At 41.3% G+C, this 70,091-nt stretch overlaps 5 protein-coding genes across 14 annotated transcripts; all 5 read right to left on the bottom strand.

Moving 5' to 3' along the window:
• Positions 1–15,318: 15,318 nt before the first annotated feature.
• On the bottom strand, positions 15,319–31,734 carry micall2b (mical-like 2b). Of its 2 annotated transcripts, none has more exons than XM_046372335.1 (16): positions 31,047–31,734; positions 29,277–29,325; positions 27,520–27,661; positions 27,240–27,427; positions 26,846–26,973; positions 25,936–26,670; positions 25,109–25,275; positions 24,020–24,083; positions 22,875–23,011; positions 22,568–22,632; positions 21,387–21,510; positions 21,186–21,288; positions 20,205–20,278; positions 20,007–20,121; positions 19,523–19,569; positions 15,319–17,629 (listed from the first exon to the last, which is right to left on the bottom strand). In XM_046372335.1, exons 1-16 carry the CDS (start codon positions 31,187–31,189, stop codon positions 17,553–17,555), a joined length of 2,358 nt encoding a protein of 785 aa, XP_046228291.1. In that variant the 5' UTR covers positions 31,190–31,734; the 3' UTR covers positions 15,319–17,552. The 2 variants fall into 2 exon arrangements, with proteins under 2 accessions (XP_046228291.1, XP_046228281.1); XM_046372325.1 differs by having other exon boundaries at positions 25,070–25,275; positions 31,047–31,719.
• Positions 31,735–35,668: 3,934 nt separating this feature from the next.
• Positions 35,669–47,314, bottom strand: gaa2 (alpha glucosidase 2). Its single transcript, XM_046372234.1, has 21 exons — positions 47,156–47,314; positions 46,286–46,407; positions 45,198–45,773; positions 44,723–44,868; positions 44,387–44,552; positions 43,795–43,891; positions 43,129–43,248; positions 42,037–42,155; positions 41,791–41,922; positions 41,596–41,706; positions 41,396–41,509; positions 41,219–41,303; positions 41,016–41,133; positions 40,743–40,876; positions 39,930–40,081; positions 39,640–39,788; positions 39,409–39,550; positions 39,186–39,284; positions 38,341–38,505; positions 37,810–37,956; positions 35,669–37,376 (listed from the first exon to the last, which is right to left on the bottom strand). The coding sequence occupies exons 2-21, from the start codon at positions 46,376–46,378 to the stop codon at positions 37,314–37,316; spliced, it is 2,928 nt and encodes a 975-aa protein (XP_046228190.1). The 5' UTR covers positions 46,379–46,407; positions 47,156–47,314; the 3' UTR covers positions 35,669–37,313.
• A 1,085-nt stretch (positions 47,315–48,399) lies between these two features.
• Positions 48,400–55,751, bottom strand: LOC124050153 (zinc finger protein 2-like). 5 transcript variants are annotated; one of them, XM_046372386.1, is made up of 7 exons: positions 55,516–55,751; positions 55,122–55,268; positions 53,448–53,581; positions 51,924–52,876; positions 51,638–51,824; positions 51,426–51,554; positions 48,400–50,170 (listed from the first exon to the last, which is right to left on the bottom strand). In XM_046372386.1, the coding sequence occupies exons 3-7, from the start codon at positions 53,563–53,565 to the stop codon at positions 49,467–49,469; spliced, it is 2,091 nt and encodes a 696-aa protein (XP_046228342.1). In that variant the 5' UTR covers positions 53,566–53,581; positions 55,122–55,268; positions 55,516–55,751; the 3' UTR covers positions 48,400–49,466. The 5 variants fall into 5 exon arrangements, with proteins under 5 accessions (XP_046228342.1, XP_046228348.1, XP_046228357.1 ...); XM_046372392.1 differs by having other exon boundaries at positions 55,122–55,264; XM_046372401.1 differs by lacking the exon at positions 55,122–55,268 and having other exon boundaries at positions 53,448–53,606.
• A 452-nt stretch (positions 55,752–56,203) lies between these two features.
• On the bottom strand, positions 56,204–59,502 carry LOC124050321 (zinc finger protein 239-like). 3 transcript variants are annotated; one of them, XM_046372745.1, is made up of 5 exons: positions 59,394–59,502; positions 57,988–58,177; positions 57,256–57,528; positions 56,638–57,051; positions 56,204–56,529 (listed from the first exon to the last, which is right to left on the bottom strand). In XM_046372745.1, exons 1-5 carry the CDS (start codon positions 59,403–59,405, stop codon positions 56,429–56,431), a joined length of 990 nt encoding a protein of 329 aa, XP_046228701.1. In that variant the 5' UTR covers positions 59,406–59,502; the 3' UTR covers positions 56,204–56,428. The 3 variants fall into 3 exon arrangements, with proteins under 3 accessions (XP_046228701.1, XP_046228692.1, XP_046228711.1); XM_046372736.1 differs by having other exon boundaries at positions 56,204–57,051; XM_046372755.1 differs by having other exon boundaries at positions 56,204–57,051; positions 59,286–59,440.
• A 1,640-nt stretch (positions 59,503–61,142) lies between these two features.
• LOC124050123 (zinc finger and SCAN domain-containing protein 2-like) lies at positions 61,143–69,819 on the bottom strand. 3 transcript variants are annotated; one of them, XM_046372293.1, is made up of 12 exons: positions 69,644–69,818; positions 67,368–67,539; positions 66,800–67,260; positions 66,039–66,234; positions 65,627–65,679; positions 65,029–65,194; positions 64,836–64,928; positions 64,574–64,648; positions 64,403–64,489; positions 64,002–64,079; positions 63,004–63,246; positions 61,143–62,581 (listed from the first exon to the last, which is right to left on the bottom strand). In XM_046372293.1, the coding sequence occupies exons 1-12, from the start codon at positions 69,650–69,652 to the stop codon at positions 61,797–61,799; spliced, it is 2,418 nt and encodes an 805-aa protein (XP_046228249.1). In that variant the 5' UTR covers positions 69,653–69,818; the 3' UTR covers positions 61,143–61,796. The 3 variants fall into 3 exon arrangements, with proteins under 3 accessions (XP_046228249.1, XP_046228258.1, XP_046228267.1); XM_046372311.1 differs by having other exon boundaries at positions 62,572–62,713; positions 69,644–69,819; XM_046372302.1 differs by lacking the exon at positions 69,644–69,818 and having other exon boundaries at positions 67,381–67,517.
• Positions 69,820–70,091: the final 272 nt, after the last annotated feature.

Below are 70,091 nucleotides of genomic sequence, written 5' to 3'. Positions count from 1 at the left end.
TAGTAGTTTTGCAGCTAGCAAGCTAACATGGGTAAAATCCTGCATTTACACAATGTGAAAAGGATACACTATATAGACAAAAGTATCCAGACACCTCTTCTTTATGGGCCTGTTTCTCAGGGGTTGGACTCAGCTCCTGACTTCCAGTGAAGGGAAATCTTAATGCTTCAGCACACCAAGACATTTTGGACAATGCTATGCTTCCACCGTTGTGGCAGCATTTTGTTGAAGGCCCTTTTCTATTCCAGCATGACTGTGCCCCAGTGCACAAAGCAAAGCTCCATAAAAACACACAGAGTCCTGACCTCAACCCCATCCAACAGCTTTGGGATGAACTGGAATGGAGATTGTGAGCCAGGCCTTTTGGTCCAACATCAGTGTGTGACCTCACAAATGTTCAACTGCATGAATGGGCACAAATTCCCACAGAAACACTCCAACATGTTGTGGAAAGCCTTCACAGAAGAGTGGAAGCTGTTAGAGCTGCAAAGCTGTGATGTCACTATAGTTCACGTTGAGGTAATGGTCAGGCACTCCAATACTTTATACTATATAGTGTATTAACAACTCTGAAGCACATTTTTCTGTCTTTCTGTCATTTATATGTCTTAATTGTCTTTAGAAAACAAAACCATTTAAAGAAAAGCTTCGATCAATCTTTTAACACTTCCTGGCTTGTGTTTTACCATAACACCCTGCACAAACACCTCAACAGCCATTGTTCTTATCCTGAAAGAACCTCCTCTAATACATTTCCAGGCTACACAAACTGCCTTTGACCCACCTACAGCTGGAGGCTCCTCGCCCACAATCCTTTGCTTTCTAATTACTCAAATAACAGACAGCACCGAGAGCTGTGATTCGCCAGCCCTCTTCAATTAGTGTTGTGTTAATTAAAGAGCATCATCAGGTTCTCGTTAGTGATTAAACACCCGAGTGTGATTATTTAACTCAGCAGGACTCCTGACGAATCATCTGCCCCCTGATCCCTCCGATGAGTGTATGTTGGTGCGAGAGTGTGTGTGTGTGTGTGGCTGAACGTGTCTGTGTATGTGCATCTGAAATTTAGCAATGCTAAGGCGCTAGCAATGGGAACAGATTCTCCTGCTCACACTGCATATCAATGCTTGAATGAACGCTGCATATGCAAAGCTGCGAGGACGTGTGTGTGTGTCTGTGTGCGTGTGCCTGTTAGTGTGTCCGATTAGTGGGGGGATTTTTTGTTCACTTCCTGATGAGGTGTCTGAAGTAAGTTAATTGCCTATCAAGAGAGCAAGCCAGCTCTGCTTCTTCTGTGTGTGTGTGTGTGTGTGTGTGTGTGTATTTGTGCTTGTGTATTTGTTTCTGAGTGCATGTCTATGTCACTTCATGAGCTAATTGCCTATCAGAGGACTGCTCAGGTCCCTGTCCTTTGCTTGGATCAAGTCTGTGTTTAACTGCCTGTGTTGTCATATGTATGAGCCCATGTGTATAAATATGAATGTATATTTACTCAGTTTTAGAAAGTAACAAAGTACACTTCAAACTCTACTCGGAGGATCACACTGGTGTTGCTGAAGCTTTTTGTTATTATTGAAAAAAGTCCTCTGAAGGAACTAAAACTAGTCAAGAATTTATCCTGCTAACAAGTGTTGTTTGTGTAGCCACAGATACACTATATAGACAAAAGTATAGGGACACCACTTTCATGTTGAATTCAAGTTTAGTATAGGTCTGCTTCTCAGGGTTTGGGCTCGGCCATTGACTTCCAGTGTAGGAAATCTTAATGCTTCAGCACACCAAGACATTTTGGACAATGCTATGCTTCCAACTTTGTGGCAACAGTTTGTTGAAGGCCCTTTTCTATTCCAGCATGACTGTGCCCCAGTGCACAAAGCAAAGCTCCATAAAGACATGGTTGGATGAGTTTGGTGTGGAAGAACTTGACTGGCCCACACAGAGCCCTGACCTCAACCCCATCCAACACCTTTGGGATGAACTGGAACGGAGATTGTGAGCCAGGCCTTTTGGTCCAACATCAGTGTGTGACCTCACAAATGCTCTACTGTATGAATGGGCAGAAACACTCCAAAGTCTCATGGAAAGCCTTCACAGAAGAGTAGAAGCTGTTACTGCTGCAAAGCTGTCTGTGTGTTTAGATTGAGATGCCATTAAAGACCCTGTTGTGTGTACCAATACTTTTGTCTAAATAGTGTACCATATGCAGCCTGTTCTATTTGAAATTAATTACTTTTTGTTGTGGAGGTCTAGAAATGAGGGTTGAGTGCACAAAAACATTCGGTTACGATTACTTTGTTCCAGGGTTTCAAAATATTAAAACCTTCTCTGACAATCATTTTATCTTGTGCATTGACCCATGCAAAGAAATCAACCTCTTTATTCATTCCTCCATGTTTGGTTTTCATATGAGGAACCAGGTGTCCCAATTCTTTTGTCCACTTAGTGCACCTCATGTGTCTGTAGAACTCAATAAAACTATTCAAATGCACAAAGGTGACACACTGCTGCACTGGCTGACGTTACTTACTGTGATCAGCACAGTGAACTGAAAGCTGATAAGTTAGGAAGTGGACCTTTGAGCTGAAACTGCTGTTTGCCTCAGTCAGCCAAGTACTTTTAGTGGCCCAAACCAGACCGTGATCATAGAAATGACAGATGAGGAAATGCTTGTGTGGCTTTTTTTTTTTTTAACCTATTTTGTTCGAATTATTTTGGATGATAATGGAGTTTTTTTTTTTTATTGCATGAAAACATGAGCTCCATTCAACTGTGGCTGCACAAACAATACATTTCATAATAGTAATTGTACACTTTACTCTGAATAAGTCTGAGGAACAGTACAGTATATTAAATTTTATTCTACTTTATATTTCCACTTCAGTTTACCATGACATGTACATTTTTACGCTACTGCAATTATTTGACAGCTATAGTGTTGGTCACTCTGCAGATTAATGTTTTATACATATGTCAGAATATCTTATGCATCTTACAAAATATGATCCATCGTTACACTACCCAACGGCATGATGATGAAGTTGACGTACTTGAACAGATCTGGCAGTGTTTGGGTTGTTTGCACATGGCTGAATGCATTTATTGCTAAATAAATGTAATGTAACAGTGTTTAAAGTAAGTAAATTTAGCTCCATCTTAACCAGCTACAGTGTACATTAATGCTTTTACTTGAGTAAACAATTCCAGTACAACTTCCACTTCTGCCTGTGTGTGTGTGTGTGTGTGTTCCCAACAGAGTAGTTTACTTCCAGAGGACCAAGATGCTAATTAAGATGAATCCACCTCCCACCCCTCGACCCTCCACCTCAGCATTCATCTGTGTTATGCAAATGTGTGTGTACGTGTGTGAAATCACATCTCAGGCCACACAGATCACAGCTGCCACCATCCCACCCGACTCATAGTAAAATATAGCATTTAATAACACTGCGAGTATACACACACACACACACACAATCAATATCAATGATTTAATCATGCAGTGCACCGATCCAACTGGTTTTGCAGGCCGTATTGTTGAGCACGAGAGCATCGCCACAACGACAGGCACCAGAATTACAGATCTCCTGCAAGTGTGCTAATCGAATGCATGTACGTGTGTATCTGTGTGTGTGTTTGTGCAGCAAAGAAACGGGCAGGACATTCTTCATCTCCAGAACGATGAAGTAGGATTTAATAAACTGGCAGAGCACACACATAAACTCACACTCACGCAGTTCGCCTCGGCAGGTGAGCGTAGCTGAGTTGACACTTTGTCAGCACAGTGTAATTTGACATAATGAATGCAAGCATCGTTACTGCTGTTAATTGGCCAGACTAATTATACTCCGAGGACGTCATTAGAGAGAACCCGCCGCTCCAACTGTGTATGAGCGTGTGTGTGTGTTTGTGTGTTTATGTCAGTGTGTTTACGAGTCAGGTTGAGGCAGACGGTGGGAAAAGAGCAGGAGACTGGAAGAGAGACCTGGAGGTCGGCTGAGCTCATATGAGGAGGAGAGGAGGTGCAGGTGGTCAGCACTGATGGAGGGGGAGGAGACATAAGTGGAGAGGGGGAGGAAGTGTTTACCTTTAGGCACCATGTGAGGAGTGAGTTTAGATTTCAGTCCCAAAAGGAGTGATGGAGGATGGAAGGCAGGAGGTTTGAGGAGTGAGAGCAGGCAGAGGACAAGGGGGCTTGAAAAGTTCACATTGTTGGGTCAAAACAGTCAAGAAAAGTTTGTTAATGTCTCCTGTCAAAATCAGGCATGCAAATACATTATATACACAAAAGTATTGGGACATATCTGTTTATTATTGAATTCAGGTGTGGCACAGGGCTGTTCTTCAGCGGTTGGGCTTGGCCCCTGACTTCCAGTGAAGGGAAATCTTAATGCTTCAGCATACCAAGACATGTTGGACAATGCTATGCTTCCAACTTTGTGGCAACAGTTTGTTGAAGGCCCTTTTCTATTCCAGCATGACTGTGCCCCAGTGCACAAAGCAAAGCTCCATAAAGACATGGTTGGATGAGTTTGGTGTGGAAGAACTTGACTGGCCCACACAGAGTCCTGACCTCAACCCCATCCAACACCTTTGGGATGAACTGGAACGGAGATTGTGAGCCAGGCCTTTTGGTCCAACATCAGTGTCTGACCTCACAAATGCTCTACTGCATGAATGTCATGTCATTAAAGTCCCTGTTGGTGAAATAGTTGTGTGTCCCAATACCTTCATCTATATAATGTACCATACGCAGCCTGTTCTATTTGAAATTAATTACTTTTTGTTGTGGAGGTCTAGGAATAAGGGTTGAGTGAGCAAAAACATTCGGTTACGATTACTTTGTTCCAGGGTTTCAAAATATTAAAACCTTCTCTGACAATTCATTTTATCTTGTGTATTGACCCATGCAAAGAAATCAACCGCTTTATTCATTCCTCCATGTTTGGTTTTCATATGAGGACCTCATTAATTATACTGTAACAGTGAGGCTTGGTTCAGATGCAGATGTTTTTCATGAGTACCTGTTTACTGCGGTGCTATAAACTGTTTCCAAAGGTACATATGAAATGGATATGAAATGTTCATCGTTCTCTGTTTGACAGAGGGCGTCGTCACGACAGTCACCTGAAGCTCAGTGTCATCCTCAGTATCAGCTTGTGATGGACTACAAGGCTTCAAATATGGGTGTTGCAGCAAAGAAGCTACGGATTCTAAAACATGGAGGCTTCACCCACAGGTGCATCCCAGCAGCGCAGAAGGTCTTTACAGTCAGCACAGTTTCAAGGTGGACACCCAAGATTAGTGTCACCAATTCAGTATCTGATCACATGTGAACTATGGTCACAATCTGCCCCTCTGTTCCTGAGTCACAGTGTTATATAAGGGAGAGAAGACATTATGATGCCACAGTGAAGATGACCTTTGACATTTCTGGATATGAAATGTCCGTCATTCATCCTATTAGACGCTTGTGTAATGCCAGAAACTAATTTTCTTTCGATCTAGAGGAAAACAGTATTACTTTTCTTTGGATTGCTGCACTTAAGGTGGACTCATTGTACTCCACCTGATCCCGATATGACATACTGCGTCCATTCTAATAAAACCCTCACTGGTGAGGACTGAATGCAGCACTGGTTATGAATGACTTCCGTTTAAAAACTACAGTGACCAAACAACAAGCATCAGTATTTACTTAGTCAGCCACTACAGCCGAGCAATTTGTGCAAATTTCTGAGAAACAATATCATCTCGCAGTCCGCAGACAGACAGACGGAGGAGGGGGTGGGGAGGCGTGCGAGTCTGCAACGGGTAAAGCATGTAATTTCCTAATTCGGATCTTGCAAGACAATCCGTCCTTATCAGTGTCTGATTCCCACATTGGGCGAAAAGCAGACAGAGAAGCTGCAGGCCATCACACACACACACACACACACACACACACAGACACGCATAGAAGACAGAGGCATGAAATTACATAAAGGAAAAGGATCCAGATAGAAAAACTGAGAGACCAGTGAGAGAACAAACAGGCCTATCAAACGACCACAGACCCAGATAACAAGATAAGGCCTAATCAATCAATCCTTGCACACGGAGCGAGATTGCGCTAAGTGGCTCATGAGTCCTGCCGTAAATTAAATCTGCACACTCCTTCAAGTAAGACAGAATGGAGAGAGTGAGAGCTGGAAAGAAAAAGAGAAGGAGAGAGGAGGGGGATAATAGAGGGTAATTTCATCACCGTGGCCCATGATGAAGCTTTTACACGGTGGTTTGAGAGGCCAAACTAAAAGACTGGAGGTTTGGTGATATTGAATATGAGTGGTGTGTCATGATTCGATTTGTAAAACGATAGCCAGGAATTAGATTATAGGCTCTAATGCGGATATCTGAAAGGGTGTCAGACCTTAAGGGTTTGGTGTGTGTGTGTTTGAGTGTGTGTCTTGAAATTTTCTTCCTGTGCTTGGGAAGCCTAACACACTGTGATTCACTTTAATTCACTCACTGCAGCATCATCCATCCTCATCACCACCGTGCGTCCTCTGTGTGTGTGTTTGTGTGTGTGTGTGTGTGTGTGTGTGTGTGTGTGTGTGTTGCCTTAGCTTAGAGACTTACCATCAGCAGGCTGCTAAAACCAAAAATACTTTGGAAAGAAGCAGCCGAACCAGAAATGAAAGAAGATGGAAGCCAAAGAAAGACATGAATGTAAATCTGCGTTTGGTGAAACAGAGGTGCGAGTGTTCCCCTCCTCGGATGATAAATCACTTTCTTGGTTTTCAGTCTTCAGGCCACAGTGCCAAAGTGTCTGTTTCGTTTGGCAGAGCTTCACTTTTCGCTTATTGGAAAAATGTCTTCAGGAGGCAATAATTAAGACTATTCAAATGTTTACTCTAACGTCTGCTCTGTTTGTGCGAGCGTGCGCATCAGCCAACTCTCAAATTCATCCAGAGAAAAAGGCTAGTCAGCAAAACACAGCCCCAAACATTAGGAGAGACTGATGGTCCTGATGATGGACACGTTCAGCAAAAGTGTTAGATGACTCTGTCTGGTCTTGTCCAGGTTCAGCTCTACGTGGGCTGTTAGGTATCGGTTAGCAACTAGCTGGTGAAGTATTAAGCATCTAAAGACAGACATCAGATATTTTTTCCTCATGTGAGAGTGGAGACCAAAACAGAGCTCAAAAACAAACAAGCTGCCAGACCCATCAATTTATTACATAATAGGATTTCACACGCAAGCAGTTTGCCTCGTCATGTTGGTGCAAAAGGTCACAATGAAAATAGAAGGAGAAAACACTACTGATGCAAAGACACTAGATAGAAGAATCCTAAATATGAAACAGAAATTTACGACAACAATCTGTAAAATTTCTGTTTTAGTAAAAAAAATAAGTATACAGAGTTTAAATATGGAATCAGTCATGTGATCATGATGCGTTTCATTTGTGAAATGTCGCTTTAACTTCCAGGAAAGAGTTGGAACCAACATAACAGGACAAAAGTTTGCCCTGTGTCTGTTTGGATCTGAATTTTATAAATTGTTTTAAATGGTATAAAGTTAATTTACATGTTTGTCATATTTAATATAGTGATACAAACTTAAGCAGGCATTTACTTGCTAACACATTCACAGCATCAACTTTCGGGAGTGACAGTTACAAAATGCTTCACCAGAAAATGGAAAGAATGAACAAAACCTAAATGTAAGTAATGACAAGATTTAAAATCGGAAAACACAAGAACCTGTGACTTGTGCCAAAACACCATTAGTACACATTAGCCTTCAGGTTTCTGCTGCCACCCGAATTCAGGGGAGGTGAATAGCATTTTATTTGTAGCCATAACAACTTACAAGAGTGAATTTAGTCAGCCAGTGTCCCTGTGTTCTACAGCAGCAGAGAATTACTCTCCGGTAATTATTTAGCCAAGCTATGCTATTAGCTGCCATTAGCCAAAGCTGCTACAGTATGTCAGAAGAAATCTGCATTTAGCGGAAAGTAGACAGCAATTCAAACTTCTCAAAATCATCCAGAGCATAGATGAATACATGCTCTTTTTCTCCTCAGGGCTTTAAAACCGCAAAAGGAGATTCATTTCACCTCTGTCGTATTGGTATTGTATTAAAAGCAGAAACGGGACGAGAGAAATATCCTGAAACATCCTGTTTTTCTTTTTCAGTCGGAGAAAAGAAACAGGACATGAGTGAAGAAAGAAATGACAGAAAGACACAAGAAGGAAAACAGTGACACCATTTATGCACTTTCCTCATACTGAATTATTATCTTAAATAGCTGGTAAATAAACCCTCGGATAAATGTAATGTTTCTGTTTATTTGTAATATTTATGGAGAGCAAAAAGCCTCCAACAAGTCAAGAACTTCTTTCTGCCCAACATGACCTCACCAACACCCACACAAGGCACACAGCATGAACACTTTAGGCCCACGTACAAGCAACAAATCTAAATTATAAAAAAGGGAAAAGGGAACGGTGATGCAAAGCAAAGATGTCATAACCAAAACTGGATGCACACACACACACACGCACCAATAAAGTTGTCTGAGTGTTGTTTGGCAGGGAGGGCACGCAGGAGATTCATGATTTTTAATATGCAGAGCAAGTGAAAAGTGGAAAACCAGACGCTCACACACACACACACACACACACACACCTCTACAGTACAGTGAGACATCAGTTTCAGTGCTTCACACACTCACATGAACTATGAAGATGTTTTTCGATTCATGTGGTGACAGACAGCAGCTAACACACAACAGATCGCTCCCAGCAGAGAACACAGAGCCCTCACATCATTAACACCTCCTGCTGCGTACCGCTGGGCCTCAGCCGTCTGGGGACACAAAGCCAGCAGAGGGAAGGAACAGGAGACGAACACTTAGGACACGCACAAAGAGATGCTATAAATGTGTGTATCTATCTGTGTGTGTGTGTGCGCGCGCTCTCTATCTCCCAAACGCCTCGACTCATCTGCTAATTAGTCAAGAGCAATTAAGTACGCTTAAACTAACCACACACAGAGGCAGCCCGAACACACACACACACACATCCAGGTAAACAAATAATCACAAACAGAGCAAGCGACTGTTTAAGTGTATCGACTGATAAAGGAAAAAGGAATCGGCAAAATATAAATAGAAGGAAGGGAGGATGCTGGCTGCGAACAGAACGGAGAGAAGAGAAGGGAGGCAGAGAGGAAGAAAAGAGTAATCAGGAGTGAAGAAGAAAAGAGGAGAAAGAGATAATCATAAGTCCCAATGGACAGATTGAAGCAGAGTGGATTCTATCACATGCTATCTCTCATTTATATGCTAATTCACACTATTACCAAAGTGAGAGAGAGAGAGAGAAAGAAGAGGGGAGTCTAATGAATACCTACTGATTGCTGTTTGTTCATTAGTTAGTGTTTTTAGAGAAATGTTGTTGGAGTGAGCAACCAGCCTTTCTGCTACTCCGTCTCGTCTTGAGGAAGGAGTGCGAGGAACAAAAATAATAAGAAGAAGAGGAAAAAGTGGAAAGTGGATGTTTGAAATGAAATAAGGAAGAAAACACACACGCACACACACATACAGATATATATATATAAAATAAAGCCAGAAAGAGAGATGTTATCAGTGTAATTCAATTTGGATTAACGCCACAAATCATCTCCTTTCATCCTTCCTCCCTCCCTCTCCTCCTTCACTTTTGTTCCTTTATGATACTGATAGCCACTTGAGTGCTTCCCTCATTCTCCGCTTTGAGCCTTTGCTGCTGCTGCCGCCGCCGCCACTGTGGCTTCGGCTGATCCCAATTCAGCTCAATTAACGATAAATACAAGCTCACATGTGCACATATACATGCAGTGTCAGTGTTCTTCAGCGACCTTCAAATGTGCACAAGGTAAGAGGTCATACCGAGATGCATACTGAGTCTAGAGAAATCCGGGCTCCAAATTAACCTTAACAGGCCCTGAGAACGTATAGGAGCAGTTTTGGTTATTTAACCTGAGAGATTTGTGCTTTTGTCTCTTGTCGCTGTTGGGCCGAGGGCGGGGCTCAGTCGGTGGTGTTATGTTTGTGTGCACCAATCAGGATTTAGCAACATTAGAATCAAAATCTGACTCTAGCATGGAGTTATTTACTGACGCTGTTAGGATACTTTGAAATAAATCTGATCAAGCCACACCAGTGCTAAGGTCATGAAGATTTACTGCTTTGGTAGAAACACTTCTGAAATAAAATTTTCAAGGGTTTTAAGTGGAAAGTCAACATTTTTTTCTCTTACCTACATGGTAGTTTCCTTTGTGTTTCCCAGTGCTGTTCTGTCTCTCTCTCTGGGTGTGGTCTCCTTAATTCACTCTTCTTCTTACCAGCACCTGTTCTTACTGCACACCTGTCCTCCATCAGCCTCATTAGTCCTGTTCTCATCCCAGTGTTTTCCTCAGTCAAGTCAGCTCTTCTTGTTTCCTAACCTCAGTCGTCCCACCTGTGTGCCTCCACCTGCACCTCATTCCTGCATTAGTTTAGTTTGCACTTTTGTCATTTGGGTTCTACTGTGGTTCTGTTTTTGGTTTTGGTGGTGGTGGGGGGAGTTTATGTTCCACTCAACTTGAGACAACCTACACTTTTATGTAGGAACCAGTTTCTTTCTGTACCACCATGCATCCACTCACCAACGAGAGGTTAGCAAACCAATGCTAGCTAACGTAACGGCTCAGCCGAGAAAGCTGTCATTAATGTTTACATTAATTGTTTATCGTCCTGAGTCTTGTCCATGAGCAAGCAAAGTTCCATTATAATCGAGAGAAGACAGACGTCTCTATAGTTAACATCCCTGAAACTCTGCCACCCACACCAAAGCAATCTAGAAGGATAAACAGCACTACAGGTAAGAGGAAGCATATGTGGTTTAGTGGTGAACTGTCCCTTTAAGGGGAGCAGATAACACTGTTCAGTTGCTTGTATTGGATACTGCAGAATAGAAAGATGAGCATGTGCTTTCACACTCATCACAAGTGAAACAAAAATTATGTTCCATGTGTGATAAATTTACGTGTAGATGTGCTTCACACATATGAAGAAAGCACAACACAGGTGCATGTGGTTTTTAGAGATTTCATTTTCAGAAAGGATGTGCTAAAACATCTGTTTTTACAACTTTTCTTTTAGATTTTACACAGCACTGTGTTTGTTTCCAACCTATAAATAAGACAAAATAAATAAAAGCTTCATAATTATAAATTACTTCACTGGACCATTTGCTTTAAAAGCCAAAAATCAGCAACTGAGAAAGATTTTAAAAAGCAAATCATTTAATGGATCTGAGTGGAAATATTTAGACTGATAGATGGTGTTTGTGATTCATCGAGCACATATCCTCTCTGTCTTTTACATTACTCATTCAGAGAAACATAAGCATGGTGGAGCTTAATCTGTCTGCACACAATATTCACACACACACACACACACACACACACACACACACACACTGATCATTGCCCTCCTGCCTTGTCACAGACACTTAGAGAAACACAAAGAGGGAGACCTGAACCAAAACCCTGAGATGATTTTCCCGCCTGTCACCATCACTGAGGTGTGTTTACATTCAACTGTGTGTGTGTGGATGCATATTCTTGTAGTTCGTTGTGGGGACAGAAATTTGTTTTAGTTCAGATTAAGTAAAGGTAAGATGATAGATAGATAGATAGATACTTTATTGATCCCGAGAGAAATTCAAAGGGTTAGAATTGGGCAAGTAATGTTTATTTTTACGGTTAGGTGGTGGTTAAGCCTCCAAGAAATGAATGCAAGTCTGTGTAATGTCCCCAAAAGTGATGGAAACAAGAGTGAATGAGTGAGCGAGTGTGTGTGTGTGTAGACCACATGCAAAGGGTTTCCACGGGCGACATCCAGAGGTTCTGGAGGGAGAAAGGGGGGGGTCCCCTGGGCTGTGATCTCTTTTCCAGTGCTGTCATCACAAAGACACACTCTCCTTCTGGCTCAAATAGCACTCTTCGTAAAAACGCAGTGATGGAGGCTCACACACACATGCAAAGAAAAAAAATAACAACAAAAACAAAATCAGAAAGCAGCAGTTCAATCCCAACCGTTTTGTTCCACCTTGTGTGTATGCATGCATGCAGCGACGCATCGTGCAAACAACAAAAATCACTTTTCTGTGGATTCCACACACATCAACAACCTCCGCCTTCACACGAAAATCTGTCTTCACTCTGAAATCTGTCACTTTTACACCGTATGCTCTCTGTTTTGCCTAAGCAGAACATAATGTGTGGCAAAGAATTGGATCCAATAACATACTAAACATCTACAGAGGTTTTTTTTTTTTAATAAAGCAGCCTACAAAATGAGGTTACAGAGCTTTAAACTTCCATTTTATGATCCCACACTGGCTGATATAAAACTCATGAAATCTGCCAAGACACACTGAGGGTGAGGAAGTCATCACTCCCTCATGATCATACAGAAAAACATTATAGGACTAGTTGTCATATTTTATGCTGCAACAACACATTTCCCATCTATCTATCTATCTATCTATGAATTTAGAGGGAATATTTAACATAATAAATATTCCTGTTGGAGGATGCAAATATAAAACTGTGAGCAGTCTTCACTCTCTGGTTTCACTCTTTCCACCAGGCTTTGGCTGGCTGGCTGGCTGGCTGCAGGGATTTGCTCCCATTCAGCCACAAGAGCATTAGTGAGGTCCAACACTGTTGCAGTTCATCCCTAAACTGTTAAATGGGGTTCAGGTCAGGGCTCTGGGCAGATCAGTTAAGTTGTCCCACACCAAAGTGGGAAAATCTTTTTATGGCCTTCAACAGAGAAGGAAGCTGTTGGACTAAAATGAGCTGAATCATCTTATGCACAGTGGCATTACAGGACTAAGAGGCCTACTAGTGCAGTCTACAACAAACAGCCAAACCACAGAAAAGCAAAAGGACAGAAGTGTTTGTATGTGAAAGGTGTCACTCAGTGAGAAACAAAGGAGTATGACTGACTCTCCCTCAGTTCTATTTTTCTTGTTTTAAGCTCTGTTGTTTGATCTAATGGCTTGTAAGGTTACTGTTAAAGTTCGGTCTCAGCAGTAAAAGAGACAGATGTTTCGCTCAGGACTTGGTGGAGACCAAAACAGAGCAACAGAGTGGCTCTTGGCTTCTCATCCATACACAGAGGTTACTCTTTGGTGTCTCAATGAAATGCCCCAGACTTTATTGTACCTCATGCAAACACATTCACATCACAACCTGAAATAGTTTACTAAGCAAAAAAAAGAAGTCTCAACAGGAATCGAGGTTGGGGTTGAGTGGACAGTCAAACCTAACCACATGGTTGTTGGGCCTGAACTTAACCCAAGTTCTGTTTCACGTTAACACGTTGCAAAGGCTTTGTGGCCCACAGATTCTGAAGAAAACCTTGTGCATCAGGATGCACAACTGCAACTTCTGAACATGTTTTCTACACAACTGAAGTCCTCAACAAAAGAGGAAGTTAACTTAACTTGAGTTGCCTTGAAGACACCATAACATCTGCAAGGTTTGAAAAGCTAAATGGCAGTAAAGGGATGAAGAGAAACCTGTGAGAAGTGTGCAGTGTGACAAATTGTGAACACAGCTCCCTTTTAAACCCTAAAAGAGTGAGGAAAAGAACACAAAGGCGTGCGAAACAACAATACCAACAGGCTGAGTATATGCTAATGTTGAGTTTGTACCATTTTGACATGGATTAAACAGATATGAGCCGTGAATGGCCGAATCACATCATGTCAGAACAGCGTTGAGCCTCCCCGAAACTCACCAAACTGTTTAAAAGTCTGCGTGAGGAATATGTGAGGGCCCACTGTGTTATGTAAATGAACCACCTCAAAGGTATATTTACAGTCTGCTCTGAAACCCCAGTCTCCCACATCACAAATGTACCTCCTTGAGTCGACTTAAAGACACATTTTCACCCCAAAGATAAACATGTTCCAAAGTCGAGCGGAGACGTGATTGATTCAGACGCACGACGGTGAGGTGATGGAACATTTTATCATGGTTTAAAGAAGGAATAAACAAACACTTTCACACATAACAACAGGAACAAATGTGGGCTTTGGAGAAGAAAAGATTACACAGTTTTGTATTTTCACTCCAAAAGAAATACATATAAAAGAAACAACAACTTTGAGCTGAAAGTCAAATTCACTTCTCTTTTCTCTTTTATTGTATTTATTCTCTTTGCTATTGTAAATAGATATTATAAATGTAGCAGAGAGAAACTGTTCATGTCTGCGTGTCGCTCGAAGCTCCGTTCCTGCGGTGTCGGCGCAGTAGATTAACAGCTGTTTCTATTAACAGCTTTCCCACATTTTTCTGCATGTGTACTGGACAAAATATTCATGGTACAAGTACACACTTGAAATATTCCATATTCCATAAACTTTCTTTTATACATGCTGAGGTTCACAGGGAGTTTGAAAACAGAAAAAGAAATCACTGAAATGATAAATACTTTTAATAATTGAATAATTGGACATTAAGTTTTTTTGTTTTCCACCATCAGACCAAACTACATTGTATTAATTAGTAAGGGGAAGGTTTATGATGGTTCAATGGACTCCCAGCTGCAGTGAGATGATTTCATGTCAAATGAGGGACCCCGTGACAAAACATACAATTTAAAAACAGTATAAAGAGGGGAAACAAGCACACGCAAAACACTGGGTATTCCTCCATCCATTTTCTATACCTTATCTGTCAGGGTCGCAGGGAGCTGGAGCCTATCCCAGCTGACTACAGGCGAGAGGTGGGGTTCACCCTGGACTGGTCGTCGGTCAATCACAGGGCCAACACACAAAGACAAACAACCACACACTCTCACACTCACACCTAGAGGCAATGTAGAGCAGCCAATTAACCTAATGTGCATGTTTTTGGTGTTGTGGGAGGAAGCCGGAGTACCTGGAGAAAACCCAGGCAGGCACAGGGAGAACATGCAAACTCCACATGGAAGGGCCCAGACCGGGATTCGAACCCCGAACCCTCTTGCTGTGAGGCTTTCTGTTTTCCTACAGCAGCATCACAACCTCTTGGCATAAATATGAACTTTTTTCTTGTCCCTCTGCATAAAAGTGTTATTATTGTAAGTTATATGAAAAAAATGATTTACTTGGCCTAACTAGTACAACCCATGAAACCTGGTGATGAAATTTGTCTTTCTTGTTTGTGAAAAATCTGATATATTTGTCATGCTGAAACGTGCAGTCTGTGCAAGAGTGAAAATGCAGAATCAAAACTGGAATTGAAGATTGAAGATCCATCAGATCATGTATTTTATTTGTTACACTGATGTCTGACCAGAAGAAAAAGAAACATAAGTGACAGCTGGAGTATTACGCAATAGTCATAACTGTAGGAATCACTTAGAGCTGGTGGACAGAGAGAGAGAGAGAGATGCTTACAGATGCTTTTTGAAGTAGTGAGAACAGAAGAAACAGATTTTCAAAATAAAAAATTGTCTCTTTCACTCTGTGTCTGGTTTTGGACCTTAAATGTATTTTTCAGTTTCATAGTCCAAAGACTGAATGATTCTTGCTCTGGGAGCTCATGGTGACATGAAAAGTGTCATGCTGCCTCCTAGTGTTTGTACAGAGAAAATGCATCATCACAAATGACCAAAGATCAACACTGCTTGGGCCAAATATGGTCAAAACATCGCAATGCCTGAATAAAACCACCAAAGCTCCAATTCAAAGTCAAACTTTCATAAACACCAACACATTTAAGGAAATAACTTGACGTCAAAATACAACCAACACCACTGCCCCAGTAGGAGCTAAATTAAGGTAACATTAATGATATTCACCAAATACTGAATATTAAATAAATATTACTCTATATAGGGAACCATGATCAATTAATGTTGTCATCTTTTTATTAGAATTTGAGTGCATTTATTCCAGTACTTTGTTTAAAATCCAGGGCAGTTTCTCCATTTATCCGTCAAGCTTTATAGCATACATACAACAAAGGGGATGAAAACATTACATTCATACGATGTTAATTTCGGTGTGGTACCAGCTGGTTGTGTTGAAGTCAAGCAGTTTGGTCACAACACAGAAAATTAAAGTTCAGCCTTCAGACTTCAGTGCCACAGCACACCGCAGTAGGCAAGAAATATTTAAAACATGTACAAATCCAGATCCAATATGGACCAGTTGAGTCACATGACACAAGCCAAACTGATCACTTTCCTCTAAACAACATGAAGTACATATTCAGCTGCAGGAGAGCATGATTCAGCGGGACAGTAAAATGACCAAAAACAAACAAATGAAAAAAATAAAATAAAAAATAAAGAATGTGGTGATTTTCTTGCCAGTATGTTTGAAGGTGAATGTCCATCAACTCGAGAGAGTGTGATATCGGCTACTGTTTAAAAGATTTCACTTTGTATTGTGTTATGTATGGTGCGCTTACTAATAATTTGGGTTTTTTGCCGATTTCGTTTTCACTCCACTCTTTAAAGATCACAGAGGCTGAATGAAGACCTGAATAAGTGGTTTAAAGCTCTAAATCATTAGTAAGTGAACCTTTGAATCACTTCCAAAGTGTTCCAAAGGGTCAAGAGTGAACTTCTGGAACAGGGGTTTCCAGCTTTACTTGGCTTGAAACCCCCCACCTCCAAAATGTCCACTTACAACCATCATCACAGATTGTATATACCTGCAGGCTGTGACAAGTCCAGCAGAGGAGGAAATTAAATGATCCCATAATACAGGAGAAAAAAAATCCAGAGATTAGAGGAAATTCTTCAAAAGAAGTAGAAGAAATGAACTCTGAACATGAACTCTGACTTGGGCAGGGCAGCATCCTGAGTAAATTTGTTATCCGAGAAATGATGAGCGCCATGCTTTACAAAACACACACAAGTAGACAGAGACTTTTAAGATTAAAAGAGAAATGCAGTTCGACGCGTAATCTACTGCCGGAGGGTCAGAACGTGACCCTGAAGTCAGTCAGAGTCACTAGTGACTTGTAGTGTGACCAGAGAGCACAAAAACAGCTGTCTGACCTTTGAACCTTAACATGTATTAGCATCTGTGGTATTGCTGTGTATATATGTGTATGCGTATGTAACATAAAGAGGAAAACTCGGTGTGTGTGTGTGTGTGTGTGGATTTGACAGCATTAAGTAGACAGATTAAGACTAGAAGGGTATTAAAGCTAACAACTGGAGCACTGAACCCAATCACATCACGGCTGGTGAGTCATTAACCCCTCAATATCGTGTGTGTGTGTGTGTGTGTGTGTGTGTGTGTGTTTGAGGCTCTGGTAGACAAGAATAATGTCAGATCTTGACTGATGCAGTTGACAGAGGGAAGGGCATTTTTCTATAAGCTCTTAAAATGACAGATCACACACACATACACACACACACACACACACACACTATGTTATCCAATGAATCACAGTACACTGACACTAAGATTACAACGAGAGCAGCAAAAGACATCAAAGCGAGCAGCAGCGGCGTGCTTTGTGGAGCTTCATCCCTCCTTCTTGCTCCCCCAGCCGAACAGTTTGGACATCGGAGACTTCTTCTTCGGCTTGTCTTTCTTTATGCCTGAGAGATAGAAAGAAAGAAGGATGACACATGAGACATCTGACAGTAGGAGTTCTATTAGAGCTCTATCAATAAACAATAAAACAATCAGTATTTACACGTTCAAAAAATGAGAAACTCTGATTTTAAAAGTACACAAACACAAAGAAACACTAAATGCTTTATATTTTTGTGTTGATCTTGCATTTGTTACAAGTTAAGGAGCACTTCAGACCCAATGATCAGTAGGATGTATTTATTGAAAAACAGTCACAGAAAATAAATAAATAAATGAAATTAAACAGAAGAAGAGAGCAAATGACTCAACAAATAACTGAGCTCAAAATGCTGTTGTTTTGGGGAGGACTTTTCTTACGTATCAGTATCAAATATATATCCATATCTAAGTCTGGAAGCTATGTCCCACCCATACTAGAACTTAAATCACTGATGTTATTCATACCAGCCAGCAGTGGCAGCAACAAGAACACTGCAGCTGAGCAGGAGGAAGAAATCCTCCACCTGTTTGTACATAAGCCATCTTTGGTTTGTAGACATGTTAATGGAAGACATCTGTGTGTCAGAATAAATCATGATTTCACTTACCTAACTTTTCCATGGTATTGTTTTCTTTCTTCTTTTACAGCCACCAACTTACAATTCAGGGTCACCACTTTCATAAATCTTCTCAGCAGCACAATCTCTGATAAAAACCACCGTACGCCAACTACTCCAACTACTGCTAATATTTCTAATATTGCAGCTAGTGACTATTGGATATGTGAGCTGCTAACATGTTAGCCATTTCAATTTTATGAGCCCATTTTCTATCATCCCAAACATGTATGATTTATAGTCTGTTGTGTTCTGACCCAAAGCTGCCAAAAACACTGATTAGTGCAGCTTTAAATACGAGGCAACAATGTCAATGCAGGAGTGCTTAAGTCACTTAAGCCAAGTTAGCAACAAGATTTCCTCATATATGAAAATAACATATGAGGGAAGTGCTGTTTTCCCTTTAAATTCACTTCAAAACACTGCACTTGTGCATGTATTACTGCACGTTTTGTACCACAACATTTATCACAAGCATAAAGAGGAACAAAAGTTGTGGTTGAAGTTTGTTTCTAGTCAGTTTAGCACATAAGCTAAGTCTGTTTCACCATTGGGAGTTCTCAATGCAGGGGCACCGTTGCCATGGACACATGCTGTTTAATGCACTGATTTGATTTGGAGAGTCAGTTTATGTGTTCACTCTAGCTACACTTGAATTACCAGAGTTTAAAAAATAAAAACACCTGCCAGCAAATCAAAAAGTTGTATTTTCCGTAGTACAAAATAGCATCTATCATATGTGATACAACATGTGTGTAAGCCATCACATGACTCAGAGTGGGAATGAACTGGGAAACTTTGGCATTAACTTTATGAATACATTAAAATGAAATGGCTAATCTTTAGCCCACGGTCGGTGTTCATTCGGCGTAGCATAACGACCTTTCACTGAAGTTCAATAAATCTCCTCAATTTCAGCCCTGCTTTCCTGGTCATGAATTGCAAATGAAGCCAGCTTTAACTCTGTTCTATCAGAGGGTCAAATTAACCAGCTACATTATCCATTTGTCTAATAGGAACGATGCTGGCAAAAAGAGGGGGAGCATTTTGTTTGATGCTTTTTCCATTAGCAGTCATTAGATCAAATGAGATGAAAACATCGCCCAGTGGCACCTTTAAAAATGCAGCACATTCACGCACACACTAACTCCCATAAACCACAATGAGAATTCTATCTACTTCAATTAGAAGCATCCATGATGGAAATCCTCAATTGGATAATTTATAAGCCAACTAAGTTGTAGCGACACCGGGGCTGACATAACTAATGAACAGAGCAGAGGTGGTGGAGACACTCACTGAAAGTCTTCATCATAGCATTCAGCTTCTCATCCTCCTCTTCCTCCCTGAGAAAATGAAGCGAGAATACACAGATTGGCAGCAGTTCATACCTGTTTGAGCACACATATACTGTATTTATACATACAATGCAATCTTTTATTACCAGTGCAGCTGTTTTTGGCTCTGCACTTGTTTCGAAATTAAACAATGACCATGAGACAAAACTGATAATAGCTATTTTTGCAATATCGATTCATTTGTATCTTTAATTAATTATTTAGTCTTCAAAAAGTCTGAGCCTATGGAGACATTTTTAAATTTCTTCTTTTGCTTGACCAGGTCCAAAAACAAAAGATATTTAATTTACTGTGATGCAAAACAGAGAATTTTGGTTTCCTCCCTGCTTTCCATTTACCTCCTTCTTCTTGAACATGTAACATTATGTAATCCAGACGCGCTGTTACTGGGCTAAAAACTACAAACTAATCGGCTGTGTACACACCTGAGTCTGTCCTCGTCCAGACCCTCTACAATAGCGTTTCTGTCATTGACAATCTCCACCAGTTTGGCCATCAGCTCCTCTTCTCTCTCCCGGTCCCAGGATGTTTTCAGACGTTCTGTACAAACACAAACGCATTTTAGTCTCAGATGTTTGATCTGCTTCATGTTGTGTCCTGTGGTGAATGTGCTGAGGCCTCACCTGGTTTTTCCATCAGTCTCCTGAGCTCCTGCTCAACACTGGGCTGCTGTTCCTCCAGATCCTGGGTTTTCCCACTTCACATTAAAACAACATACAAGTTGAAATCAAAATGGCTGTATCTGTTACCATCGCCTACACTTGTATGTCTCTGATATGCTTGTTTGATTTTGCTTCAGGTTCTTGGTCCAACTTTTGTACATGCTGTTAAGTAGGTAAATAAAAGTTCAAGAAAGATAAACAAATACACTGAATTTGGTTTGCAACATATTTGGATGGCACCCAAGAAACCTGTATGTATAAATTTTACATAAATTGCAGAAAACATGCTGCAAATGTAACCAAACTTGTTCCCATTTTAGCTTGTTGCTAACTTTGTCTTTCTGTCGTTTGGCGCTGAGCAGGTCCTGTGCAGTGGGTTAATGAGAATGAAAATGCTGCTGATTTAAGTGGTGACATTGAACCAAAAGGAAAAGCTGAAAGACACTTAAATGCTACCTCTTTCACATTACACATGGTCATTTGATTGATTGTTAAAATAAAATACTGATTATAGCAGCTTTGAATAGCCAAAGCTCAGTGGTCATGAGCAAAACCTTGTAGTGTACCCACTGTTAACTCCCAAACTCTCATCTAAAACAGTCTTTAACGAAGATCTGAATTCAAATACCAATATTTCTCTTTACTCTCTTTACAATTAGAGCATTGCTGCCTTTGGTAGAGGTGAAGGTTGAACATTAATTTATGAAAGGAGTAATTGCAGTGCATGTGTGCTGTTAAGCAGCATCCTGCTTCACACTTCTCTGTCCCCTGAAGCCAGTGGGGGGTGGGCTGTCTTGTTCCAGGACTCCCTGCAGTGGGACGGAGGTGGGAGGACACTGGGAATTCAAACTGTCAACCTTCTGGCCACAAGTCTGTTTCACTAATCGCTAAATAGTGGCATGCCCCTTATCTAAGTGTGTGTGTGTGTGTGCATGTACTCACATGTAGACCAATTCAGACTCCCGGCGCATGGCCACCTGCTTGTTCCTGATCAAGCTGAACCACTCAACCATGAGCCCATCCATGACAGAGTCATCTTCACCCTCTGACACACAAACACACCGTTAATCCCACACACACACACCTTTCTTTTTTCACTGCTTACTGAAGAGGAGGCTCATTCTGTATGTGTGTTTATCTCACCTTCCTCACAGCTGCGGAGCCTCATCTCCAGCTCGACTCCCCTCTTCTCCAACGCGTTCAAATTATCTTCTATCTCCTGCAGTTCCTTTAAGATGTCGTCTTTGCAAATGTAGTCCGGCTTAGTCTACTCATGTAACACACATGCAAACAGATGAAAACGAGGATTAGAAACATTAAATGACACAGTAATATCTTAGCCGAGGCCCAAAATATGATGAGTAAACAACATAATAAAAAGTAAGTAGTAATACCTGCTGTTTTAGTCAAACCTACAGTTCTTTTGTCTCCCCCTTCTGGCAGTTAGAGTAATAACATGCTACTGTCATCGTGCTTATGATACTAAGGGTTCATGTCAGCTGTAGTCTACTCTGTTGCTCTGCCCTTCAGTCAAACCAAACTGTGCTGGTTGACATAGAAAGCATCACTACCTGTGCGCCAAAGACTCCAGATTTAAAAACTCCCAACTCACAAATAAAGAGATATTAATCAGCTTTGTGTGAACTCATTCTGTAAGAGCTTGAATGCAACAGACAACCTTTTATATGAAAAGTCTTGCAATGCAGGTTTAAATTATTAAAATGAAGTTTGGTTAAAAGAGAATTTTTTTTTTACCTTTACCACCAATCAGTAGATTAAATGGGACCATAGCTTACAAAATTAGCATTATGCCAGATGAGCTTACATACAATTGGACTGTTTTTTTGACCAGTGGAATCGCCCTCTGCTGGCCGCTACTAAGAATTCAAGTTTAAGGCACTTCGACACTGGCTTTACTTTACAGACCCAAAACCTACATCCACTTATACACATAAACACACGACTGTATGCTTCTAATCAGCACAAGCTAACTAACCATCAGTGTTAGCTTGATGACTAGGATGCTTTAGCCGTTGTAGGAATTTATGTGGTGAAGATACAACAGTATGCAATACAACATATAAATGATTAACATGCACTGGCTGAAAGGTGTCATCTTCCAACAATCCTTAATTTGACTGGACAAAAAATATAAACCACAAATCCATTTAAAATTATATGACATGACATGACATGACATGACATGACATGACATGACATGACATGACATGACATAATATGACATGATATGATATGACATGATAAGATATGATACGATATGATATGATCTTAAGAAAACTTATTTTCCATCTGATGTTCGGTACCTTGGAAATCTTTGAATCTGACTTGGTACCATTTGCAGTTAGGTCACCCTGACCATTCAGTAACCCTGAAATAGAAAGAGACAGCAGAATTATATTTTTTTAAAATACACTTTAGATAATACAACAATAAAAGAAGGAAAAAACCCTAATAGGTCTGATAAATATTTAGCTAATCTTTCAGGAGATCATTTGCTGTGGAAACATTGTCATGGAACAAGACAGCAATGTGCCGGGATTTTTGTTTGTTTGGTTTTTGTCTGCACCATATTATAAAAAAACAACATCACAAGACAGGTAAACATGTTACCCTTTGGTGCTGGTGGAGTGACAGAAATGCTTGGGCTGGGGGTGAGATGAGGGGAGGGAGAAAACCCAACATGAAGCTCCGACTTTGCAGCTCCATTAGTCCAGGGTTTGGAAGTGGACACTGAAGGACCAGCCGGGCTGTGGATGGATGATGGATGAGCAAAGAACAGAAAAAAAAGACACACACTTATTACTTATGGAACATTTCTGTACTGAATGTCTAAAAACAACTAGACCTTAAGTTTGTTGAGTTGAGTGGAGTTGTGGAGTTCAGTTTCCCATAAGGTTCTAACAAAGTTCAAACCCAGAGTAATTATATGCAAGGTAACAGTGTGTTTCATTGGTTGGTTGCCTGTTAATGGCGTCCTATCCCCTTTACTGGGTCTAGATTAAAGATTAAAGATTAATTAAAGATTAAAGCTATAGCTTCAAGAGAAATGTCAGAGATTGAGGAAGGAAGCGAGGGAACTAGCTAGCTACTCACTCTGTTGTATAACATTGTTAATATTGCTCGCACTGGACGCTGCACGATAAATCGATACCATTTGCTGGGTGCCCTGTCTAACAGCAAAGCCAACAACTCCTATGATCCCACGCTAAGTCATCAAACGCCATCTTTTGTTACGGTTTTGATTGAGAGACCGCTAGTGGCAGAAATACTGTGCGTTTAAATGATGGCAATTTATCTGCTCCTACTAGCCGACCTTCTTCTGTCTCGCCACAGTTTTGATTCATGAGAGCGGGAGGAAAGGTCATCTGGGGAAAGGAACTCTGAGCACTGAGCATATGTCGCACCACGGAGGACTCTACTCAGTCTTGACACCAGTTGGGGCACACAAGCATGTGGCGGAAGAGCAGAGACTGAAAGATCCGACTACAAATGATGGCCGGGCCATTTGGAGGAGCAGCAGGTACAGGCTTCCTGCGGGAGGAATGGCTGGGTGGATAGATGGATGAAAGACTGGATCAAAGGATGGATGGATGGACAGGACATCGGGAGGAAAAAAAGCGCTCATACAGTTAACGCTTGACGATGTTGACATACTGTGAGCACGTCCATGAAATTAGGAACTGAGTGAGTCAGGGCAAAGAATTAACAGGAAACAATCAAACAAAGCGAGTCAAAGTCAATAAAAAGAGGCTTACTTGGCTTCTTTGGAGATGGGTTTGAGCTTTGACCTCCAGGCCGCAGGAGACTCATTTTCTGATGCTATTGAGAACAAAAGATATCAAACCTTTAGCGTTTTTCATGTTGAAGTTCAGTCCCTTCATCACACCAGAGTCCCATCTACAGTCCAATGTCAGTACCCATTTCATCATGTGGTTATAAAGGGATTTGTCAGCGGCAGCAGGTTCACATTAACTGCAGCCTGCTGTGTGTTTGGACTCTCATGGAGCGTGTAAACCATGAATATCAATCACCAGAGGAACGAGCTGCTTTGCACAGAAGTCACAGGGTGGTTTCAGGTTGTCATTGTGAGGCATCAGTCTCTCTCTTGGTTAATGAGTTAAGAAAAGCTGATAGACTCGGGCAATCTTTCCAATGTTTTGGAGGGAAAATCCCATTCTATGCAAACTTTCACTTTCTGTATTTCTGTGTTGAAATAACTGATCTCAGTGAATTAGACGACAAAGCGACGTTGCTATTTTCCATCACTTTGAAGGTTTCTCTTTCAACTGAGCATTTCATTTCCAAACTGAAGTTTGACAGTTTAATTTGGTCACTTTGACTTTGTCGAGTCTTTTTTGTCAGGGATCACAACATAATGAAGGATCATATTATATTTAGACAGCAGGAAATTGTAGAACATCATCTGTCTGGGCAAGTTGAAGCGTTTGTTTAACAAGTTTAACCTAATGTGACACAACACATTTCATGGCTTTGAACATCATTTTCATGTATGGATTCTGTATACATTTGCCACATCATAATACATATCAATATCAGAATATACCCCAAATTATAAAGCCTTAGTTTATATTCTCTAAACAAATACTACCAGCATTTACTCACATATTACACATCACACACACACACATCGGGGCTGTCCCATATCCGGGTTTGTTTTCATTCGTGGGGTCGGGTCACCTCACATGAAACAAACCCCCTCACTAAGGTCATAAGGGATTGATAAATACACACACTAACTGCATTATATCAACTGCTACTGGTTTGCGAGAGTGTGTGAGTTTCACCTGAGGTGTTGGGTGACGCACTGCGGGGCTTTGAGGCACCTCTGTCTGGAGTTCTGGTTCCGAGTCCCGTCCTGTTGCCCGGGCTCGAAGCAGGGCTTGTGGTGTCCGGATTCTGCAGGTCAGCGAGGAGCGACGGGTCTGCTTTCAGCCTGACTCGCCCCCTGACGCCCTGCGGCTCCCTCTTCGGAGTCTCGACTTGAGGAGGACTGAGCAGAGGTGAGGTGATACTCTTTTTTTAGCATCAGCACAGTTATTATACACACACACACACACACACACACACACACACACACACACTACAGCAGCACAAACACAACAAACAGCTCATCTCGCTGAATTAAAAATCAAGTAAGAAAGACAAAATTCTCATCCTCCCAGCAAAGACAAAAATTCATCAAGAATTTACAGCAAACTTGATATTTTTTTGTTGTTGTTCACACAAATAAACAATAATCCTTAATAAACATAATACATTTGCTGAATTAGCTTTTTAAATTGACATATAATTCTTTCATATATCATTTAATTTAATCATTTAATTCCAATAAAATCAAAATACATTTCACATTCTCTGTGAAGAAAGATTTCGCCTTTCACCTGTCATTTACATTTTATTTCTTCTTATAAATCATTGAAAAGTCCCTGTATATTTGAAGATACTGTTTTAACAAAATTTCTTGGACTGATCTGTAGTAACTGATGGATAAATCCCACCTGACAGCGGCTCTGTAAAGGACAGCACTTCAGGTATTATGACCCCTCTTTCTGCTGCACATGAAGCTGTATTATTCACCAGTAGGGGGCAGGTCAGAGCAGGGTATTATAAAGTCTAGATTTACGAGTGGGTGTGCAGTTACTTTACTCACTTGTCAGTTTTCTTCAGCGCTACAGTCGTCCACAGTGGCTTGGTGTTGTTATTGTTGTTTTCCTCAGCCAGCTTTCTGGAGATGAAGGCTGCTGCTCTTGTCTTGCTGCTACTCTCATACACCTTTCCTGAATCTCCACCTTTTACGCCAGCAGCTTCAGCCTTCTCTTCACCTGTGTTCACGCTCGCCTCCTTTCTGTCACCAACGTTCACAACCACAGTCACAGCCTGGCCTGCTGTGGCCTGCTGGACCTTACCAGTCACATTTGGCCATTTATTTACGTCAGCGCCGGTGGTTGTTGTCTTTTTCTCTTCATCGTTACTGTCGTTATCCGACTGGAGGAACTTGAGCTTGGACTGCCACGTCTTTGCTGCTGTGACCGAGGTACGAGGAGCAGCAGTGGGCCCGGTGGTGATAGATGTGGTTGTGGTGAAGGTGGATCCGCAAGAAGTCCGGGAAGCTGAGGGTCTGGACACCAAAGATGTCTGACTGTCTTTGGCAGCAGGAGAGAGACTCGAAGCAGGCCGGGAAGGAGACGAAGTAGAAAAAGTGCTGGAGTATCTGGGAGTGGGGCTGGGTTTCTCCGTCAGCCATGTTGGTCCCGGCCTGGAGGGGGTGTGAGTGGGAGTGTTTGAGTTGGTTTTAGTCGAGTCTGGTTTTAGAGGAGTGAATTTGGAAACAGGGGTGCTTGAGGCTAAGTCTCTGAGAGGCTCCATTGTGTTTGTAGGCAACAACCTGACAGACAAAAAGCATAAGACAGAAATTCATCCCACATGTCAAAAGGAGGGTCAGAGCTCAACAGTTGGCCAATGAGAGCTCCTCCTGGTGCTGATTTAGCAAGTCACTAACTGTCACTAACTAGCAACACTCTGGACTCTGTAGATTATTTGCAATTTGCAGGCGTCCTTACTTTGCACAGCTCCTGTGATAAAGCCGCCCGTCCACTAGATGTCGCTGTACCAGGTGAACATGTTTGTTGCAGGACACACATTTGTTACTCAGGGTGCCTGCCTGATTGGACTTTTCAGCCAGAACATCCTAGAGGAAGGGGAAGAGAGGGTTAAAGAGCTTTTCATAAGGTGGAAATGAAAGCTTCATCCAGGACAACCAATCGGCTCAGGCACAACAGAACTTTGAAGGTATTTTTGGGTCATCTTGAATGTATCTCGCTTGACAAGCTCATTTCTCAACAGTGAAGTAATTTTTTTTTTAAAAAATCAAGCCTTTTCTACATTTTCTGAACTCTCAGATCTGATTCCAGACTTATTGTCAGCTGTGCAAAGTATTCAGGCAGCAAAGGTTACCTGTGGGGCGTTTCTGGTTTGTTTTGGGGAAGGAGAAGGCCTTGTGATGTTGGATGAAGGGGGAGGGCTGTTCTCTCTGCCAGGTTTGGATGAGGGAAACACCTTAGACGCCACCGGCTGGTTCTTCTTCCCAGACGGTTCCTCTGTGGGGTCTTCAGATGGACGCTTTATACCTCCCATACCACCAACTGCAGCATACAGATGAATCAGCAGAGATGTAGATGAGACAGGAGGGAGGGGGCGAAGGCAGAGACACACTCAGTGAGACACTGATACTCACTCGGGGAGCGTCCATGAAAGTAGTTGTAGTACTGGGAGACGTATGTCAGGATACTGAGGCGGTCAGGAACCTTAAGAGCCACCATGTCCTCTGCATCCAGCAGAGCTGGAATTCCCAGTTCCTCCTCTGCAACCTTGAACGCCTGCAAATGACATCAACTTTACCTGACAAAACAGAAGCAGCTCGGGGTGGATTTTTATAACCGACGGGGCCAAAAACGGAAATGGACCAGTAAATCACATAAAAAGAACAGGCTGATTTTGTGAGACCCCAATGACCCAATGAAATTCTGCATTTCAGAACACTTCATATACCTTTGCTGCTAGATGTTAGCATACAATTGCATGTTTGAGACATGAGTGACCCACAGAAACATTTGATTTTACTGTCGACACTCATCCTGCCCATGTAGACATGTCTTCTTTGTTAAAATTTGTGTCATCCATCTTGCTAGCCTAATAAAATCACTTTGTTCCAATTGTGACCACAGACTGATTCTACACCTTTGTGTTAAGAGAGCTGTTTGACAGTCAAGATGATTCACATTCAGCAATTTCAAGGAAGCAGAAAGAAACAGCAAGCAGAGACAGGCCAACGAACTCCAGAGGCACGATTAAATCAGATTAAAAGAGAATGCACTGTTTACTTTACTATGGCACTTACACATCTCTTACAGCTTATGGTTGTTTTATTAACCAACCTGTGGTTTCAGCTTTGTTTCAGTTAAGATCCTAAATAGTGTCAGATAATCACAGCTAATTTAGGCTTTTATTCTACTTCACTTTAAAGAGAAAAACTTTGTGAGCATTAATGAAGCTTCAAGGAGAAAGTGAAAGTAAACACTGCAACAAACTATCCCTCATCAAACAGCCCAGAGTGAAACACTCTGTGTTTAGCAATGACATTTCCTCTCAACCATCTCAGTGACGCTTTTCAATTTCGAAAATTCCGTTACTCAACATGTGGTGTTGAAGCAATATCAAAGAGGCAAATTACACTGATCAGCCACAACACTGAAACCACTGACAGGTGAGGTGAATAAAATTAATCATATCTTTACAATTCAATGTTCTGCAGGGAAACTTTGGGTTCTGGAAATCATGTGGATGACAGGTTGGAGGCCCCACCTGACCTGTCAGGTGAAGGGACGCAGGACTTCTGGGGGCATTTTGTGGTCACCTGCATCAGAATGTTGGATCCTTTGGGATCCTTTGAGGGTGGGGCCTCCAAGTGAGAAGCCCCACCTGGTGGGAGGGTGGATTTAGCTTTTTCAGGTGCATCCCTCAGATTCTCGATCGGATTGGGATCTGATGAGCCTGCAGGCTGTTGTTGTTGTGGTCCTTGAGACATTCTTGAACTGTTTTTGTCTAAATGTGGGTACATTATCCAGCTGGGGGGAAGAGCCATTGCCACGGTGCTGGTGCTGGTGCTGGTGCTGGTGCTGGTCCTGGGGAGGCGCGGGGGCGGCTGCATCCACATGATTGCCAGAACCCAAAGGTTTCCTCACAGAACATTTCATTGTAAACAGAAGATTTCCATCTTAAGTCAAGAGAAGACAATTGTTCAGCAAACACAGAAGAGGTCGACATTGATTTTAGAATTCTTAAAATATGAAAACATGTGTTAACTGGGGGATTGGGATTAACAAATCTACTACACTGAAATCCTGTGAATATTAGGGTTTGTCAGGACAAAAAAAAATCCAAACCATCAAAATGCAGAATATAAACAAAATGCAGGATATAAACATTTCTTACCAGTTTGTTGTTCTCATAGACATTTTCCTTCTTCAGTGAATCGAAGTCACTGCAATATAGAAGAAAAGAACAAAAAGAGTAACAAAACACTGATCCCACTTCCCTTCCTCATAAATTTGTTTACAAGCAGTCTGGACCAAACGTGTTATTTAGTCATGCACAGCCCTCACATGAACATATATCATGACAGCATGACCGCTGAGTTCGTCACTGGGCACATACTGTCAGAAAACTGAAACTTACAGGAAGCTCAGCCTGCATTCAGGCACAGCAATGTTTACATTGAGTAAACTGAAGCTTTTAACCAGTATTTAGTGCTTTAGCCCATGTAAACATGAAATGAGCGACCACACTGGTCTGGCCACAGGTTAAAACTGGAATTTAAAGGACAGGAAGAGCTGTTTCTCTTCTTAAAATGAAACTATGGTCTCTGTTTGCCATAATGGGCTCTCTGAAGCAAAACCAGGCAGCTCAATGTGAAACTGGCCAGTGTCCATAAGTTCAACTAGAGATGGTGAGTCAAGACTTTGGAATATCTGAAAAAGTTGAGCCAAAGCTTATGGCTGCCAATGACAAAATATTAACCATTATTCCCTGTTGGAAATTCCCCAGTAGCTATCAGAAAGTCCTGGGAGGAAAAGGGGGGCTGTCCAAACATTTTACTGAGGAGACTGAAGAGGATGCTGAACACGCAGACAAGCCGTATGAGACGTCAAGCAACTTCACGAGCGCACACACCTCAGTCCAAACAATAAATGGCAGGGGTCACAGAATGGGAAGAACTCAAAAAAAAAACTGAACAAAAACTCTAAATGTACTTTGGTTCCTGCTTCCTGAATAAATTTGGGTTTAGTCAGACCAAACACACTCTATAACAATGTGGCCCTGAACTCTGGGAGCTTCCTCACATGTTAAAAACAGAATGGCTCAATTTAAAGCTTCATGCAACTTCGATTTACACCAACAAGAATAAGCACACAAAAAAGCCATTTTTGAGGTTTCTGGGACAAAGTGGGGGTTTTTTTACATCATGTCAGACCAACTCCGTTCAATGTGCAGGCCTAATAGTTAGGTATGCAAAATATGCAGCTGTTAAGTAAACAGTGATTGATTCATTTCAGGCTCTACTGCCTTGGTATCACAAATGCTTAACTCGAGCAGATCACATCGCATACCACATGAAAGATGGTCTTCAAAGTGAAACACCGAGCATTCAGAAGTGATTACATTTCACAGTTAAGTATGCAGTTGTTTCGTAGATTCAAACCTGATTATTTGTCTCCTTAAGTTACATGCCTGTTGTTCTCTTGTCTCAGGATTTTACCAGGTCAGAAGTTGAGACCTGAGTGTTGTTGCACTCGAGTCTCAAGTCTTTATCTCTGTTTAAGTCTGAGTCAAGTCCAAGTCACCGCTCTTAAGTCTACAGCTTTGTTCTGTCCAACAAATATTGTGAAACAGGACAGGAAGTCCAAATGTTAAAACGTGCAGACTTAAGCACCACAGCAGGGTCAGTGTTCCTCTCTACAGACCTCCTGGGGTCCAGTATTGGCCCCCTTTGGTCGCTGAGCTCCTGCTTTTCCAGCATCAAGCTGAAGTTTGTCCCCTTTTCATCAAAGAACTACTGAGACTCACCATAAAGCTGGAAAGCAACACAAACAGACTCCTTCCTTAAACAACGCGTGCTGTAAACATGCAGGATACAAACAGCGCTGACTGTTTCTGACACGTTTAAACTTCGCTCAGTTCCTGCTTGGTTGTTCCGGTACTCACATGAGATCGGGTCTGTGTTTGTGGATGAGGGCGCAGAAAGCCAGGCCGTCCCTGAAGGACGTGGTCATGTTGGTAATGGACACATCCCGGTAGCCCTCACACCGGAGCCGGCACCACTGCTGTAGCGCCTTCACTGCGGCCATCCCGGGGATCCGATCCGGAGCTGATCCGTGTGCGAGTGCAGCTGCGCCGCTGTAGGCTCACCGAGCTCCCTCCGCCCTTCAGCAGCAGAGTTGTGAAAGTTTCCACAGCAGCTTGGACACAGCAGGACTGCGTGTGTGTGAGTGTGTGTGTGTGTGAGAGAGAGAGAGAGAGAGAGAGAAAGAGAAAGGGAGCTAGTGTGTTTTCACTCACTGACAAAGACACTGGATATGACACCTGCGAAAGGTGACGTGAAGCGTCATGGGTGGAGTTCAGTCAGCTGTGTGTGTGTGTGTGTGTGTGTGTGTGTGTGTGTGTGTGTGTGTGAGTGGCCTGAATATGCGGAGTAATCACAGGGACATAGATAAGAAATGTAGAGATGAGATCATAAGTCCAAATTACTAATTGCACGTAGCCCAGTTGGAAATTTAGTTTAGCTCTTCCTTCATTTTGGCACGTTTAAGATCCCAAAGATATGACGAGAGGACGAAGAAGAAGAGCAGGCTGAGCTGCTTTCAAAAACCCCACCACGTGTAATTATTTTGGTGCAATTATGTCGTGTTAACTCCTCCGCAAAAACCCACATAAACCCAGAAATAAAACTGAGAGTATGCCAAGTCGCAGGCCAAATATAAAGTTGGCCCACAACAAAAGTTACCCTAACATTTATATTTCACATTTATATTTGCTGCCGTTACAGGGGAAATAGCATGTATTTAAAGGCCGTAACTTGGAGCTGTTTTGTCAAAATGAGGGCAGTTTCTGGAACCAGTTAACCAGGTGTGGTTGTACGGAAGCCTGTCCTGTCCTGTTTGCAGGGTGTGTTGAAGGAGGAGGGTGGTGTCTCTGCACTGGGTTACCTGACACCTGCAGGGCCCAGTCCACAATGCAGCAGGCCAGCAGTGGAGACGGGCTTTGTTTGGCTCATTCAAACTCACTTCACCCTCTTCTGTTCCTGTGCATTTGTCTGTGTGTTAGCGGAATTATGCGCACATGTCAGTTAAATTAGGTGGAAAATTAGACCATGGGAAAATACCTGCGCGTCTGCTGATGAGAGCATCACCATGTGGCCATTAATAAAACACCACAAATCTGTACCTGTCATGTAGATGTCACCGGTTCCCACCATCTTAACCTTGATTTGGGTTGCTCGGTGTCAATACACAGAAGTATAATTTAAGAAACTCGTTTTCTGATGTCATTGATGATTTTCCTTTAATTTCCAGCCAACTTCATGAACCTTTTGACTGCTTGACGCAAACTGCCATCATTTTCAAACAGGTTTAGACAACATGGAAGCATCCAGCCATCCCAGTCCATCCCAGTTGCCTTCAGGTGGTGCTACAGTAATGTTCTCTCCAGGCTAAGCAGGGTATTCAGAGACCACATGAGATATGTGATGTGATATATTTAAATTGCAATAAGAGAAATCAATAATTCATATTAGCAATAGCTCAGATTGCTACATGAATGTGGAAGCCATAACGTATCACACAGTTTCGCACTTTCCTTTGACTCTACTGAGCCTTTTAGCGACTTTATTTTCTGTTATGTACTGTACGCAACCTGCCAAGCTCCAAAGAGCAGATACAAAACACAGCTGGTGAACACAGTGGAGCATTTGTTGTCTAATGTTAGCATATGAACCTCAATAACTGGTGATAATTCACAGCTTTACTTCCTGTCCCCCGAGTTGCCAAAAAAGGTTATTTAATGTTGCTTTAAAGTGACTGGTTTACTTGACGTGGAAGTGACGTCACTGTTGGATGTGGCCAGAAAATGTCAGGGTTGTTCAACTCGGTATGAAGCAAAGAAGTCTCTGAAATTTCTAAAATTCCTTGACAAGATTCAGGTATTGTCCTGCTGTCAGCCAATCAGAACTGTTCTTCACTGTGTGTGTGTGTGTGTTTTTGACTTCAGATGTAAACTGAAACTTGTACTCAAATATTACCCCACGCGTTTTGAATCACTGAGTCAGGAGTCACACTAGTTTTTTCTATATTTACACTGATCACATGATCCTTTCATTAGGTCAAATGTTGCCTGAACAATCACATGGAAAGTTCTTCAACCATCAGTGATGAAGCTCCAGAGTTACAGCTTCAGACCATCGAGAGAAGATGTAAGAAGTGGACCCCAGCAGAACTGGATTCTGTGGTGAGCAGACAAAGATTAAGAGTTTTAGTTCGCAAAACACAGTTTAATATGTTACCTAAAGGAGATATGAATGAGAAGAGTGCACAATAAAGTGAAAGTAAGAACAGTAAATCTGACCACAAGGCAAATATTTGATTAGCCACGTCAGGGAGCGACAGACTTCACCACACCCTTGAGAAAGACCAAATTCAAAAGGCTGTAGGTGTGGAACCTGAATGCAACAGGTGAGTGTAACACTGCATGACTCTGCTTTAATGGAAGGTGCAGATGCTCTTTGTTTCCAAATACTTTCACTCGGTAAAACATTTGTGATTATCAGAGGTCTTTACAGTCACTGCAGAGACATCATGGTCCCCAGAGGATGAATCATAACTGACTTCAGTGTTTCTTTACTGACTTTTCCTCTAGCGTCACCCTGAGGTTGACACTTCTGGTTCTGCTTGATGCTAACCTGATGCTGATTGGTTTGTGGTGAAATTTGTCTCTGATATTCAATTTGTGATCACTTTAGCGAACACAGTAACATTAGCATCTTAGCATTGCCACTGTGAGCATGTTAGCAGGCTCATGTTAGCATTTAGCTCAAATTAGGCTAAACGCAGCTACATAAAGCAACTCCTGCTTTCCTTCTTTTTCTGTTGTTATTCTCAAACTGGAAGAACAACAGGGGAGTTTAGCAGAAACGGGTCAGAATTCAGTGACGAGCAAATAAGATGATGATTTATCTCTGATGAGACGAAGAAAAAACTGCTGTGAGATGCAAACGTTTCCCGGGGCTGTATTTGTGTAGTTTAGTTTTCTGTTTTCCTTTTTCAACAATGAGGGTAAATGAAGGGCATACATACTTTTGACTTATTAAAAAAAGCTCATGAGGATCATCCATGTGTGACATACCTTCACTTAATCATTACCAAAATCTAACTCCAATCACAAAACAAAACCCAAGTCCTGAATGGTCCTCAACGTGAGGCCCTGCCAAAAATGACTTGACTCCACTAAAGTGTTGGTCTTGATGGAATGAATATAAGTGAACAGAAATAAACTGCAGACACACTTAAAAGAAGAGCTGTGGTTTCTCTTGTTGTACTGTTTTTGTCAGTTTGAGACCATTTAAAAAAAACCACCCAGTCAGAAAAAGAAAGACAATAGAACAATGAAGCTGTTTGGGGTATTTTTATGAGTCCCATAACTCTTGCGGACAATAATCATTTGTCCACAACAATTTAATAAAACTGTGAAGCATTTGTGAAACACATTATGAAGGTTTGCCTAAGTTACATAAATATGACTCAACTTGACAACACAAGCAACCTCAGAAAGTCCAAACTGAAACGCAATCCGGCAACAACGGGTTTTTCTCAAGAACTTGTAAACCTTGGCAGTAAATCACTTCTCACTCTAATGTACTACATGGTTAATCAAATCAAACACGTAGACAAACCCTCAAAAGTCCCACAAACCCCTGTACTTTGTCCCTCTCTCCACATGCCGACCATACAAACACTACCCCCAACCCCCCACGCACAAATACTTAATCCTCCCAAATCCAGACAGGAAATGCCCTCGTCAGTCGAGCAGAATGCTTTTGACAGACCCCCGCTGCTCTTTCGCTTTCTCTCTCTGCTCTCTCTCCTCCCCCTCTGCTGAACGATGTATGTGTCCTCCACAAACTGCCATCTGGAAACAGTTAGCCTGTGAACATTTGCACAGAGCCAATAAAAACAAGTCTATCGCGACTCTATCAGCAGTGGAGGACGATTCGACGACGCTATCAGAGGGGGATAAAGCCGTTTGATTTTACCTTCTGTTGCTGACGAGAGTGTGAGAGTGTGTGAATTGGGGACTTGTTTGGTGTCATGACTCATGAGATCCAGTCAAAGTTTTGGCCTAGCTCTTAAATGCTTGTTTCACTTTACAGCTCGTCTTTACAGCCTGGTTAGTTTCTATGAAGAGCTGCTCATGCTTGAAACTGTTTATCTAATTCTGAAGAGACGAGATGATTTGGCTCAGCCCTCAGATGACCCCATGTGTCTTAATGAGGGACATCCTGAGACTCTGTGATGTTTGTAAATGCGCAAAGGATGTGATTCACTCTGGAACGACAAGTAAAAAAAGATAAAATGACCACATTTTAATATTACAGTGAAACTGCCTATAGTTGAACCTGATATTTGGTTATTCCAGGTTACTGAGACCTGTTGTGGATTAAAAATGTTGTTCAAGGATGCTTTAATCACAGTGGCAGATGCAGGAAAGAAAATTTCAAACCAGGAAAAAGATCCATTTTTCAACACTTAAAACTGAGAAATACACAAAACCTACTATGAGATCTTTGAAGCCTTTATTGAAACCACAGGATCAGCTATGAGGACTCATACAAAGCAATCATCACAGCGTTGAGAAACTGTGCCCTCTAGTGGCAAATGTGCTCCAGCAGCACAGATGAAGGTAAAATGAATTCAAATCAAAGCTGTTGATCATAACAGGCCTCGATATACTAAAAATCAAGACAACATGAATTTTCTTTGCCATGAATCTTTAAGGTGACAACATATTGGGGGAAAAAAATTCACATTTTTTTTCTTTGCCTGTTTGCTACCCCAAAAGATGTTTATCACAAAACAACAACAGTAAAACTCAAGCAGTTTTCATATAGTTCTTATAATTAAATTTAATCAATTACACAAAAATATTACACACAAGTATGTACCATAAAATACTGCAAATAGTTACAATTTCAGTTACCACAACATGAACAAATCATTCTGTGAATCAGTGACTTTACATGCTTAAAAATATTTTGGGGTTTTGTGTACTTTGCTTTACAGCACACATGCACTGACGGTTTCAGAATAAACACAAACTACATTGTAGAGTTACTTTAGAAAGGTGCATGTTTTTCACAGTTGATGTGAAAACTATAAAGTCAGATCAGAATCAGATTTTCACAGCATCAAGGTCAAATATGAGCAGGAAGAACTTTTTGAAAACCAAAGAAATGCTGTCTGTTCTCCTGCCAGAGGTGTCAGAAAACCAGGGCTGAGAAAATTCACAGTAAAATATCTGCAGAAGACTGTTATAGTGTGGTTAATTTATCCTCGTGCATAGCAGTGCTGTGGTCTTCAGCGCTGAAAACAGGCTTACGATATAAAAGCTGAACACAGAGACGCTCAACAACACACCAACAGGAATCATAAGGCACCTGCATCCACCTTTATGACACGCAGTATACTGACTAGTGCAAAAACAGGCTGTCAACAGCATTCAAGCAAAATATATTTTACATCATGAACTATATTCAGACACATTTTTAAGAAGGCAGATCACCCCCTATGTCGCTTATTGCACTTCCTCTTCTCCACTGATGAGAATTTTCAAAAAGCGGATTTGATCAAACCAAAACATGAAACTAAAAATAGTTAACGAAGCCAAAAGCGAGTCAGGCGACAATTCGGCTGTAAGCTGTCTAACATGAAATTTTCCACAGAGATATTTAAAGATATTTAGAGTCCCAACTACCGCAGGTCAGCGTGTTGTTTGTTTTTACTTCATGTGTGTTTCTGTAACTCCAGTGAGGAGTCCGTTTTTTCAGCCATGAATGAGATGAACAAAAACACGTCCTCATGCGCTTCAGAGTGTCTGCACTTTGTCTTATCTGGTAACTGGTCACTTTGTTTTGTTTCTGTACCGACTACGGAGATTTTTTGTTTTTTTTTTTAAACCACATCAGATGAACAGTTTGGAATCTTAGCCCTTGTTTACACAGTAAAAAGGTCTAAAAGTCCTACTGTTCAGCCAGTACAAATACCTTCACTTTCAGTTATTCTTCCCTTTAACCTCCAGTGTTCTGCAGTACAGAGCCAAAACACTAAGCAGTGACATCACCACTCACAGACTGCACTGTGCGGCAGCTTGTGATTTAAACAGCCAACAGCACATGAAAGCAACGATTAGAAACCCCCTGATTCATCACATCCAGCTGATGGTGAAGTTCCGACTGAGGTTGAGCCCGAGATCTGCGACTGTTAACACCTGCAGGGAGAAGCGAGAAAACACGCCATGAATTTCTACATTCCACTTCATACAATTTTTACTACTACTTATTTTAATTTTTGATCTGTTATTGCTACCTCTACTTAAGTAAATACTATCTGTAAATCCTCAACTACTACTGCTGCTGCTGCTGCTGCATTCATGGGAAATAACCAAATGGTTCAGCTGAGTGCAAAAATGAGGAGGCAAAATTAACATCACTGGTTGTATCACACGTTTGATGATTTCCTGCATGTCACTCACTCACCGAGAACGTTTACCACTTAACCTCTACGGCTAAATCCACTTTCAACAAGCCCAACTGACTCAGTCCACGTGACTCAGCACGAACATTTAAAGAATTTCCCCTCGGGGATAAATAAAGGAATTCTGATTCTGATTCATCAAGCACAGCTAACATGCAAACCCTCACCTGGTTGACTCTGTAGGTGAACGCCGCATCCTGGGAGTTCACCAGCACTCTGCTCGGCTTCTGCTTCACACCGTAGAAGGAAGCCGTCTCCACGGTGATGTATGTGGCCTCCACGTTGCTATGGAGCACCTCTGAAGTCATCACGTTCTGCAGCGTAAGCAGATGGACACATAACAACACACATTTGAATGAATATTGCTGCAAAGCTGGACATTAAAGCTGAAAGGGGTCGTTCTTAGTGAGAACTTTTCACCTGACCCCGCAGTTCCCTTCAGCTCTATGGACCGTCTTAGTGTCCCTCAGCTCACTGTATTGTTTTCAACGCCTTTTCGTCAAAAAAGAGCCCTGATCAACTCACTGTGCCCTACCTGCCTGGCACCCAACGCCAGACAGACAAAGTTAGTGACAACAGGCATCCCGAGAAATGCGGGTGATCAAACTGAATCAGACAAAGCAGACTGGAATGAGCCACTGGCAGATACAAATGTGGACCCTTTTTCTTTTGAGGCCAATATAGCTGAGTGTCAGCACCTTTTCCACGTTGAAGATGATGTAGGAGTACCGGCTGGTCTCGTAGGTGTCGATGCTCTCTCCGTCATCCCAGTACAGATCACCACTGGCTGAGCCATCTTCAGATAGAGCCGAGACCAGATGAAGAGGCTGACCGCTGCTCACCCACAGGGTTGTGTTGGGCGCCTGTGCAAACATACGTGAAGAAAGAAAAACGAAAGTGACAAGAGAAATGCACGTGTTAAGTTATCCCAATAAACATCATGCAGGATCCGGGATGGATTTAGGCTTAGGTTAAAGGACCAGTTCACCCAAATCACAAAAGCTTTTCAGGCTAAACAAAGGCAACTAAGGGCTCTGCAACAACAGACTTTTGAGGAAGGTCAGATGGTGTGAGGAAAGCCTGGTGACTCGTAGTGCCGCAAAATACGCAAAAGAAAACCAGATGCAAGCAGTTATCATGCATGTTATCAACTTGTATCATCAACCTGCTGCGTGTGTTGAAAATGTCACAAAACAATATGCATGGTACTCATAAGCAATGAAAACCTCCAAAAAGGAGGATGAGGAGGGGGATTGTGAACCCTGGAGAAAAAGCGGCAGCAGGCTGAGGTAAATGTGTTTAGGAGTAACAGCAGGAGTTGGTTTGTAGCTGTGGACTTTGCCAACAGGCACATGATAAAGATTTTGACGTTGACGCAGCCTCGTCTTTAGGTTTTGGTCTGATTTCACCAGATTTCTGTCACATTTGTCAACTTTTGTCGAGAGCCTGTAACAGCGTAAACGGGCCTACAGGTGAGGAAATTCAGAATCATTCATAAAAAATGGAACAACAATGTGAACTGCATGAAGAAACCAGTGTTTACCTGTGTTGGTATCACACAGCCCTCGCGTAAATGCAGGTTGATCTTATCCAGAGGTGCGTGGAGTCGGAGTTCTTCACCCTTACCGTGCACAGAGTCGCCCTGGGAAGCGCAGAATCACATGTGGCTCAATAGTCGGCTTACACCAGTTTGTTGTGGAATCACACCACGCAGTGCACTCCATGTGTGGAAGCCTGAGTGTTGACAGTGGGAGTGTTGGTCTTACCGTGTAGTAGTCGTACCACAGACCCTCTGGGAAGTAACCATCCACGTAGTCGACTCCAGGATCCAGTACGGGTGTCACCAGTAAACTCTTCCCCCACAGGAACTGTTTGTCAATTCCATAAGTTCTGACATCTTTTGGGAACCTTGGGAGAAGACACAAGATGTTTGCCAAAGATCTTCCCAGTCCAGTCAAACCAAGTCAGATCAAGATAAATCAAACAGCATCACTTACTCAAACAGCAGCGGCCGTGCAACAGTGTGTCCGTGCACATGTGCGTGATGGAAGAGAGTGTAGAGGACGGGGAAGAGAGAATAACGCAGCAGCAAAGCCTGCTTCATGGCTGTGCGAGCCAGAGGGCTGAAAGCCGTCGGGTCTTGAGGCTGTAAATTTAATTAATCAGATGGTGAAATGTTCGAAAAAGGAGTGAGAGACAGTTGATACTACGATGCTCAAATAGCTCCTGAGTATTTCTATTTCTGGTGCTTTGTGGTGACGTTGGAGCAGTGATGTCAGACTCTCACATTCATGTCGATGGCATTGTGGTTGCGCGTGAAGGGATAGAAAGCTCCCAGCTGCGTCCAGCGGACACAGAGTTCCTCCTGCGGTGCCTCGCTGAAGCCGCAGATATCTGCTCCAACCAATGGGATGCCCAGGAGGTTGAAGGTCAAGATACCTGAAGGAGACAAAAGACACAGAGGTGAGAACACAGAACTAGTAAATGGACAATTCCATGCACACTTCGAGGAAACCTAAAAAAAAAAAATAAAAAATTAGCTTGAGTGTTGTTGGTTGTCCTCATTTTACTGAAGTTGATGGAGCAACTACAGAGTCACGTGTGCAATAACACGTCTAGCTGCCACGTGATGGAGATCGTCAGAACAGCATAACCCGTAAATTAGCAGCTATACAAGAAAGTAAATATAAATAAAATCCTGTAAATATGCAGGCATTGGTTGAGTTGAAACAAGTTAAAATACAAAAATGACAAATGGAGCTTCAGGAAAGTTAAAACTTTCACAGTTGTGCCAATGTGGATGAAGTGACCGTTTTGTTTTTGATCAAACAAATTTTAAATGCCTGAATAAAGATTGGAAAGGCAAAATGTTAATATTAAGATAAAGCAGAATATATGTGTAATTATTACATCTGCGAGAGCAAGTCAGCATATTTTTAAATACCTTGATGATCACCTCTTCCCTTAAAACTGACAGCGACAGTGCAGTTTTGTTTTTTGTACACTTCTATTTTGTACACATATTCACAATATTAAAACATAGCTAGTGATAATTTATTGAGCAGATAAAAGTATTTCACGTGTGTCTAAATGATCTAACCTGCAATTGACGTGTACATGTCTTTCCACTGGCTCCTGTTGTCTCCCAGCCAGTGACCAGAGTACATCCCCTGACTGGGGAAGGTGGAGCGAGAGATCACAAAAGGCCTCTTGGCCACAATCCGCGTCAGAGCACTGGACAAGAGGACACGGTGGACAGACAGAGGATTTAATTAAAGGACTCAAATTGTTCACAAGGCGATAAAGCCGTCCAACTACTGGCATTTTATCTTTGTTATGTGTTTGTGTGTGTGTGTGTGTTACAGGTTGTCACCTTGCAGACGCTTTAGCTTCCATAAGTCCATAGAGGCTGTGCACATTGTAGTGTATGGACTGCTTCTGCTGTGCAGTGGCACACAGTGTTTTGCCTCTCAGCAAACCTCCTAGTACGCCTGAAAGGACAAAGAAACAATTTTACACGCTGACGACCGTGTTGTGTTTCCAGTGTGATATGTGCTTGACAGCCGCCTCTCCCACCAGGTGTGTAAGGAGGATTTTCAAGACTGCTGGACGGACAGCCATTGGTAGAACCATCCAGGAAATTTGACGGCTCATTCATGTCCTGAAAACGAATGAGACAAAGGTCAGGGAGAAGATATGAGGTGCAATGACTTGAGTCAGTTCTGCAACAGTATCTCCCACTTCCATACTTACAATCCATAATCCATCAAAAGGCACCTTCTGATGGAACCTCTGAAGGTTGTCATACCACCATTCATGTGTTGCATCATCAGAGAAATCGGGATACGCTGTCAGACCAGGCCACACCTGGAGGAAGACACGGAGAATTTTATATATATAATCCACCATGAGCACTTCCTCTTGACAGCAGAGGACAGAGGGAGGAGTCTCACCTTTCCAATAAGTGTTTTTCCTTCAGCGTCTTTAATAAAAATGTCTCTCCTCAGCCCTTCATCGTACGGCCAGTATGAGCCCTCTGGCTGTGTGCTGCTGATGCCCGGATCCTGCAGGTCGAGACGCGACTGTCACACAAACAAGCCAAATCAAACGCAGCGCTCACATGAAAGCGAATGCAAACTCCTGTGTACCAGGATCATGACGTAGCGCTGGTCATGAGCGTGCAGGTCCTTGATCAGATCAGGCAGCGTGGCAAACCTTGTTGAGTCAAAAGTGAAGTCCATGAATTGGTCCATGTAGTCGATATCATTCCACTGGACGTCCTGCGGCCAAACCAACACACACAAGTTGTAATTTCATGAAGAAAATCTTTAAGCCATACTGACAGACAAACAAACAAAACAAACAGTAATAACTGTGGACTGGGGCAACTTCACCTGAGGTATCCCATAATTCCTCATGCTCTTCACAACCTCCCAGGTAGAATTGCTGGTCTTGTAGCCCCAGCGACACAGATGGTAGCCTAAAGCCCAGTAGACGGGCATCGCTGGGTAGCCTGTGAACACGAGAGCGAGCAAGAGGAGGATATGAGCAGTAACAAATGCAGGAACTGAGAGAACAGACACAAACTCTGGGATTAACAGAATTACATCAGACACACAGCAACAGTCCGTGGAGTGTTTTATTACTCTCAGTATCTGTGGATCAAACCTGATGTTATACTTGACACATAAACCCGCTGTACAGGGTTTTTTCACTCATAAAATAGACAAAAGTAACGGGAGCATTACACCACATTCTAAATACACAGATATCAAAATGGAGTTGGTCCCCCTTTTGCAGCTCTAACAGCTTCCACTCTTCTGTGAAGACTTTCCACAACATGTTGGAGTGTTTCTGTGGGAATTTGTGCCCATTCATGCAGACACTGATGTTGGACCAAAAGGCCTGGCTCACAATCTCCGTTCCAGTTCATCCCAAAGCTGTTGGATAAGGTTGAGGTCAGGACTCTGTGTGGGCCAGTCAAGTTCTCCCACACCAAACTCATCCAACCATGTCTTTATGGAGCTTTGCTTTGTGCACTGGGGCACAGTCATGCTGGAATAGAAAAGGGCCTATGCCAAACTTCCCTGGAAGTAAGGAGCCCAGCCCAACTGCTGATAAACAATCAGGGCTTGTTTTTTTAACTTATTTATGAGGTGTTATGTGTGGTGGTGAATAATATCTGCTTAAAAAGAGAAAAGGAGTGGGAGGAGGAGGAAGACAAAGTTTACAGATAGAAGTTTTCACACTTAAGTAGCCTAAAGTGGCATGTCTGTTAAAGATCATTTCATTCAAACAGCTAATCTCACACAAAGTCAGCCGCTACAATCAACAGGAGGGCTGTGCTGCCAAGAGACTGGCATGTGGAATTAGCTCTTGAAGTAAGTAACAGTTGTAATAAAGTAATTTTATAACCTGTAAGACAATCAAATAGCTATTGTGCACGATGTTCCCACATGTCCATAGCCTGGCAAACCTTCACTGACCTATGACTTCCACGTACTGTCCAATCACTGAACCCGGATCGGGACCAAGGAAAACGTAAAAGTCAAGGATTCCACCAACAGTACGCCAAGTGAGGGCTGGGGCAGGCTGAAGGATCACGTCTGAAGAAACAGGAAAAAGTAGTGACGAATCAAATTATATTTAGATGAAAGTCCTTTTGGATTAGCTACACTGATCACCACTGAGATATGCACAACCATGTAGCTAGAGAGCAAATAATTAAAGAAAGTTTAATGAGTAACTAGGAATAAAATGTACAGGAATATATACACAGTCTTCATGGTGCAATAAGAAACAGAAAAAGAAAAAAATCTGTATTATAACATTAAAAGCTAATTTTCAAAATTCCTTATGATGATGGCAGAGGGAGAGCAGTTAAATTAAAATCTGACTGAGATTTCAGTCTTTAGGAAATATAACATAACCTCAAAATGACCTCTCTATGTGAGACTGGGAAGCTGCAGTCACGCTCCTATGACGCTGCAGAAAGTCATGATGGTGCCTGCCATTTCAGCTGAGACTTCTGTTTTTATGAAACTGATTACTGTTGTGATCCAGAGTGTTGCAACATGTAAAAATCTGCATTACTGCACATAGCAAAACCTGAAGAGGAAGCCTCAGGGCGACTAACTGACTAACTAACTGACCCATTGCATTGCTGTTCAGCAGGAAGAAGCCATGTGCGTTCCCACCGTCCTCCATCGCCAAGTAAAATGGATGAGCTCCATATAAGTTTGTCTGCTCCTGCATTGTAGACAATAACACGAGGATATTAAAATAAAATCTTGTATTATTTGTACAAAGGCGAATAGCACATTCAATCAAGCGATAATCCCAAGGAGCAAAGTCCTGAATGTTGTTTATAGCGTCCATTTTCACAGAAGACATTTTGACACACCACAGTAGGAAAAGGTGCAAATGACTGATTGAATAATAAAAGGTTGGCTCTGTTCTATCAGGTTTAACAGAAAGATACTCCAGAAAGCCAACGTGCACAACAGCAGGACTTCCCCTAAGTGGAATGGAGCCGTCACTGATGTTATTAAATACACAAGAGCTTTTCCTGCTCTAAATGAACGCTTTACAAAAAGGTTATGTTATGTTATTACTCTTCCTATACCTATCTATCCATCATCTATCAGCGCTTATCCTGTGCAGGGTCGCTGAGGGGCTGGAGCGTTCCCCAGCTGTAATGTTGTAACTATAATCAGCACAATGACAGAACTTTAATTTGCATACCATAGGAGGCACATCTCTGGCCCACATGGTGAGTGTGTTCCAGTGGACATCATGCAGAAAGGTGGAGCGGTGCTCGCCCAGGCCGTAAATGAACTGAGTGGGCAGGCAGGTGGAGATCTGGAGAAACTGATCCGCGTAGAAGAGAGGAGCCACTGTGGTGTTCAGACTAACAGGAAATCGTAGAAAGGGGACACAGTATAATATAGTTAACTGTTATGTTACAACAAACAATGACTTTCACAGCCGAACGCGTCTTGAAAGAGTTTGCAGTATCCGGTTTATGTCCAGTTGTAACCATAACCCTAAACGTAATGCAGCTATTCAAGTCAGACTCACAGCACAGCTCCTGTGGCCTTCCTCTTCACAACGACACCAAATGGCTGCTTTGAAATCTCCACAGTGTAGTCTGGACTTTCTGCCTTCTTGGAGGCAGTGGGAACATTGATCGGTACCTCAAACCGTAAATTAGAGGGGTCAGTAATCTACAGTGAGAAACATGAGGAAAACAAATGAAATTACAAACGAGATAATGTACAGCAATATGTAATAAAAATTAAATCAGCAGAACCATTAGGTTTAAAGATTAGAGCTGTTACAAATATTCGATTAATCAATTCATTGATCGAAAGAGCAAGTTGCTAACTGTTTTTTGATAGTTAAGCGTTAAAAATTTGCTGGTTCCAGCATATTTGACCTCGTGTACCCACATACTAGATCAGCTAAGACGCTACAAGTCCTCTGCACAGATATTAAGAGCAAAGTTCTTGTACAAAAACATAATTGTATGCTGTGTGACTGTGTGACAACTCACCCTGACACGAAGTCGAGTGTCTGTCTCATGACGGATCTCCACCTCCAGAGTGAGGATGTCTGCTGGGTAGTAGGTCTTCACCTCCCTTACAAGCACACCCTTCTGTCCCAGGGACGTATCATTTATTGACACAAGCGAGTAGGAAGGGAAATCTGAAGGATAAAAACACCAAGGGATACCATTTCGCTTTGAGGGGCGGGTGGCGGAGGAGGGAGCGGATGCAGGAATAAAGCAACAGTTCCTTGCCTCACACAACTCCCGGGTCACAACCACCCCTCTTTCAGGGTAGCAATCAAACCTCCATGCCTCAGGGATCAAGCTGCAAGCCTGACGGCGGGAAGCAGCTGCTGTGTCATTTAGTGCTGTTTTTTCCTCAGAGTCTGGTGTCTGGTGTGCATGAGCAGGTGGCAGGGGTCTATGCGGCTGTTGGTTGGACGGACTGTGCATCCAGAATATGGTGCCCAGCAGCCAGCCTCCACAGAGGAGCAGCAGCAGGCAGCCAATCACCACAAGGCCTGTGGTGACAGAGCATGACGGCCTCTGCGGAAGCAAAGAGGTTTCTTCTGGCTCCGGCACCTCAAAAACACACACACAATCACAAAGAGGGGAAATTCAACAAGCAACACACTCACAATAGACCAGGAGTGCAACTAAGGATTTTTATTATCACTTAACTGATGATTATTTTCTCGATTTATTGATTAATTGTTCAGTCTTTAAATTGTAAGAAAATAGTGAGCAATTCTATTGGCAAAACACACCAGTTTACCACCACAAAAAATAAATAAATCTTCACAATTGAGAACTGGAACTTGAAAATACTCAGCATGTTTCCATGAAAAATTACTTAAACGATGGATCAATTATCAAAATAGCTGCAAATTATCAGAGCAGCCAGAAACAATTCACTTCAGTCCTGAGGAAGAACAAACTAATATAATCATGAATGAATGAAACAAACACCTCTACATTCTAAAACATCCAAAACATTGCCAGCCTGAAGAAAGAGCAAGAAGTTTCTGCAGCAGTGATTTAAGAGACTGATTCTTCACACTTCCAATACATTATACCTAAACATATGGACTCACTTGAACTTCTTCCTGGACAGGACGAGGTTCTTCTAACAAAACTGCACTGGAAAAGTGAACATCTTCAGGGTTCAGCCGCCTGTATGACACCATCCTGATGGTTTGTTTGTTAAAGCGAGTGACTGAACATGAGGGAAAGAAGAGACAAAGTTCAGTGTGATAGCAAGTCTCACTTCCTGCTTTCTAAAGTCGCCTGGAAAAGTGTGCAAAAGAACGCGTTAAAATGATGGATTCCTTGATTTGAATGGTTTCATTTTAAACGGAAAGATGGAACAGAAAGCAGAAGTTGGGCAAATAATATATAAATGACGGGGACTATTCATGGTCGCTTTAACATTTAGACAGGAAAGAAGATCATTTCTTTAGTGCAAACATTCGGGAAACATTAAACTGCCATAGAGTCGCAATCACAACGTCATTAATGAACTGAGTTTAATGATCATAACTGGAACTCAGAATGAAGCTACTTCGGTCACATGCAGCTAAACTTTTAATAAAACTTAATCTGGTGAATGTCTCAATACCCTCGTGACATGTCACGTTATTACCATCTAAGGTTGTATTATGAACTCCCATGATATTATGTGTAGCGCCACATTTTGTCCAGAGGACACTATTATCTCGTAACTTTGCTAATGTTAGCTAACCCTGCACAGCAAATCATATGTTGAAGTTCACCAAGGAGACATTTGATGTCTAAATCAACTGCGCTGACTACACACGTGTAATTGTGACTGACTGTGATGTACTGCAATAAACTAACGTTAATAAAAAACATTTGTTAGCCTCAGCTACCTTAAACAGCCTTGTAACTGTGGCTAACGCGAGCTAACGCTAGCTGACAAGGGCGTTAGCATCTGTATTGCTTACCCAAATAGTCTGAATCCTATAGACAGGAAAAAACACAGCATACAGAACAAAGTTTTCTTTAAATAAATGTTGTGTTAGCTACGTCTGAAACTCTCATCGCAGACAACCACAGCTGTCTGCATGGCTCACGTCTGTTTATCTTTATGCCGCATTCACTAAACTCGTAATTTCTAAAACTTCCTGTTTAAGAGCCCTCGTACAATCGTCGTGGGATGTCCCTGCTTGATCTGTAAACTAAACTCAAAAAAAGTGATGCTATCGCTCATGAAAACATTATTATGCTATAAAAATATTAGAATAAAGATGCACAATTACTTAAATATGATATTTTTATTTAACTTATCAGTGCCGCCAAGTTAGTCGTCAGTGTAAGTCGTCTTGCCACTGAGCTGCCTTCAGGAGCAGCTTTGGTGTTTTTTAAAATCCTTACACGAGCAATCTATCCGTCGGGTAATATGAATTCACCTGTGCTGCGGTAATGTATGAAGGTAGAGAGGTAAAAAAAAAAGAAGAAGTGGGGTTTAACAGTAAAGTTATTTTGAATAATCAAATTCCCTATACGGTACGTTTATACATACTTGGCCAATAAAGCTAATTCTGATCATTTTAGAGTCACCTGACTGCCCGTAAATGTGCTTTAAACGGTAACAGGTCTTTCTACCAGATAGAAATCTGACCCCATAACCAGCAGTGCAATCTAGAATAATTGTTTAAACTTTAAGAGAAGTTGCATTTTATTTTGTGGGAACATTTAGTAATCTATTTTGATGAAGATTTTCCACCTGACAGAATTAAACCTCAGTTTGAAATGGTACAGTGAGCAGCTAAAATTACTCACTGGTTAAAGAAAACCAAGCTCAAATACCAGTTCATATGACTCATACACTCTAACAAAATATACTGTAGTTATTCCTGGTGCATGCTGTTATATGCAAAGTGTTGTGTGGCTTACGTGGATAATTTTGTTCTCGCCATACGCTGTTACTGCATTCAAATGGCTTTTTAAATGTGGGTCTCCAAAATGGTTTGGGGGAAAAACAGGAGAACATCTACCCACATTACATTTTGGTATTCCTTTACCGTAACCTTTGAGCAAGTTTGGGCAATCACAGTGCAAGTGCAATGACTTCTTGCAAAGACAAGGCAAAACCGATTTAAACTCTATTTGTAACCTCTTCACTTCAATCAGAAATCTGCTTAGAAGATACTCTCTGGCTCACTATTAAGAAATGCACTCTCTTCAGTTTCAATATACCAGAATTTATTTGGTCAGAGTTCTTTTCGTTGTCTACAGTCAGTCTTTTTTAATAGTGTAAGAGATTGTATACATGTTGTAAATTTTAAATATTCATGACTTTACATACATATATTTGTAACTCTCTTACATTAACTTCTGGAGTCATAAATACCCAAACAAAATAGTCCTTAGTACTTTTATTGTTGACATGTCCCATACAACTAGACAGAGGCAGCACTGGGCAACATTTACCATCTAGATGGCTTTATTCTGTTGTCTCTTCTATCACAGCCTCAGAGGATGATACCTTTATTCACAATAGTTACTTGGCCTTTAAGAGTTGTCAAAACCAGGCGAACCTGATTCATGTTCTGGTTGTAGAATAACTGCTGTAGAAAACAAAGATAAAAAACTAATAAGGCAAAATTGTTTTGGCAAAAAAAAACCCTGCTGAATATCACAATCCCACTGTTTCATTACTGGCTAAATTCTTTTCAGTAGCTGAAGAATGAACACAAGTTTCACCTGATTTGTAAACTGTTCACTGGCCATTGTGACATCTGATAAAAAAACATTATTATTTTTTTTTAATCTGATTTCCACAGACAGGATTAGTCCAAATGACAAATGCTGTGTGGAAAAAGTGAAGTCACACATCTTAAATGAGTCATTTGCACTACCAGAAATACTAATGCAAGTGCCATATTTCAAGGCAACTAACACAGGTAAGAGTGATAAACGTGAATAAATATGACCTCTAAAATTTATCATCTAAGCAGTTCCAGAGATTTTACAAAAGTTATGACTGTAGTAGATATTTGTTGGGTCACTTTGTCTGAAACTGTGTTGTTAGTTACTGAACAGCACCTGGTATGCGTCTGCTTATTAATTTGACTGCACTGGGTGCTGTACTTTTCTGTTTTAATGTACTTTTTTTGTGAACCACCACATAAAGGTTTACTGACTAATGTCTATTCACAGAGGTAGTTCTTCACATTCTCCTCTTACTGCCCATAATCTTGTACTGTAACACTAGTAGTGGCATATGTATCTACGCTTTATATAAATACATTATCAGTCATTTTTGTCTATTACACACATATTAACTGGAGAGTTATCGTCACTCTGTGATAAATCATCGTTCTTCACGCTGAATGCGGACTCCTCCTCCTCCTCAGTCTGAATCTGCTCGTGTTTCCGTCTGTGGAGCCGGAGGCTTTGTGAGCGGCTGAAGCCTCTCCCGCAGATGTCGCAGCCGTACGGTCTTTCTCCCGTGTGAAGCCTGAAGTGGTTCTTGAGGCTTGAAGCTCGTGTAAAACTCTTGTCACACTCGGGACAGTCATATTTCTCCCCGAAGTGGATCTTCTCATGTTCCCTCAAGCGGCCGGACTGGTTGAAGCTCCTGTCGCACAGAGAGCAGTGGTAGGGCCTCTCCCCTGTGTGCGTGAGCCGGTGTCTGTTCATGGCACCAGAGTGGGCGAAGCTCTTCCCGCAGTCTGGGCAGGAGAAAGGTTTCTCTCCTGTGTGGACTTTCTGGTGACCTTTGAGTTGACCTTTCTGGGTGAACTGCTTCCCACACAGACTGCACTGGTAGGGTTTCTCTCCCGAGTGAATCCGCATGTGGATCTGAAGCGCAGACATCTTGTGACAGTCCCTTCCACAGAGCCCACAGCAGTAAGAGCTCTTTGTCGCAGTGTCATTAAACTGCTTCTGCGCTGGTGAGGCTGGAGGACTGTCTTTCTCATTGTTAGCAGCATGATCAGGATCCTCGTCAGACACTGTGGAAACATAATGAGCGAAACACGCCAGTTAGTAACAGCGAAGACAAAACAACTGATATTAACCTTTCTGCTTGGCAAAATATGCTGAAATCCAACATGGTATCAGATTTAAATAAAATAAACTGAGAAAAAGAAAATGATCAACTTTCAACTCATTTGTGAGCATTATCATACAGAACAAGTGAAGCATGTGTGAATCAAATCAATTCTTTCTATGATGCATATGAAATTCAAAGGAGCCTTAAGAAGAAATGCAAAATCAACACTAACCAAAAGTGCAGGATTCTCATTTTCAAACAGTCAGAGACACCAATGAGTCAGTCTGGGTGAACTGAGAAAAGACAGTCCACTTTCTATTATTTCAATTATCAAAATATTAGAGAGATAGTTCTTTCTCTGAGAAAAAAATATTAAGCACATTAAAAAAAACACATTAACCAGACAGAAGCCACAAATTTAATTTAGCTGTTAGGCCAACTCCAACAGTGTATAATTAGCTACAGTTAATAACATCTGGTGATGCCAAATGTCATTTCAACCAAGTCTAGCTAAAATGAGAAGGCTGCTAGTGAAACCCATAAGTGAGTAAACGAGGGCAGACAGGCTTTTATTGATCTTGTACATTGTGTCAACTCACGTTACATAATTTAATTATCTTTTATGCACATACAACAGGGTGGCCACCAAATATACGGTCACTTTGCCAACATCTTGCTCACTGCCACTGGTTTTTGAATGGTATGTTAAAAACTGTAAGGATAAAATCATAATAAGAAGACCATGTCCTCAATGTTGACAAAAAGAAAGAGAGGCAGCTATGTCTGTAGTTCAGATGTATATCACAGATGTCAGAAGTGTGAGTGTGGAACTGCTGAAACTGAAAGAGTGCTAACCAAAGATGCCCCACAAACTATGACCCATCTGGCAGAAATTTGTCAGGCTTCTAAAATTAATTTTAAAATTATGACCAACGTGAGGCTAAAACCTGACTTAAACCATACAGAATCTTCCCTAAGTAGTCCCAGCTGCAGTAGCGAATAAAGCTGCACACCAGAGAAAAACTGGAGAGCGAGACATTAAACAGTGAATGACGAATGCTGTGTTTTGTCTCTTATTAAATGGCAGATGTGGGGGAAGAAATAGGCTGAGTTAAATTGAGTAACATTAGGAAACCAATCAGTTCATGAAAGTTTGAAATCTACTCCAGTTTTTCAATAGAACTGCATTCAGAAGTATTTTATATTATGCTTACTGTTGACAAGGTCGTCTTCTTCCTTTACGGTAATCCTTATATCTGTGTTGCTTTCCTGCTGCTGCTTTTCTGTTTCCTCTGGCATCGTGCAATCCTCACTACCAGACACCTGGCCAGGAGCTTCTCCTGCTGGGAAAAAAAAAACATTAAGGTAAAAACCATCATCAAATGCAGTGTATAAGAAGAAAACCTGGAATCTCTTGTTTACATACCACACAAAGGTTCTTCTTCTTCCTCCTCTTTCACTATTACATTCATATGCGGACTGGAAGCGATGTCCTCTAGTCGATCTTCTGGCTCTCTTTCTCTGTTCTCAAACTGCTTTGCTGCCTTGTCACAGTTAAGACGCTCCGAGGAGTGAGGCTCAACTGCACTGGGCAAACTCTGACTGTCAGACACCTACAAGAACAGTTTGATAAGAACAAACAGACTCCCACAAAAAATGAAAACAAAACAAAACAAAGATTGTACTCCGAAACTACTGTGTATTGTCACTACCTCAGAGCTGATGTTGCTGTCCAGGTCTTGCTGGGAGGTTTCGCCAACTGCAGCTTGACCCGGGTCTGAGAGGACACCCGTAACTGACCCATTCTTGCTCTGTGCACACGATCTTTTGTGGTTTCTGAGAGTTCCTGCCAGTGAGAAGTGCCTCCCACAGTCTGTGCAGGTGTACGGCTTTTCTCCCGTATGAATCCTGGTGTGCCTCCGCAGCTCTCCCGGAGCTACAAAAGACTTATCACACTGTGTGCAGCTGTATGGTTTTTCTCCCGTGTGAGTCCGCATGTGTGTCGTCAGAGTCCACTGCTGCGCAAACGTCTTCCCACAGTCTGAGCAGTGGTAGGGTGTAATGCCGGTATGGAGACGCTCATGTCTTACTAGCGTACCGGACAAGGCAAACCTTTTGTCACAGAAAGAGCACTGGTAGGGCCTCTCTCCAGTGTGAGTCCTCTGATGATCTCTAAGCTCAGCCGCTGAGTTACAGCTCTTGTCACAGTCCGAACAGGGAAACTTCTTCCTCGTAAAGCCCGCAACAACCTCAGAGTGCATCGCCTCCAAATGAGTTTTCAGATGCCAGTGTCGGGAAAAGCTCTTGAGACAGATGGAGCAGTGATAAGGCCTCTCGCCAGTGTGTGTCCGCCGGTGCAGCCTGAGCTCCCCCTGACTAGCAAATCTTTTCTCACAGAAAGTGCATGGGAATGGCTTTTCCCCTGTATGGACTCTTTCGTGTATCATGAGCAGCCCTTTTTCTGGAAATCTCTTTTCACACATTGAGCAGGGGAAAGGCCTCTCTCCTGAGTGAGTACGTAAGTGCCGCTGAAGTTTTGAGGCGTAAGGGAAGTCTTTCCCACACACAGAGCAGCTGTGAAGAGATGGTGGTTTTTCACTCTCACTCTGATCAAATGTCTTGGACGGAGCTACTGCAGGAACAATTTCAGGGACAACTCTCTCTCCTGTGGGAACAAAAAGACGAGTAAGTATTTTATTTAGGAGAGAAAAAGGTCAAGGAAACATTTAATCCCTGAACACAACCAACAGTGATGCTGCTGGTGGTGAGGTGGCACAAAGTACCACAAGGGGTGCACAAGACAATAGCGTGTTCATATGTGCTGTTGCCCAAGTTACAGGCTGCACTACTACGGTCATTATTAATGTAGTTTTTGTTCTAGGTTCTGTGATATTTGCCCAATATCCTATCATAGAGACGTGTAATTTATCAAGCAATTAGGGGAGGTGAATACAAAAACTGAAATACTTGAATAATGTATTGCAGTATAATACCACTGCAATAAGCAACATTTTCAAAAACAACTACTGCTTCAGTTGTTTATATGTTGAATCAATTCTATGGCTAAGCCTGTACTTTGTAGTGACTTACTGTACAGCAGTACTTTGGAAGGCATGTATAATATAATGCCAGTGCTATGTTAGACTACATCGCAACTTGCAGTCCATTTCTTCCTGACATTCAGTGTATGCGTTGTTATGTGTGAGTGTGTGCTTTGTTACAATTTATTTGCTCACCGAGATCTGAGAAGTCCATTTCTTCTCCATCAGAGTTGATTAGGCCTCCGATTTCTTGCTGATCATCCTCAGCGAGGATAAGTGCTGGTTCAAAGTCCTCTGGGTTTTCAGAGCCCATCTCTCAGGAAAAGAACCTTGTAGAGGTCAAAAATCAAGAATCTATATATATATAAATATGCAGTATATGTAAGCCAAACAAGCCCAAAATCCTCACAGCTATGAAAGACACCTGAACAACCATGGCTGTTGCTCTTTGGACTATTACCACATTATAGGGGGACTAACAATAATCCAACATTGTAAATGCTAAAATAATGATCATTTAAAGAGGGGATTGGATTTATGAGGTAGAGTAAGAAATGTGGCAGCACAAAGTAACCCAACTTACAAAGTGAAGAGTCACAGTAACGTGTCATCTGTGATATTCACATGCATGCAGTCAGTTATTGTTGTCCTACTGTAGACTGGCACAAACATAGGACAGTGTAGTTTAATTAACATTTTTCTTAAACTTAAACTTCAAACCTTTATGCCAGTATATATATGTATATATATATTTTTTTTACATACACCGAAATTCTTTTTTGGATTTAATTCATCACTGACTGAACACACACATGCAACATGCAGTGAAACACACAGGAGCAGTAGGCTGTCAATGTCAGGCGCCCGGGGAGCAAACTGGGGGGTTGGCCAGCTAATGGAGGCGGGGAGAAATGATTAATCACTACACCACACCCAAATCTTTCCTGCCAGTCTGGCGGGGGGGGGGAATCGACCGACCCTCCAGTCACAAGCTGCTTCTCCAACCTCTAGGCCACAGCCCCCCGCCCCCATTTCAAATGCTATACCAGCACAAACCAAGCCTGCCTTGATGAACAACCAACAAAATAAAATGTCATTTTTTATTCATTAATATATTCCATACAGCATATTCAAAGTTCCTGTAATTAGGACTATAGACTAGTCAGAATGATTTCAAACATTTGTGAAATACTGGTTGTGGTGACACTGCTGAATTATACCACTGATCTAGGTATTTTTGCACTTAACAATTACCTACACAATAGATTTTAATAGTATTATACTATATATATAAAGGAATTCTGATATTTTAAACCAGATGTGTTTAATCTCATACTGTTCACTCAGGGTTCATTCAATGAATGAGACTTTTTCCTTATTATTGTTTTAGTTCAGCTTTAGCTTTTCAAGCTCCAGCAGGTCTCAATACGGGAAGTATTCTTGTTACTTGTCGCCCCCTCTACAGGAGGGCATCAGCTAATCAACAGTGCCTGGAAGACATCTATTGTCCTGCTCAAGGACACTTCAGCAGGATGACTGCTTTGTTGTGACGGGGGGGCTTGAACCTGGCTGGGCCTGATGGACAGTCTACCTTAACGATGAATTGCCATACAATCTTAATGCTTAGCACCTAATTTACTTAGGTGCAGCAGTTTCTATTAGGGAGCTACTTTTGCGTAAAAACATAATGACTGTGATTTGAAGTGATCTGAATATGAAGAGACGCACTCGGGATATCTCTAACCGTGCATCAGCATTGAGCAGCCCTGTTAGCTCAGTAGCATTAGCCTGGTGGGCTCAATTTTGCTCCATCCATTTAAGTCTCACATTAATTGCAACTCAAGTTGGGCAGCAACCTGGCTGACTAACCTGTTGGTATCTATGGTGTCACAATATCCATTTAATCGGGAGCAAGCACACTCTGCGGTACAGACACCAGTGTTTGACCTCTGAATGAGATGTCTCAGACGTGACGCGGCGCCGGTGACCAACGCTTCGGTCAACGACCACTTCTGCCTTAGAGAAAACTGTTATTAGCCAGCTAGCTTTGCTCATCGTAGCAATTAGCTCACGACTAGCTCCTTCAAAGCTGCAGCCGCTAATCAGCAAAAACAAAGGTTACCAGTCACGATAAATTCACCATCAAGTCCGACATGAAATTAAAAGATTCTTTCTTTACAGCAAATGTCACCTCTGCTCGTCTAACGCTCGCTAACTTAGCTAGCTAACATTTTAACAACAGACAATAGACATTTTGACCAACCTCAGCATAGATTTTTCCCTCAGGTAAAAAGTGGTCGCTCGACAGAAGTTTATGGAAACGACTTGGCAATATTTCTACTTCTCTCTCATTTTCATGCTCTGTCTGTTCAAACAAAACGCAAATTAAAGCCTGCGAACGTTGACTGAGTTGAGTTAAATAGCCGTTTGGATCTAATGATAACCTCTCAGGTTTTAGCTGCTAGCCATTTACAGCAGTGTCGGAACTTCCGGTTGGCTTTAAAAAAGCACAATAAAAGCACCGCTAAAGTAACCTTTTGCATCAGTCTCGTTTTCTACCTCTTTTTGCACATGCGAATACATCAAACGTAAATATATATAATAAAATATAATATATAATATAAAAAAATATATATATATAAATATAAAATAACTACAATGACTCGTGTTGTTGTAGTTGGAGTAGTTGTAGAGGAGCAAAAAGTAAACGATATTCAATAGGTAGAAGGTAGTAAAAGAAGCAGGACAGTTTCAAATCTTTTATTTTTTTCTATGTATTAAGATAAAAAAAGAAACTTATGACTAAAATGTAACAAAAATAGTGTGTTCACCTCACGTTTTCAATTGGTTCTTTCACTGAAATGCAGTATAAGCTTTTCTAACACAAATATATACTGTGATCTCTGGTGAAAAGTAAACTTTAGGTGAATCACAAATATAAATAAATACAATTAACACAATATCATGATTTATTTAATGCTGCCATCCAGTGCAACAAGAAGTACGTAATAATAGAGCTGACTGTGCACTATAAAATACATATCATTACTATTATATTGCTTGCGTAATCACTCATATGAAAGATATTTTATTTCACATAATGACAGAGGAGCAAACCATAATATATTAACTATTTATTTATTTATTCTCAGACTGTTGTGACCTCCCAAGTGACATTACTGATTATTTACCACTAACAGCTGTTGTTTTGGTCTCCCCAGCGGTCTTCTTGGAGGTTTTGGCTTCTTGTCGTGAATCTTCAGATGTGCTTGATACCCTTGAGAGTAATAGAAGCATTTGCCACATTTCTCACAAGTGTACGGTTTCTCTCCAGTGTGAACTCGCAGATGAACCTTCAGAACAAATGCTCTGGAGTAACTCTTACCACAGATGGAGCAGAGGTGAGGCCGCTCTCCGGTGTGTGTCTGCAGGTGCACTTTGAGGTTGGAGGATTGTGAAAACGCCCTCCCACACTGATCACAGTGGAAATTCTTTTCTCCACTGTGTGTTAATTTGTGTTTTTTAAGTAAATCCGCCGTGACACAACTCTTTCCGCACTCTGAACAGAGGAACGGCGACTCTCCTGAGTGGACGCGCTTATGTATTTTAAAATAATATTCATTTTTGAAAGTCTTGCCACAATCAGGACATGCGTAAGGCTTTTTGTGACTCTGGCGGTGTTCCTCCAGCTGTTGTTTCTGAGGGAAGTCCATCCCACACTCTCCACATACATGAACTGTAACAGGAGATTCTTTAGTAGGACTCTTCTCTTGAATTAATGTCCAATGTGGTAACTCTCCTGTGAAGGAAAACAAAGTAATTTATTTTCAGACAGTTTTGCATTGTTAAAGCACAGTCACACGAGCATTTAAACTTTCAGATCGAGATAACTTGACAATGAAAGAGAAAAAACAATTAAGCCACAAACACAACTTATAATAATATAACCAGTCCTTCGACCAGCATCACATTAAAGACAAAGGAGCTTCTTGTTGCTGCTGACCTCTGTGAACTTTCATGTGTGTTTTCAGGTTTCCACTTTGAGTGAATCCTCGTCCACATATGAAGCACTTGAAAGGTCTTTTGCCCGAGTGAATCACAAGGTGTCGTTGCAGAGCGGTGTTGTGAGGGAACGCTCTTTCACAGGTTGGACAGTTGTATTTCTTCTTGGGTCTGCGAGGGGCCTGGTCTTGGTCTTGCTTTGCCGCCTCTGGCAGTTTTTCTTGAGTCTGTTCGTGGGAGCTGCTCTGTTCAGGTTCTGGCCGTGTTACAGTATCTTGTTTAAAAAAAAAAAAAAAAATCCTTAATGGTTCAACACAATGAGCAACACCAATCTACAGTTAATATAAAAATATCATATTAATATGGTTAATGTAAAAATGCTGATGAATCCAGCTTTGGGCAGCGAGTTTGTTTTTTCATGCCTCCTTTCTAATAAAACAGCAATACAAATGTGATCAGCACTGAAATAAAGTCATGTGATTTGAGTTTATTTCATGTTATCATCCCTTTATTCCCATGTTGCTGTGTGCATACACAATACTGTATGTACTCCCTAATAAATGTTAAAATTCAAGAGTCACAAAATGATGCACTTCTGCTCGAAGCTTGTCGTCTGGGGATGCAAGTAACTCCCGTGTGGTAGAATTTGAACTTATCTTGCTTATTTCATTATTATATATCTTTAAGGGGTGTATGTGATCAAAAACATGACAATATTTCAGTTCAAACTCACCTGTCGGTGCTTCTCTGTGGTCCTGTTCCTGTGTTTTAGGTCTGCATTGCTCACGGTGATTTACATCTGGACCCGTCAGGCTCAGGTGCATTTTCTCTGATGTGGTGAACCCAAACTCAGAGGTTGGTGTTACAGAGGAAGTCCCAGAAGACCAGGAGGGCTGCTCCACTGGACAGAGCTGCTCCTGGTCCTGTGAAAAGTGGTGGAAAAAGTACTCTGGTCACTTAGGTAAAAACGAACATACTGGAGTGAAGAAATACTCTGTTACTCTTAATTCAAAATCTTACTCAGATCGAAGTAAAGAAATATCACCAGCAAGTACTCATTCTGCAGTATGGCTTCTTTCACAGAGTATTATATTCTGTTGTAATCACTAACACTTCACATACTGTCAGGTAGATCAGTAATACAAAAATGCACCATATAAAGGCATATTGTGTTTTTCTTAACTTAAAAAGTTGATCAATAATGATAGCCATCATATAAATGTTAATAAAAAGTGCAACATTTCCCTCTGAAATGAGTAGAAGCAGAAAGTAAAATAAAACGACAATATTTGGTACAGTTCACTTAGGTACAGTACTGGAGTAAACTTAAACTTCAAACCTTTATTGTCAGTATATTTTTACATACACTGAAATTCTTCTCTGCATTTAATCCATCACTGACTGAACACACACATGCAACATGCGGTGAAACACACAGGAGCAGTGGGCTGCCATGTCAGGCATCCAGGGAGCAAACTGTGTGTGTGTGTGTGTTGGGGGGGTTAAGTGCCTTGCTCAAGGGCACATCAGCCGGCTAATGGAGGGGAGGGGGGGCTGCCCCAGATGCTTCCTCAGATACTTTCCATCACTGCCTGTGATCAGACTTAGACGTCACTTTATTGATCACTTTGGGATGATTCCCTCAGGGAAACTGAATTTCCAGCAGTTTATAAAGTAAGGGAGCAGCACACAGGGCAGTTTGCAAACAACAACAAACAACTATTAACAAACAGGTATAATAGTAAGATAAACTCTTAGCTAAATATAGAAAACAGAGACCAGGATAAAATAAAATAAATACAGAGAACTGTATATGGCATCATGAGAGGTTTTAAGCTGTCAACGTGTCGAGGTGACACAGAGCGCAAACACACGCCATCTTTCACCGCTTTCACCTTCAGCGCCGCACTGCTTACACATTTAACCCAGCTGATTAACTGTTACAGCCATACTTCCATCATTGATCTGTGCCTCACGTACAGCTTCGCGTTCGGTTGTGCTTTACGTGATGTTCGGTTACACATCACATACCGTCGGCTCTGTGGTTGAAGTGAAACACGGACAGGTGCTGTCCAGGTGTCGTTCACGGGTTCAGGATGGCGCCGTGTAAGCTAATTGTTTTCTACTTTTTCAACTTACCATTCGCGCCATGTGTTCAGCTCCAGAAGCAAAACAAAGATCCGACTACTTCCTGTATTTATACGCCGGGTGACATCATCAGGGAATGTCACTGGCTTAGACCAAGTACGGGGGGGATAAATTAATTAGATCAATTAAGTAATTCGTGTTGACTGTTGTCGGTTTGTGTACAGCTGCAAATATAAACGACACGTTATATGAAAGTGCACGCAGAGGTTAGTCAGAATAGATTTACGGACTCACTTACCAGTTTCCAGGAGAGGTAGTGTATTTACCTGCAGGAATGGTGCAGCCTGGATTCACTTCTGTTGACAGAGTCAAGGCCAACCCTTAAACGGGAGGGCTGGGGGGGTTATAAACCTTTAAACATTGTGGATATCTCCATCTGAAGTTTCAATGCGTGTTGGACTGAAAATGATAAGATATTGGGTAATGATGGATGGAAGACTAATGTAATCACTGGTTCCCATCCTGACATCAAGGTGGCATACATGATCAGGAAAGCAAATTTAGCATGAGGAGGGGGAAAATACTCTTCTCATAGCAGATACTTTGAGTTTTCTAAAACTGATGTAAGTAATGGCATTATTATCTGTTGCCTTGTGTGACAGTAACTGCTGGAACTCATCCACCTCTACACACGATGACGTAAAACATACAGTTCCTGATAATTCATTCAAAGTGTAACTTTGTCGTTTATGTGGTTTTGTAAAAACGCATGTTTTCAGAGGAAATGAAATAGTTCATATAGGGACATGAGAGGAAAGTTATGACAGAAGTAATGTTAACACGATTACCCTGCTGCGAGGTCATGATTCTCCCATTCCATACAGAAACTTATATTTATGCATTAAGATACAAACATTAAAAACTTCTGACTAAAATAACAAGAACATATGAAGTAATTCATGTTGCAAACAGATCCATAGTTTCCTAATGATTTCCTAGCACGTTCCCTGAACGTAAAGCAATACCGATTACACCAACATGTATTTCTTTCAATTAACTGAAAAATAATGGGCAGATTGATCCAAGATGAAAACAAGTTTTGTTTTTTTTAAAAAAGGATTTTTTCAGTAAAATCATATTAAGTCCTCCTGGAGGCGCTGTTGTTTATTCCTTCAAAAGTAAGGCAGTAAAGAAGTAAAGTAAAGAAATGTAAGTATTTTAAATACATTGAAATTTTTTTTTACATACTATTACACCCGTTAGACTTGGGTGTTGTGATTATTTTTGGCTACAAAATGGTTCAAGAAAACCGTAGGTATTAAGTATTTGTGATATCAATATTGAATTTTGCTGCATTTTCTGCGTACCAAAAGCTTTTTTTTTGTCTGTTCTTAAAATTATTTAGTATTCTGGTATGTAAACTTATAACCATCTTTTTTTGATTGTTAAAATCTACATCAAATCTATAGATTTAACAACATCTGTTTAAAAAAAAAACAAAAAACAAAACTGATCAACAAAAAAATGTCTTCAAATTGGTATCAATAAAGTACAGGTAAAATGACAAAATGATAAATCATGACAAAGATGAAACAGCCTACAGTTTTTAGAGGTCACACAAGTTAGTATTCAAAGTGAAGGCCGAGGTGAGCAGTTCATCTGGATGATCAAACAGCTGGCAAGTCAATGAGAGATGGTGGATGACAACTGAGAGCCCTTCTGCGCTCCATTATTTTGTTTCATTCTTATCAGTCTGTAAAGATCTGTTTTGTTTTTAAATCCGTGTCAAAAAGAACCAACTGCATCCACTGAGTTTAATTATTGTTATAAAATATGTAGAACACAAGATGCTGGTTCAAGTTGAGATTGTTCTCTGAGAAGTAAACTCTCAATTTGTGACAGCCATCTCTAAAGAATACCGGGGATGACGATTTCACACTGGCAAGAGTTTGGATTGATTACCACAGCAGCAACAAGTAACTTCCTTCATTCATCTATGACTGCTGGAGTCAAAGGACCAGGCACAAGTTTCATAAAGTAGGAACAAATGATTTCAAATGTAGAAAAGCCCCAGACATGTTTCTGAAAAATTTCTGTATTCCATTAACATGGATTTTAAAATAACAAGGATATTGTGCATAATTTTTTAACATTAAATATTAGTATTTGGCATGCAGGATACAAAGGCACTCAAATTGTACAGATGGGCTACTAGAGAAGAGTGAACATAAAAACATGGGTACAAAACATGAATACAATAAAGACAACACAGTAAGCTTTCGAATTATTCTTGGCAATCCACACAGGCTCTGCAGCACATATTGTCAGACACAGTAATTGTCTCTGCTGAAGGTGGAAGGAATGGAAGGAAGAAGATCACGAAAGAAGTGCTATTTACCGCAATATCTTCAAACACAGTTAACAACAAAAAAAACTGCATCAAAAGATCAACTGTTAGATGTCCAGTCTGGCCTCCTGCTTCGGTCTACCAAGCTGTCTGGTCGGCCCGATGCGTCTTCCAGCATGTGTGCGCTGATGCTGCCTCAGACCCTGGCGGTAGATGAAGCTCTTCCCACACTGTCCACACTCGTAGGGTCTCTCTCCAGTGTGAAGCCTGTGGTGCACCTTCAGTTCCTCAGCTCTGGAGTAGCCTTTCCCACACACACTACAAATGAAAGGTCGGTCTTTAATGTGGGTCTGGTAATGCGCCGTTAGGTACGAGTTTATCCGAAACGTCTTGCCACAGATGGAGCACGCGAATGGCCTCTCCCCGGAGTGCTGCATCTCGTGCAGCTTGAGAGAGGAAGCCGTGTGGAAACCTCTGCCGCACTGCGAGCAGAGGAAAGGTTTCTCACCAGTATGGATGCGCTGGTGGATTTGTATGTAGCTCTCGTTGATGAACCTCTTGCCACAGTCGGGACATGAGTAGGGCTTCTCCTTGATGTGGGTTTTCATATGTTCTTCCAGCTTTCCTTTTTCGCTGAACTGAACGCCACAGCGGCGGCAGAAGAAAAGCTGCGATGAGCTGTTCTCGACTGCCTCTGAATCGCCAGCTGTTTCTGTGTGAGTCGTAATGTGGTGCGCTTGTAAAGCAGACTGACTCTCACATTTTTTTCCACATTCCAGGCAGTGGAGGGACGATCTGATCCTGGACTCCCCCGGCAGAGACTTCAAGTATTCAGAGAGTTCTGACGCTATGGGACTCACCTCGTCGTCAGAATCCACAGCACTCTTACGACCTTTGCAAAACAGAGACAAATCATGTTTGATCTTTGCATTGTACAGACCTTGTGGTTGTTCACTTGTGGTTCACAATGAGCACTCAAATCGGTTTTGTGGCGCCATTCTGCCTTCCCTTTCTATCACCATTACTGTTAAATGATTTGGAGACAAGACTCAGTTTAGAAAAACTTTGAACACCATCATGCTGGTTTTCATGTGTCGCTCTTTATTCGCATGACGCAGCAGGAAAAAGGCCAACTGACAGGCTTGATTCAGGGGCTCCTAGACTGATAAATCATTCATGTTTACAGATACTTATAGGGCAACCATGATGTATAATATAACCCAGTTCATCTTATGGTATGTACTGTATATAGACAACAAATATTCTATGATGTAATTGTAAATAAATTGTAGATAAAGTATAATCCAGTCTTACCAAAGTGGACTTTGTAGTGCGTTTTGAGATTTCCCTTCTGGTTGAAGCCACGACCACAGATGGAGCAGCAGTAAGGTTTCTCTCCCGTGTGGATCAGCTCGTGCCTCTCTAGTTTGTAGGCATGAGGGAATTCTTTGCCACACACTGAGCAGTGGTACTCTATCTTCTCTTTGGGCTTCTTCAGGAGCTCGGGAGGGATTTCTATTGGAACACGGACCATTTTTCTGCCAGGGCGTCTCTTTCCTAAGTGGTGAAAGAGAAGGTGAAGTTACAAGGTTACACTGCTAATTTAATGCTTACAAAATGAGCCTGCAGACTTATTAAAATCCAGTCACATGCCAACCAGATTCTGCATTTATAGTCTTAATGTTTGTTGTCAACTTGCTTTATTCTTTGACAGACGTTTTCTTTTTGGGTGATAAACTCGTGATGAAAACTGGCTTGTAACTCACACACAAACACATTCCTTCATGTTGAGCAAGCAGCAGAACTGTTCTGTTCATAGACAGAACAGTTCTGCACACATCACCCTTCATCACATATAAGAAAAAAAACAGCAGCAGCAATTAAGACCTGCAAATGTTGATGTCACCACCTGCAGGCAAAGAAAGCTGCCACACTTTCACACAGCACCACCTGCAGGCAAATTTGTCTGGAGAAGTAGAGCAGCCACAGAGGGACAAAAATATATACATTTTATAAGTGCTCCTGGTCGGTGTCTTTCACGATCAAGTTGACACATGGCTGCTTACGAATAAAGTCAACAGAGCAGACAGATGCAGCGAGTTAGAAACCTGACACAGTGACACCGCCATTCTGTGGGAAACACTGATGTGATAATGAGTGCAATATAAAACCCTGAAAAAAACTCATAGATTCTCCTAGCCACCGTTATAAATCACTGGTTCAGGTTTATTTAGGTGTGGGAAGCTATGGCATAACATGATACAAGCTGCAGCTGCACTACCAAGCAGGTTGAACATTTCATTTGCTCTTACCAGCAGAAACACCTGCGTTTTCTCCCTCTCCTTCAGCAGAGGGTTTGGTATCTTTCCTCCGTCTGTAAGGTCGCTTTGCTGGCAAAAGAGAGAGTTATAAAATGTAGTACTTCATTAAGGACTTCTTTTTTCAGTTCTGCTCATCAATCCCTGAAAGTGTCTGAAACTTAACCAAAGTGAGAACAGAAAAGAAATGGACACCCATTTTTATGAAGAGCTCCCCGTGACTCGTTTTATTACCACTCCACTGTGAAATATTTAAAACGGAAACCCCACAAAGTCCCCTCTGTGTGTAGACATTCTTCTCTAGCTGAAATAATATGTAATGACCCAGAATGAGCAGAACTGGACTAAATCAAAACACCCAACCCTACTTGTAAATAAAATTTGCTCTCTCTTACCAGCAACACGACGGGCAGCTTTTGAGTTTAATTCTTCTGTTGCCACTGTGGTAGGGACATTTCTCTTTCTTCGGGTACGTCTGGGTACTGTGAGATCAAAAGTAAAGACTTATTAGGAACAAAACAACACACACATTATTAGCATTTTAAAAATGCATGAGACACACTCACTTCCTGACTCTGCCTCTAAATCTTCAGCTGACACCGGTGGAGCTTCTGAAATCTTTCTTCTGCCCCTTCTTTTTACTTTGTCACAAAGAAGAGCAACAGAAAATATTACTTTATGGAAAGAAAGGCAGTTACTGTATTGGTGCTGATTTCTGATTTTCTGAATACCAGGTAAAATTATTAGCTTCATATCATATTGTTATTATCATTAATTTTGAAGGCAGATTATAAACAAAACCTCTCATCTGTCCATCAGTTTACTCACCAGGAGTTGCAGGGACTTCTTTCTCTGTGTCTGAGACGTCCAATGAGACTACAGTTATCTCTGGAACCTTCTTCTTTCTTCTCAGTCTTTTTCCTGGTGACATTGTGTGCAGAAAGATGACACCAGAACTGAGTCATAACCATTATCAAAATATATAGCTATAGATTATAGTTTTAAGTTTTCTTTTGTTTACCACGACATAAGGACGAGACATCTGACATCTCTGTGACTCTCTCTTTTTCCTCCCCTTCCTCTCTGTCTTCATCTTCTCCCACATTCTCAACTTCCATGATCAGCGTCGGACTGCCGCTGTCTCTCCGGTTTTGGCCTTGCAGCTGAGACTCTGACAGTACAGGACCCTGTCATCATAACCATTAAAAAACATCAGAAACACACATCCAAAACCCTCCCTGGGTAACAGTAGTTAAGCCTGCAAACACAACAGAGATGAATACATTTTAATAGGATATAACCTAAACTCTTCAGTAAAGTTTCTTTTTTCTTAACTGTGTGTTGCAGGACACACCCTAACCTGGAGCGAGATCAGAGACTCTCATCAGGCAACTGAGCGTTGTTCATTAAAGTTTTTTCAAGTTTTGCGGGGCACATATTGCCTTAATTCTACTGTCATTCAGGAGGCTGTAAATGTGGTAGTTCTGTTGAAATCCCCCATATGCATGACTTCAATGATGAGAGTTGGACAACTGAAATCAGAGGTTTCAAGATAAGTGAAGGGGTCAGCCCTCATCGATACCTTTCTATTACAAACACTATGTCTTTAAACAAATTACCTTGCTAGGCTGAGGACTTTCTGTGCAATCAGAGCCTTGGTCGGGACTGTCCCCTGTAAGAATCAAGATAGTCGACTCAGAGTCAGAGAGGACAACTGATATTCTTTGACCATGTTTTAAAACTTTAGTTTCTGTTGTGCACTATGACCGCTCAATAAACTGTGAACGTGAACAAAATGACAACATAAAACAAATAAACTAAGGCTCTGTAAAATAGAGTTTTCATTAAGATAAACTTGTTTTGGTAAAGCATAAATATATTTTATTGTCTATATCTATATATATATATACACATATTATATAAGCTCATCTCATATGGGAAAATAAACACAAATGGTCCCTTGAGTAAATAGATGTGCACTGCTTGAATAACCATGGCTATGCAGTAAACGTGTTGTTATCAATCACTCACTGGCATCCCATTCAACCACTTCTCCATCAGAGTTGATTAAACCACCAATTTCTTCATCTTGTTCCACCTCTCGTTCCTCCTCCCCCTCCTCCTCGCCTGCCTGCAGTCTGACAGTCAAATGAAGTGTTTGGTCCTCCAAGTTTGGCGATGCCATCTTGAGTCCATGTGATATCAGGGGCTTACATTCAGGAGAATCCTAAATGCAGAACCCAATATGATTAGTGTATATCCACAAAGTGAATCTGATAAGGACTGACACCAGATTTGAATTCTCATTTGGTCCTAAAAAAATCTCAAATTTAAAAAGGTACTGGGTGACACTTTTGAAAGTTATCTACCTACCTTAATAATCCAACTTAAACTAAATTAGAGTAAAAAACTTTTATTATTCAAAGAAAAAAAAAACGGTCTTTGGGACTAGTGCAAGAATAATTTCATGAGGGGGTGCATGTTCAGTATATGTGATCATTAACATATTCTATGCCCCTGAAATTCCCCTTTAAGTCTGCCTGTTTTGCTCTGTGTGTGGACAAGTTTCAGACAGAGATTCCCATGAAGCTAACACAAACCAGCAAACAATAACACAACCAAGTGGCTTTAGAGAACAACTTTGCTGTTTTAACTTATAAAACCACTAACATATGACCAGAAAAACAATCCCAAGAAGTAAAACTTTTCTCCACTAAATGCTAATGTTTGCATAATGTTACAATGTAATGAATATGAATTATGTAAAATGAATTTCAAGTACTTTCACATACTGTTTGGCAAGGTGATGATCTTTTGGCCTCATGTAGTTCTCCCTCTGCTGGGAAAGATGTGCTTTGTTTCACGTCTAGGCTCTCGTCTTGAGGAAAACACTCATCCGCTGCATGCGTTCTCTGATGCGATTTCACGTTCCTTTTGTGACTGGGGGTCATCTCACGTATTGTGTTATTGCACGGATACACAGACACATTTCCCGGCGTTTTTCCACATATGTAGGAAATCTTAGGTTTCTCATCAGAGTCCATGAGCATGTCTCTCTGTCGCTCCTCTATGGCAGAGGAGCTCTGCCCATACAGAGTTGGGCCACCAGACTCCTCTGAGCATTTCTCCACCAAATGTACTCTCTCATGTCTCTTTATTCCATAAGTAACAGAGGTCTCCTTCCCGCATGCTTTGAGGTGCGGATGACAAGTGTGTGTGTCCTCTTTTTCTCCCTCTGAGCTGAAGCCCTCATCTGCGTTCAACAATACACAGCATAAGGAAACATGAAAAGTCACAATCAAATAATTTTGCGTATGCCGTCTTGTAAGGGTTTGCTGATATTTAAGATTTTCCACTCACGATTTTCACTCACAGTCCAGCCTTCCTCCTCCTCTTTGATGATTACTTGAATCTCTGGTGTCTCACAGTTATAGTCGGGGCTTGTCGGTGTTTTTTTTGAATCATGTGGCGAATTCTGATCATCATAATTTTCATTTAAACTCAGCGACAACGGATCTTGGAGTTCAGGATCCTATTAAGAACATAAACACAGAGACTGCTTAAAAACCAATGTCTGAAAGACATACAGTAATGATCGTCAGAAACCTTATACGCTTGGCAACCATAGGTAAGTGCTATTAAGTTAATTAAGTCAATGTTAGAAATAACGCTGAAAACAAGCTTTCTAAAATTCTGTGGCTATGCCAAGAGTTCTACCCAGTGGGCCCCTTATGTATTCAATTGACACCTTTGTCTGGGGAAAAAAGGTAATGTTAGACAAGTAAAGCCACATTCACAACAGCAGATTAAGACAAAACTCCCATTGTTAGAAGATGGGTAGACAGATTCATATATTGTTCCAAGAATGTGACCCACATTGCCAGTCCTCTAGACTCACATTATATTTAGTATTGTCTAAAGTACACCTGGCAGACAGATGGGTAGGAGACTGAAATAATTCAAAAGAGGGAAGTGAACTCAGCATGCTGTGCACTACTTCCAGATTTCCTTAGAATCCCATGGATGTTAGAATCCCTTGCTCGTCTCATTTTATTGAAATATATTTTAATCAATGACTTGGTTGTGCTGATTATAATTTAACTGCTTCTTCATTTGGTGGCCTGCCGAAGGTCTTTTCAATATACTTAATGCTTTGTGTATAGTGTGCAGGGGTTCACTACCTTATTTTAAACAATACAAATGCAAATGAGCTGCACTGTATTTCAAGCCGAAATAAACTGTATTGCCTTCAAAGCTTTAATTAACTAAATCAACTGTATTATTCTTTATGTCAAAATAAATGCATGAATTTATGTCAGTCTTACAGGTTAAGTCTCACTGAGATCAAAAATCTCTTTTTCAAAAGGAGGCCAAATCAGGAAGCAGCACAGAATTAAATAGGTGAATGTGAATACACACAAAACACAAAAAACAGACAATATGAAAACACATAACACTGTAAAGAACAAAGCCACGCATCCAAAAATATCAGTCTAAGCACCAAAACCCCTGCTGATTTGGTCTCCAGGTCTTTTCAGATAGATTTAAAAGTAATTCTAAGAAACCAATTCTTAAAGTTTCAAAACATTCTGCATTGTTTATTTTTCCTGAAAGTGTGACATTCTGCCACAATGATAAAATTATTTTTTATAAATTCCTTACTTTATAGCTATAACGTTTTTTTACAAGACCTTTTCCACATAAGAACAAAGATATTTTTGTGTTCTCATTTTCCAATTATTATATACCAAATTATTATTCAGTTTAACAATTTTTTTCTCTCACAACGTCAACATAATTTTATACACAATTAATCTTGTTATATCACAAAACTTATTTCATAAAATCATCGTATCTCCTCAAAACAAACTTTTGCTAAGACATGACAGACTGCTGTTGTTATAACTCAATATCTTACTGTTTAATTTTGTTAATTACTTCCAGACATTTTGCAGAAGAAACGATTAATCCTTAAAGCGAATAACTGGCAGATTAATCGATAATGTATCACAAGTCGCTGCAGAAAGTCACCATTTGCAATTTTCATATTTAGTGAATCTTGAGTGATGAAGCTTAAAGCCAAAAACCCCACGCATATTTATAAGAAGTTTACGGTTTTTGTGCACAGATTTGTAAATACATGTACGCAATGATGTTACAGTCAGTTGCTTAAATAAACTTCTGTTTTGTTAGGCTAGCTACCACTATCCTTGACAACATATGTGTCTGATATTTTCTATCACTTGGTAGGCCTTGGTACTTCTCGAGAGTCAGGGGCATTCAATAAATAGTTCTGTCCGCAGAACTTCTGCATTACTGAATGCATCGTTAGTTAGTTTGACAAAAAAACGTCACTGGCTAACTAACAAGCTAGCTACTAAGCTATTTTGCTAATATTAGTTAGAGCTGTTGTTAAATGTGTGAGCAAAAGGGGGTTAATATTCAGACAAATGTCAGCCCTAGCGATCCACACTCAATAAGGTACTTCTGTTTATCTGCATACCAGGTTAAGGAACTGTATCTGCTAACTAACGTCAGGTAACTATAACAGTCCAAGCTAAAACCAAAATCCCAGCAAATGACAGCCAGCTACAGTACAACAATAGCGCCAATAGCAGCTAAGTTGTGTACGTTACCTCAAACATAGTGCGCTGGATTTGAAGGATGTCATAAGAAAACCATGGTGAATATTAAACCAAGCTAAGCTGTAGCGTTACACTGGATGAGAAAAGCTGTCAGGAACTAACCCTACAGTCTCTGCTAGCTTAACTATGTTGCGCCACCACTTCTTCTTCTTGCTATTTTTTTGCAGAGAAGTTACCATCCGTAATGGCAGGCGTTGGAAGGCGCATACCGCCACCTACTGGACCGCAGGGAATAGTGCAGATAAATTCTGGTCAAAGATGAAGCCAACAATTTGGGCATAGAGGTCCTCTAAACTTTAAACAACATTACATGTCATAGTTTAAAACTGAACTATCTCTAAAGGCAAATATGCTTATTGATTAATGCCGCTAAAGAAAACACTATGCACTCTGTTTAATATACATAATATTCAGCAGTAATTTAGAATTTTGTATGTGA

Source organism: Scatophagus argus, chromosome 2 (assembly GCF_020382885.2).
Source record: "Scatophagus argus isolate fScaArg1 chromosome 2, fScaArg1.pri, whole genome shotgun sequence".
Classification (NCBI taxonomy): Eukaryota; Metazoa; Chordata; class Actinopteri; family Scatophagidae; genus Scatophagus; species Scatophagus argus.
Note: the sequence above shows the minus strand (reverse complement) of the source record. Positions and strands in the feature narration are given on the sequence as shown.

Excerpts from the sequence above, each read along its gene's own strand:
- micall2b (XM_046372325.1), bottom strand. The coding sequence starts at position 31,189 with ATGGCCGCAGTGAAGGCGCTACAGCAGTGGTGCCGGCTCCGGTGTGAG. Across the intron at positions 26,671-26,845 it reads TATCACAGGAGCTGTGCAAA|GTTGTTGCCTACAAACACAA; the intron begins GTAAGGACGCCT and ends TTTGTCTGTCAG. Across the intron at positions 21,511-22,567 it reads CAGATTCAAAGATTTCCAAG|ACTAAGCCGGACTACATTTG; the intron begins GTACCGAACATC and ends TTACATGAGTAG.
- gaa2 (XM_046372234.1), bottom strand. The coding sequence starts at position 46,378 with ATGGTGTCATACAGGCGGCTGAACCCTGAAGATGTTCACTTTTCCAGT. Across the intron at positions 45,774-46,285 it reads CTGTCCAGGAAGAAGTTCAA|GTGCCGGAGCCAGAAGAAAC; the intron begins GTGAGTCCATAT and ends TGTGTTTTTGAG. Across the intron at positions 44,869-45,197 it reads ACACTCGACTTCGTGTCAGG|ATTACTGACCCCTCTAATTT; the intron begins GTGAGTTGTCAC and ends TTCTCACTGTAG.
- LOC124050153 (XM_046372386.1), bottom strand. The coding sequence starts at position 53,565 with ATGGGCTCTGAAAACCCAGAGGACTTTGAACCAGCACTTATCCTCGCT. Across the intron at positions 51,555-51,637 it reads AGAAGAAGAACCTTTGTGTG|CAGGAGAAGCTCCTGGCCAG; the intron begins GTATGTAAACAA and ends TTTTTTTCCCAG. Across the intron at positions 50,171-51,425 it reads AGAAGACGACCTTGTCAACA|TGTCTGACGAGGATCCTGAT; the intron begins GTAAGCATAATA and ends ATGTTTCCACAG.
- LOC124050321 (XM_046372736.1), bottom strand. Across the intron at positions 57,529-57,987 it reads CCACAGAGAAGCACCGACAG|ATACTGTAACACGGCCAGAA; the intron begins GTGAGTTTGAAC and ends TTTTTAAACAAG. Across the intron at positions 57,052-57,255 it reads ACACATGAAAGTTCACAGAG|GAGAGTTACCACATTGGACA; the intron begins GTCAGCAGCAAC and ends TTTCCTTCACAG.
- LOC124050123 (XM_046372293.1), bottom strand. Across the intron at positions 64,080-64,402 it reads AGCTGCCCGTCGTGTTGCTG|CAAAGCGACCTTACAGACGG; the intron begins GTAAGAGAGAGC and ends CTCTTTTGCCAG. Across the intron at positions 63,247-64,001 it reads AAACGCAGGTGTTTCTGCTG|GAAAGAGACGCCCTGGCAGA; the intron begins GTAAGAGCAAAT and ends TTCACCACTTAG.